The sequence below is a fragment of the Mya arenaria genome, chromosome 15, assembly GCF_026914265.1.
Source record: "Mya arenaria isolate MELC-2E11 chromosome 15, ASM2691426v1".
Taxonomy (NCBI): domain Eukaryota; kingdom Metazoa; phylum Mollusca; class Bivalvia; order Myida; family Myidae; genus Mya; species Mya arenaria.
In genome coordinates, this window is record NC_069136.1 from 1,461,967 (window position 1) to 1,534,055 (window position 72,089).

Genomic DNA, 72,089 nt, shown 5'->3' on the forward strand with positions numbered 1-72,089 from the left:
AAGATTATTACCAAAATTAATAATATTGTTTTGATATTCCAAAAAGGATGAATAAATGTTAAAGGCAATGGTTCTTATAAAGGATACCGAGTTTTATTTGGAAGAAATGTGCATAAAACACGTTATTTCTACCTTATGAAACTAAACTAGACCACAGTAAATCTTTTAGCATTCACCAATCATTTATTAATGTTGAGCTTCCTGCTATTAAATACACGGTTACAATCTTGTTATCAGTAATCAATATCTTCCACGAGTGCATTATTTAGTAAGTAGAGAAAGGTATATCAGTCAAAATTGATGTTTGTTATACATGTGTATGTATTGATTTCGAATAAGAGTGCCACTTTAAATCAAATTAAATCAAACGAGTACGTAATTGGAAAGGCTAAACTGAAATGCAGCAATGTACGAATCGATCACACACTGGAAGGAAATAAGTGGCTACTAAAGCAGAAATAGCAATACATATTACAATGACAATATACCATGTTCGTATGGCCGAGGCTATCTAGACTCTTAATGTGAGTCATTCATGCACAAAACATCTTATCAACTTATTATTGTACGCTTTTTGTATCCCTGAGACGAGACTTAACATTTTAACATTTTGCTCGAAGGCTTAAAATTGTATACGTATGCTATAAGACCATGTACTGATAACAGAAATAATCTCAGTAAAATGCATTCACCATGCCATATTCATATTTCACGGGCTCTCATCGAAAGACTTTACTTCTCTAACGTTTAATGAAGCACTGCACTACAGATCAAGAACTATGACTTTGACAACCGCTTTAGGAAATATTTATTCCATAACTCCACCCTAATAACTAATTTGTCTTGTCAATTAGAAAACAAAAACACCAAAACAATGATTTTCTTTGGATAAGCACTTAATCCTAAATGAATTCAAGTAGATATTGCTAAGAAGTATTATTTGAGGCTGTGACGGAAGTTCGTTCAGCAAACTTACCTCTGGCACACGATTGGTGGGCGCCCACACATGTTCTATGTTTCTAGTTTTGATGCCACTTAGAACTGTTTTGCTCTCATTCCGCAAACTGTTACAAAACACTCAGTAATGCAAGTCGTATATATATGTAAAAAATACGTCAATGTATATCAACGATAGGTACTGTATTGTAGACAAGATATAAATGAGAGAAACTGTTAATAATTGTCCCATCTTAAACAAGTGTTCATAAGGAGTGTATAAAGAGCTGCAAATTGCTAAGTACTAGAACCCAACTAGAACAAACGAGCACAGTTCCAGTCAAATGCTATACATAGGAGTCTTGATCATGAAGTCAGATTGCCAAACTATTTAGTATGGATACACATTTGTATTTTTACATCAAATGCACCAATAAGTTTACAAAAGAAAGGCAGCAACTACAGCTCTAAAAGTTTTGCAAGTCATCACTTCTGGTTTACATGTAGACATCACGTCAACTTATATAAAAGATGAATATCGTATTGTATACTTCATAAAAAATGAATGTAAGTGTTTGATAATTGTCATATCGTGAACAATGTGTTCCAATAGAGTATATAAACAGTTGCATATTGTAATATTCTAAAATCTAACTATACGAAACGTGCACATTCCTTTTATTAGTTTCCTGAATGTAAATCTGCACAATCTGATTCAAATCATATCGTCATAAGTCATTAACAGATGAGTTTGATCATGATGCTTTAGTCAGATTGCAAAACTGTATACAATAAAATTTTCAAATATCAAAAAGAACGAACGAGTTGTTAAAAAGGGTAGCAACTACAGCTACAACCAAAGCAGCAGAAGACAAACGGTCGACTTTGACAGCGCTCGTGGAACGGTCACACGTGAAGAGGTTCTCCTAGAGAAAATGTAATCTCTTGGTGGACAGGGTGTTGTAATAGTTTTTGCCACATGGCTTCTTGTCTGATTCTTTGAGACACATAAGGCGGGCATCAGTCGTACTACACAGAACACTTTAATCCATAAATACATATTTGATGAATTTCGGTGCGAAAGACTTTGTTAAAGTATATAAAAAGTGGTCATTGAGCGTCGCCCAAACATGAACTCTTGCTTACACCAGGCTAAATGCTTGGTATTTACACTCGGAAAAACGAGTTTTACATGCTATCTAAGTTTATGGCTTCTGGACAGAGGTCATGTTGTTGCTTTACACGCTATGTGTAACCCATGTATTCATGTACAGTTATATTGAACATTAATAGTTCAATAATATACAAAGCTTATTTAACAGTCTTTAGTCTAAACCCCGTCAGATTTACGAAGAGTCGGGAGTGTGGGTTATGTGCCAATTTCAAAATGTTGAAAACACTTTTAGTTTTGATTTAATTGTATGCCTCTGTATAACATGAAGGTACACATTTATCACACACTTACCACATTGACCACTGTTGGTACAGCGGCTTTCAAATATTTGATATTTCAATAAACCGATAATAAAAAAAATCTCTATATACAAAACCACGCGGGCTGAATGATTTGAATACGTTTAACCGCTTATATGGATCAGTATACCAAAATATATGCTTTCATGTTTTTGTAAACGCTGTAAGTCAGCAAATCAGCTGCGCTCGCACAACCAGGTTCATGGTAAGCCCTGGCAAAATATCCATATTGAAATAAGGTATGTCAATTTTAACGTACCGTAGGTTCAAAAGAGAATGAAATTCGTAGTGGGTTTGCTTCTGAAAATATTGTCTAACGGATCTTTTACCATCTCAACGTCACGTAGTCTAACTGTCTGATGTTGACAGGAGCAATGAGAGCTTATCCATAAGTCTATCAACCATAATTGTTTTTGTATTGTAACAAAAGTAGGTCAATTAACACATAAAATTCGTCTGTTTTCTTGTTTGACTTTTGTCGCCGTATCTTGATAAACTTGCAAAATATATAATGTTTGTCGGTTCTCTGCTAGAACACAATTCTAGGGTAAATGTGAGAGTATTTCTAACAGTATTTTTTTAAATATATTTGCGATATGAGACTTGAAAATATTTTCCGTGTACTAAGCGAGTCGAACTTAGAGCGAAATTGTTCAAGTTACAGTGATCCATGTAATACCAATTATATGATATTTTCAACAATCAGTTTTAAATTGTAATTCATTTTGTAACCATGTATGTGTTATATCTGTTTATTATTCTTCCTTGCCATGGTTACATTAACAACTTCTTTTTATGTGGTTTACAATTTATTATAGACTTTCGGTGATATGAGATTGGGATACTCTTAAGCTATGTTCGCGTATGTGAATTACTGTTTTGTTGAGTACGGGCGATTTTTCAAACGCTATGTTTCAAGGCTTGTACATCCTTGTCATTCCCAACTCCAAACAGAAATTCGAAAAGGCCGCAAAAAGGTTATATTGATCGTTTTGAGCTTTGACCGATGGACCGATGGACCGATGCAAATCTGTATATCTATTTAAAATATATGTGTAAGTTTCCTCAACGTACGTAATCTAATTGAATGTTATCGTTATCTTGATTCAATTAAGGCGTTTTTATCAACATATCTATCATTTGTCTGTATGTGTTTCATGTATGTGTATTGTATGAATGCGTGGAATGAGCTGGGCTGCCATTAATGAGAATTGCTTAAAACTCTGATCTACATGATCAAGGAAATTCGCCAAAACAGTAGTGTCAGTAACCAATGCTAGCTCCCAGTGTGCGTTGGGATGGAAATCTCTTTTACTTTTTAAAATATGACATTTTTTAATATATATTCACAAGCCTAAATTTTACCGATTAAGCACACACATACAATGCAATTCATTCTTGCTGTACTGAACATCAGATTAGTCATCATATTGAGAACAATCAAAAGACAAAGGCTTACATATCAAGATTATCTTACAATCAATTAACTAATAGACTACGAAGTATTTCGTATAAGTCAACATTCTCCTTGCAAGTTTTATAAGTCTTCTACACGGACATCTTTATCATAACAAAGGAACTATAAACACAGCATAGCGGACAAATTTTAACATTATTGTTATCCCGTTCTTTTTATGCCTCGAATCCTCTATGCTTAACAGTAGTTTTCCAGCTAAAACAGCCTCAATATTCATTTCTTCAAAGTCACTAGGCTCAGGACTGGTGTAATCGAAGAATTAATATATTTTGTCTCTGAGTATAGACTATTTTGACTGTTACTACTTGTCACGGACTCCGAATCAGAATGCATTTCAGAGGTGCTTTTGATTTGTTTCGTAGACTATTTTTAGAGTTGTGCGAGAGGTTTTTTGTTTACACTAAAATGTGTGCGATGTTCTTGCTTCACCCTTTTATATTACAGGTACTGATTAGGAATCGGTGGTCCTAGGTTCGATTGAATCAGAATTGGTTGAATCACTTGGTGGACCACATAGTTTGCTTTTTGAAAAGGTCTATCATGAATTTCCTTAAGGGTTGGCCATTCTTTATGCCCAGCATGTTGTATTTGCGCAGAGTGTATTTTAACGATACAATTATCAAGCTGGTTCTTGCTTATGTACGTTAGCGGCGATTTCTGCTCGATTGTGCGATAAAACGGTGTTCATTAGCATCAAGTTTAGTATGCCTTTTTAATAACATATAGGGTCGTTTTCTTCAACTTTTCTTTTTCTTTTATCTCTATTAGCCTATTCTGCTCGTTTTCGTTTATACTTTTACAGTAACATGTGTACGTCTATGAAAGCCTTTTGTTGTTCGTTCAATATGATTTTATAAAATTCTTCCCCGTGATTGTCGTTTCTGGGTTACAGTAGATTATATATTGGAAGCACTGGATCACGATTGAATAGAAGAAAACAGGGTGAGTGTTTAAAACCTCTGCTAATGTTATGTTCAGGTAAACATCCCAATGGCGAATATGACTTGTTAAAATGTAACTGAGTGTTGCTTGTGACCATTCGTTAACGCCATTGGTATCTGGATGGTACGTGATAGTTTTTACGAAATCGATGTTTAATTCTTTCAGAACTGCATGGAAAGCACCGCTTGTTCCTTCACTCCCGTTATTTCATTTTCAATTCTAAAACGTTGGAATCAAGATCGTTTTCGTTAGCCATAGAAATGTATTCAGACTGTTTTACCGGTTCTTAGAAAGAATCTTTTAGTTTATTTGGATGATGCAAATTAAATGCGTGTTTAATACTATCTGTGTCATAATTTTCGGAAATTTGAAACATTTTAAGAATGATATCAGGCTCGTAATCTAAGATTATCTCTCTTGAGTTGCCATTAGATTGAAGGGCCGGCTTAAGAAATCTGCAATTATATTAACCTTTACTGGTGTATATTCTATCTTGCAATTGAAGCCCGCTATAACTTATGCTTAAAGTTGAATTTTCCTGGTCGATTCTAACAGATATTTTAATGTCTGATTGTTTGTATGACAAGCTAGACATCGTGAAGAAATGGTCTACTTTCTGGTCTAAAAAGTAAAATAGTGGACCAACCTTGTTCTGTTTCACTCTATTTGTGTGATAACAAAAATATGGGGTTTTCATAAGAATAATCTCCTTCCTTATTTTTCTCAAATTTGTATGTAAGGCCAATCCCTGTGATTTTCATAGATGCGTCCGTATAAAGAGTATATGGTTTATGTTTGTCAGAAAATGATATGAATTTTCGTCAAAAGCCTGTTAGTAGTGGTCACTCGATCAGTTGACCAAAGAACTGGGTTTTGTTTTTTGGAACCAATTAATGATTCAATAATTTCTGAATATTTCTGACAGAATCGCCAGTAGAAACCTGTAGCACATAGAACAGACCCTATGTCGTGAAAACATCTACATGTGGATTAATTGCATCCACGTTTCATTGAATCCGAGCGGATTCTGTGTTTGTCACTAACAAAGCCTTTAAGTAATGCGTTGGTTCTTGCAAAAAGGAAATATTTTTATTTTTATTTAAGCTTTTGTCTGAGAAGTGGTTTAAATACCGCTTTAATATGATCCGTTTGCTCTTCTTAAGTTTGGGGAAATATCGGTACGTCATCTAAATAAGCAACAGCGAAATTTTCAAGAGGGTGACTGAAAGGTATCTGGGGTACTAACGGGGCTGAACCGCTTGGAACTCGTAAAGACTCTAAATCCGGTCGTACAAGCTGTCTTTTGTTTGTCTTGTTCTGCACCAGTTATCTGCTCTTAAATCTAGAGAGCCTAACCCAGAACGTTTACCGAAAATTGCAAGTAAATCATCAATTGGTGGTTAAGGGTACGATGTGGGAGTTGTTATTCTGTTGAATTGTCTCAATATTTATAGGAAAAGCTACAGAAACAAGCTCAGTAGCAAAAAGTTTAAACATAAACCCGGTTTAATGCACTGAGTAAACGCCAAAGACATATAACATAAAAAAACATGGACGAACAGCACAAAACTCCACAAACAGCATAATGCATACATACTATATATTTAAAAACTAGGTATGCTTATCAAGGATTGTTAGGTACCGCCTTGGAACGGTCAGTAATGTAAATTTACTGGGGGTTTAAACCAGTTAAAGTGCACAAACCTCACTCTTATCCAACAATCCTAAATAAAGATAAAACGCAAAAGGTACATCTTATCAAAGTATGCATTAAATTGAGGAAACTTAACAATAAAACAAAACATAATAAACTTATAGGTAAACCCCAAGTACTTCTATGATTAGAGATCACAACTCTATCTGCAGACGGAGGAATACAATTCAGAGCACCTAATGCAAAAACTTTTCAAAGATACGTTGCAGTCATTGTTTGAAACTATGAACATCACACACAGTCTGCCTTATAAAATAAAAGGTTTAATATTGTGTGATCATAGAGATTCATAATAAAAAGCATCATTGTACAAAAACTGGGAACATATAAAGAAAACATTATTAAAAAAAAAAAAAAAAAACGACATGCATTAGCTAATCTTTTCTTCCAAATGATTTGAAAATGTAAAATATTTGAAGAAAATTAAGTCACATGCCACAACACTCCGAGTCAGCCAAAAATGTTTTAAAGATAACATGAATTAGCAAAATCTTCATAAAATCAAAGGACTGAAAGCTTAGTTATGTAAGGATGCTATATTCAACTCTATATTTTGTTTCAGATATTCATCTTCAAAAACTAGAAGGCAAGTGCTCTTCAAATTATTGCCTTTCTATCCACGGTTTAAATAAATAAATAAAGTTCATTGAGTCTATCTGCCCAACTACCTGCTGGAAACATTTTAATTTTACGAATTTTCTTTAAAACATCGCCATAAAAATCGGGATGAGCAATACTATTAGCGATTTAAGACTACTATTGTACTTTGATATGAGATTATAATGACCATTAACAAATTTTGAGAAAGTTTTCCTTAATTTTTAATATCTGAAACCCTGTTTTAGAAGTTTTTTCTGTCATAAATTTACTACGAGAGCTGAAATTGTTTACATCTGTACATATTCTAACAAATCTTATCAACTGTGCAATAAAAACACCGTATAATGGTGAACTAGGAACATCTCCTTCTAAAAAAGGGTAATTAATTATTTTAAAATTAAAATCATCGCGTGTATCATAAAGATTAATACTCAATATACTTAAACCCACATCACAGTTTCGGCTGCTATTTTTATACCAATTGCAAAAACTTCATGGACTGTGCGATCTTCTAATTATATTTGCCCCTTGCATTTCGTCAATCGCAGTGCCTATAACTTATTTATTGTTAAATGGTGTCCTTTATGGCTTAAATTTTATTTGTGGGTGATAACAAGTCGGTATTTTATTGTAACAGTATCAGGTTGAGTGAAATCTTAAGTGGTGTTTAGCAAAAAACGTCCGGTATTTTTAAAGCGGCTGTGACAAATCTGCCAAAAGTTAATCATGAGTCATTTGGCTATTAATAACCGATTTATTTTGGACAGCAGAAATCTCGTGAGCGTCAAGTCTTTCGATCTTGCCGAATGCGCAACCCTTTCGTAATTTGATTGCTTATGCCTATTATTGAAAATTATTTCTGGATTATTTTTTGATAAGGCAGTTTAATTAACGTAGCAAAGCAAGGCTCTTAATCTTAGAACCAATTGCTTATATATTTTTAACTCATAGCATCAATCTGGTTGTATTCCTTTATTTACTTTTACCTTGTCCTTAAGTTAACAACTTGTAACCTGTACATTGATGAAGTCTGGCAATTGTCGCAAATTGTAAATACTTCTAAAGGTACATAATTATCATGTAGGCGCAAACACTCTATAACAAAATAGAGTCTTACCCCCAACTTTTGATAGAAAATGTCTTTCTTTTATGATTTTTTCTATTTGCATTTGGAACAACACAGCCGATGCTAAATTGTAATTAGGCCATCGACTTGTAATGGATTACCGTTTACTAGATTGCAAATGAGCGCGGTTTTTTTAGGGTTAAGGTTTATTCTTTTGGCTAATAAAGCTTACTTCAGAACCTGTGTCTACTAAACTTCTTAAAGAAATATATTCAATTTGTATAAGACTTAGATTAGGGTTTCGATATGGTTTCGACCACTTCGACATTCTCTTCAGATAGGCCCAATTTTGCACAATTCCAAAATTCATTTGTTTTATTACTAATCGTTATTCGTGTCTTGATAAACACATCTAATTTGTTTTTATAAAGTTTATATGCACTGAATTGCTTGTTCTATGTTTCTTGTTTGTGATTTTTGTTTTTGTGTTCTATGTCTTTGGAGTTTACCCTGTGCCATTAAACGGGTTTTATGTTTACACTTTTGAGCTACTGAGCTTGTTCCTGTAGTTTTCCATATAAATATTGTTTTTAAATCTAGTACGTGGATCATAAATTTTGTTGCCTTTCAAATTGATTTTGCGTTTTCGTAATATTCAACTTTTTATGTATGTTTCCTGGCTTTTTGTAGTATATACAGATTTAATTTTGTCTTTTTGTCGTATTTCCAAAAATCATGATTTGAAAGTCTCCCCGTTCTCATCAGGACTATTTTTAAATATCTCTGTATAAAATCACCTACTGCTAGACTGGTATGCTATCATTTTTCATCTGTCGCTATCTAGACTCGTGAGAATTCCATGTTTTTTTAGAAACAAATATCCAATATTTAAATTGTTTTGTATCCACATCAAAATATGGCAAAACTTGTGCAATGCTCTAGGCACCCAGTACAGCTGAAACACTTTGAGATTGTTCCCGCAAATTTTGAAAACTCATAGCAATATCTTGATACGCCATTCTTCTGGGTTGTCAATCTAAAACAAAAATGTCACTTACCGGTTTCGTTTTCTGTTTTCAGGTGTGATCGAATTGATTGTCGTCAGTACTCCGCGTTCTCTAGCTTTTATTCAGTGAAAACAGCATAGATAGTTTGAGCAAGACTTTTTGACTCGATCACGCCAATCACAAAACCTCACCAAATACAAATAGAAATGTTTCACATATATACTGAAATTGTAGGTCAAATTCGAGACAATCAAGATGGTACAGCACATATTTTACATATTTTTAACAGGTCATTGGAGCTAATATGGCAAAACCGTGCATTTAATGATACATTTCATGAATAGCAATGTTTTCATGTACGCATTTTAAACATAACATATCACTTATAACTATCAGAAATATTTCTTGCAATGAAATTTATATCGAAAAAAACAAAATGAAATAGTTTTCTCGGTAAATGCATCTAAAGACACGCTTTTTAAGATTTTATATAAAAAATATACAAAACAATCGAGGAACAGGGTTCAGCTAAAACCGACAACAGCAGAGTGACATAAGTACAGCCGCGTTATCGTCTCCGCCAACACAACTCCTACCATAATGTGTACATATTTTAAAATGTACAATTTGCATAATCAGTATTTAATGAAACATGCCATATGAACGCTAGATAAAAGGGCCTCAAACACTACATTTTTTTCGGAAGATAATTATTGTTAATTATTGTATATTCATCATATCTAAAACAATTACCAAACATAACAATTCGCGTTTCAATTTGCAACAGGCTATTTAATGCTTAATGTTTTATGATTATCCATGACTGGATTATAGATATAAATTTTAAAGCCTTATACCTATACTTGAATGAATATGGACTTTTTCTATCATTACATAGCATTATATCAGTGTATTGTAAAAATATAATATGCGGAAACAGGTAGTTTGTTTACTTATAGAATAATATATGGTTGACCATTGCTTTTGATAATGTATTATTCTGTATAATACATATGTTTTGTCATTTGTCAATGATTTCAAATGGATTTAAAAATATGATTTTTTAGAATAATGAAGGATATGTCATATAATTAGCATATAGTCTAAAAGTGTTAAAAATGAGATATAACAAAATGGTTTTGAATGGCATTAGCTGCGATAAATAACGAGTGACTGAAAATCAAAATAGCAAACCTTTTCGTACGTGTTTTCAAAATAAGCCTGCAATTTTTACATTCTTCAAATAGTTCCTGTTTAAAATCGGCTGATTGTCATGTTAAATTTAATAGGTGAGCACAGCTAGGGTCGATCAAGCCTAGGAGCAGTTTCATAAGAATTTCGGCTTGAATAACCCTAGTCTAAAATAATAGACGTGTTATACGGGATTCTTCCAATCCCTAACGTCTAAACGGGTTTGTACAAAAATCAGGTGGGTTTGAAAACTATTAAAATTGTAGTAAGTGAAGAATTTGATATTTGAAATGGACAACAAAGGTTTATATTCATATTCTACCATCTAAGTGCAAAGCTATTTTGCAAAAAAACAAGCATTAAATGCATTATAAAGCATGATTTACCTTTCCAATAAAACGAAACTTGACTGACACAGACAACAAATATGTCAAGCGAAACAACTCGACCCAATCGTAATAACTCGGCCACCTCCGATAAGCTTCGAGATAGACCTCGTGAATAATATCGTAACAACTCGGCCATGGCCGAAGTATTCCGATTGTTGTAAAACTGTGAACTGTAGCCTTGCAGGTGCCCTTCATGTATATATCGTTATGTTTTGACAGAATGAAATGAAGAAAACCCATCAAACTCATAATTGTTCGTTGGATATTTATTTTTTTGTGAACGGAACAAATATACCAAATAACATTATCTTGTAATATTTCGTGTTTTTATGATATTTTATGGATGCAATATGTTTTAAACGGAATCCTTATCGGAATAACTACCCACTTTTGGTACAAAATAATTTGTACGTGATAGATTTGCCGTCTCATAAATCGTAACAAAAATCTGTCAACGTACAATCATTTGGACTAGAATGACCCTAGCCATTTCGCTGGAATAATTTACATTTCTCAGCAAATAAAGTAAAACAAAACATTTCAACAAAACATTTCCTTGTCTCACTGCTTTATGACCTTTACCGAATGTATACATATGGTACGGTTTCGGGTAGTACTCGTTACTGAACCACGGAAGGTGTCATTATTGGTAAAACTAATTTCAATATTATTGCTCCGATAGTTCAATTTTAATCCTTTAAAGCTTTTGATAATGTTTAAATGTTTGCCTACCAAGTAAACGGCGGCCATTTTTATTTTCGTGAAAATGACGTCAGTATGCACGTTCTCGTCTTCGTCAGTCAATATTATGCCATTATCGCCCTGACGTGCCGTGATAATCTCACGGGCGGAGACGATAATCATTATTGCGGGAACTACTTTAGTAAAATGGTACTATTTATAGTAGCATGTGTATTATTGACGGATAAATATCGACATGCATCCATGCTCAGCTTCTGCCAAAACAACGTTCATATGTCAGGGTTAATTATGTGATATTTTATTTCATTATTTGATTGAATCTCCATAGCCTTTTCAGTAAAACCTAGAGGTTTCATATTACAAAAAATACAAATAACATATAACATGACATGCATAAGTCTAAAAACAGTTTTAAATCAATCTAGTTAATTTTCCATTCGTTACTTCAGGTGGCTTGAAACAATGACTTGTCTCCTATTTGCTGTCATAGCACATAATAGTATTAATTGAAAGGGTGTTCAAATAATTTGTTTCATCTTTTCAGCACGAAATAGTGACATGTTGTATTAAATTCCTGTATATAAACCTCTTGCGTCAGGTATCAAAATTCGCTCTAACCATAATGTAAAAACCTAGTTAAAATGTGTCAGGCGTTAGACCTCTGGCGTAACAGGGTTTATGTTGAAACTTTTGACTATTGAGCTTGTTTCTGTAGTTTTTCATATTAATATTGTAAAATTTTTTTATTGAAAAACTGTTTTTATAGTTTATATAATGTCGGACAAGTGCGCTTTAAGGTCTTTATCAATAGAATATGAAAATTCGGCCAAGTGCTTTGAAATCCAAATTAACATGACTAGGCTTCATATCCCCGAAGGACTCCACGCGTACTTTGACCAACCCAATTGCGTTCATATCCCCGATAATGACATCAACCCCGCAATTATTTTTTTATATTTACACCAATAGTTTATTATTTTATTTAAGATATGTTAAAAAAATACTTCATTTCATTTCGGATTACCTTTCAGTGATCCTTTCTTACCCATTATGAAAATAAGACGACCCGACTGTTACCGGAAACATTTTTTTCAAATGACGCGGGAAAAGATTAACCACTTGAAATCACTTTTAAATGTACAATTGAAACACCTTTGGCAACAAAACGTTTAAAATATAATAACTTTACACTTTCAAAAATGTTGATTTCTATTTTACAGGACCTGCTGACACAATACAAACAATAACAAGATCAATAGTTTTTATGTATATTGTTATGCGATGAATTCCGATCCAAACATATCCGAAGATGTTGCGTCCATCGATTGATGAACGCAATTGGCAAATGGCAGTTCATTTAAGGAATGGAAGTTGAGGTGTAAATATTCACTTTTTAATCATCTTATGATATCATGCAATGCCTCTAATTGATTTCGATCATGTTAAAATCCGGATTATCTACTTCAAGAAAAATGAAGCCCCTCTTCAGGAGGTCAAGTATACCATTAATGGTATTGATGGCGAGGGCAAATCTGTCAACTTGGTAGACATCTTCTGCTGTGGCATAACATACCTTCAAGCCACCGTCCATGAGTTTCATAATGGACAATTGCCCTAGTTGTGCAGTCTTAAAGGGCCGATTGCTAACAGTATTGCTCATTCAGATGAATATGATAATTTATTAATAAACGTTTCGTAAAATTAATTTGAGCCCAGCAGCTGGCTGGGTATATAGATCTAATGAATTGCTGGGATCTTATTTAAGCCGTGGATGATTATAATGGTAATACTTTGGAAGGTACTTTCCTTTTGTTTTTTTAGATGAATTCCTTACCCTAATTTTTTTATTATGGCGTCCTTATATAACTAAGCTTTTAGTCCTTTGATTTAATTAAAAAATGCAGATTCGTGTTATCTGTAAAACCATGTTTCATTTGTTTTGTTCGCTCGGAATGGTTCAGTGTATAAAGTCACTTTATTTCAATATTTCACTTAGGAAATATCATTTGGAAAAATATTTTAGCAAATAGATTTTGTAAGTTTATTTTTAATAATGTTTTTATTTTTTATTTTATACATTGATTTAGTACAATGATGCTTTTCATTAAGAAACTATTAGTATGGTCACATAGTTTTAATTTCTTTATTTGCTAAGGCAAATTGCGTGGGATTTTAAAAATATCAAACAATAACTACATCATATGTTAAAAAAAACCCCTCTAAATCGTACCTTCGTCTGGAGATTGAGTCGGGATTTCTTATCGTAGAAGTACTTATGGTTTACCTATTAGTTTTATTATTATTTGTTTTATTCTAAAAGTTTCTCAAGTTAATGCATACTTCCCTGAATTGTTATAAACTATTGAAGCTTTTTTATTCTTTACAACTTAATTGTGCAATTCCTTTATGTTATAACAGTATTTCAATATAGGAGAAAAAAGTATTATGATACATGCCCAAAATGCAACATTTCGGACTATGATTTATTCTTATATTTTTTCTGCTTTTGTTTTCACATGTTATGTCAGGTGTTACACAGTATAATGAATAAACCATTAAATGCGAGTCACCATAACAATATACCAAATAAGCTTGCGCTCGAAGTAGTATAGAAAACAACCCCGATTTCTGTATAAACTGTCACAAAGTATAGATACATAAAGATTTAATAATTCTACTAATCTAAACCATAACATTATCTTCGTGCACAACTTTTGAAATTTAATATTGTATTCCACATTCATTAACTTTCCATTGGAATACATATGGAAACTCGTAGTCCAAAACCATCTTTAATTATGAATCATATAATATATTTTTAACACATCAAAATACATCTTATTACTTGTATCATATTCCGCTCTAAGTAGCCGATCCGTGGGCTAGGGGAAAACACATTTGATAGTCAATTCGGGATCGCTGGTTCGATTCTCCACCGCATCACTAAAACATTTACTAATCGTTTTCCGGGAGGAACGTTATGTTGTGGTCCCGTATGACAGTGCTTTACATACATTCACACTATAACAAATAAAGACTCAAGGTGCAAGAGCGTACGGAATATCACGGGTTCAAACCCCGGCCGCGTCTGCAAAGAGCTAGGGTATGACACTCTGATCTCTTGTATCTCACTCTTTATTTACAAGTCTTCTTATATATATGTTTAACAAGAAATCGCAGTCACTTTAATCGCATGTCATTTCGGCATTTAAGAAAATTTAAATCGTGATTGCGTCACGCTGGAGTCAAGCCAACCCTAGCAACAACTAATCCTTGGCGACCAAGTGACTTCCGTTAGGACAACCTTGACAACTATAAATTGCCTTAGCCAACCATTGATTCCCTAATATGATATGTATTTGCTTTTTGCGACTTGCAACGTCTTCTTGTAATTGAATTTCAACAACATACGCAGTTATGCTTGTAGCTTAAAGTCATGGTTAACAATCAATATGAACACTATGTCCGCACTTCACAGTTTGAAATGTTCGTCTTCACTTTCCTGAAACTTATATTCAACCATTATTATCAGTGCATTTCTTCTAAAACACACTTCCACATGTACTTAATCTACCAGATTAGGGGGCATTATGTTGCACAAAGAATTCTTGTCGCTAATAAGTGTTTACACAGTGTGTGTGTGTATACCACGTGATAAATTACGTCACAAAGTGTTCTGAGAATCAAAACTCTCAAGCAAACTCTAGTAAAAGTCCGAAGGCATGGCTATGTAAGTAGCATAGACTGTGCCATATTTCATTGGATATGATGAATAAATCTTATCTTTGTTTAAAGTTTTCATTTGAAGCAAAATATTGCCTTCCGACGTATCATTTATGACGTAATTTATCACTTGGTTTTCACACACTGAAACAGTAGTATATGCTTCTTTTTCTAACGTGATGATTGCGTAGTCGTGATATACTAAATCATCACGGATGTAAGAAAAACATAATACCCATGGGTCCTTATATTTGGAATGCAAACAAAGTAATTACGATATAGGTGTATCGTTTATTTCGACAACAAAAATAAGCATGTGACAAATATGAACTCTTAAAGCAGGTCGTCTGGTAATCGAAAGGAACACAGGTGAAAACGAAACAGCATTGCATTGACAGGGATCTAAATACCTTGACTTTGAAAAAACCCAAACTTAATTCAACGGATGGTTCAATGCACATTCAACCTGATAAACTTTTAAGAAGATACATGTGAATCTTCCGAAATTACACATAAAATGCGTAGACTTATAAACTAAAATTTCTCATCTAGAGGTCGCTCATTCCAAAATATATCAGTATGAACTAAACATATGTTAATTGGTTCTTAAAGCAACAGCTATGAAATACGAAACAGTCACACCTTAGAGGGCAATAAGTAACTAATGTAGCTGAAATGCAGCCACATATATAATATAACAATGATAATATCTTATTAATGTAGGCATTTAAATTGCATTGCCAGTATTAATGACCTAAATAGCTTGATGTTCTTCAAGTATTTGAGATAATAAGACTTGACTTTACTTGTTGACTAGACGAAAACGTATCTGACGGTATTAAGTTTAATATGCATTTACTATTCTATACCTGACTGTTTGCGACCTAGAATTGTTGCCTTTTCGTAGTTCGTAAATACATGTAGGCTTCGGGATATTTAGGCTCATAATACGTCTTTTTTTTTAAAACATCCCTCCTCCAACGTATAATTTACAAGCCAAACAATTGAATCACCATGTAAACACAAAGACCCCTTATATAAGTCAATATCTAAATTTCCATAATAATTATCCCTGATTTAACCCCTTGTCCATAATAAGATTGAGCCAATATCCAATACTAAAATGAACCAAGACCATTAAATAAACCAGCTTAATCAGTATATTTGGCAGAACTATCAGCTGATTGATTGCTGATTGTGAGGACGACAGATCTCATTGTGTCTTCACAAATACAGGCACTTGTTCCCCGCTCCCAATCAAAATCCCCACTGGGACGCCTATCCCCAATTCACCATTGATCTCAAATATTGCCCCGTTTATAACTCCGCAATATAACGTTTCAATGTTCAAAACCTTGTAAGCCCAACTGAATATTTGACATTTTTGCCTGGAGACGAGACTTAACATTTCAAGATTTTGATATTCGACTTAAAATTGTATAAGTATGCCATAACACCATTCTTATCATTTGTTTCTTAATTACATGTACTGTTAACATAGGTTTTCGCAGTAAAAACATTCCGTATAACATGTTCATATCTTACGGGTCCTCATTTAAAGCCCTCTACTCTAAAATTGCATACATAACAAAGTATTTCAATACAATACTAGTACTTAGATTTTGACAACAACTTTAAGAATCGTGTAGCACATAACTTCAACAACAAAATACATCGTTACATTTTCTTATCAACGCGAAAAACAAATAACCACTTAATGAGAAGTAGGGTCAAGCATATATTGCTAAAAAGAGTAATTTGAAACTGTGACGAAAGTTTATTCAGTGAACTTAGCTCTGTACAGAATTTGGTTAGCGCAAGTGTTCTGTGTTCTTAGTTTAAATAATGTCAATAATAATGTCAAACTGTTTCAGAACATTAAGTAATGCAAGTCACCACTTCCGGTATACATATAGAAATCATGTCAATGTATATCAAACAGATAAGTATTGTATTACAGACTACATTAAAAATGAATGTTACTTTTATATAAGTGACACATCTTGAACAAGTGAACAAAAAGAGTATATAAACGGTTACAAATTCTCACATATCCTAAACTTCAACTAGGCGAAACGAGCACATTTCAAGACCTGAATGCACAAATGCACAATCTGATTAAAATAATTCTTCATAAATCCTAATTAGGCTTGAGCATGTTGCTTTAATCAGATTGCAAAACTTTATGAGTACAGATACAATTTTGTATTCAAAGATCAAAATGCACCATCGAGTTTACAAAAGAAAGATAACAGCTACAACTACAAGCGAAGCAGTGGCAGACAGACGGACGACCGGGGCGGCGCTCGTGGAACGGTCACACGTGAATAGACTCTTCGTGAGAAAGCGGTCTCCCATGGTTGTCAGGGTGTAGTAATACCTCCTGCCACATTGCTTCACGACGGATTCTTCGAGGCACATGAGCCGGGCATCCGTGGCTCTACACAACAGAAAAGTAAATACGTCATATATTTTGTCTACTTTGGCTTACCCTAAGCCCATATTTCTCATTTTGTTTTAAAAGTCCCCTAGAAGAATAGGAAAAATACAGCTACTTTTGATTTGGTATAAATTGTGTAATATTGTCTTTTTAAAGACTTTTCACTTCAATTAAATAAGATGAACTACTCGCTGTCTGTACATGTTACATAAAATCATATTTAGTAAAGCTAAAATGCTCAATGAAATTAGATACTTAAATGAGTGAGAAATTTCGAGAAATTGGACCCTGGCTGTAAATAAGTTTGACCCCGAAAACAGATCAGTTCAGTTTACCGAAATAGATGTTTTGAGCATTATTTCACAACTGATCTTGAATAGTATATACTTTTACAGATGTTCCTCCATAAAGGTAGGAAATAAAGATATAAAACCTTAAAATGCCTGTCCACGGTGTTGGTGTAAGATACCCTGTAAATAAGCGTCACTCAAGGTATATTTATATCAAGTGTGTTTATAATTACTATATATAATTAAATTATGTATACTTAAAGTGACCTGGTACGCTGGAACTGTAATTTACAGAATTGTTTCACCAATAGTGCGAATGGAAAATTGTTGTTATGTTAATACATGTATACTGTATTTTCACACTAATAGTGCAGACATACTTTAGTTGGTATGATATTACATTTATCAGAGAATAATAGGCTTGCGCTGTAAAAAGACATTAATAGATCGACAAACAGTTTCCAGCTGCCAAGGAACAAGCATTCCAAAAGACGCCTTTCAGTCTGAGTTTTATATTCATACACAGGTAACGCTCTTCTCGACTACCGAGCGCCTGTAGCAATATATACATCAAACAGTCGAGAGAGTACTTATTTATTGAACACAATATATACGGTAACAGCTCTTTTCGACTGACGAGCACATTCATTCACAGATAACACCTTTCTCGACTGATAAGCACATCCATACACAGGTAACGCCCTTCTCAACTGACGAGCACATTCCTACACAGGTAGCAATATTCTCGACTACCGAGCACATATATACACAGGTAACTCCCTTTTTGACTGACGAGCATATTTATACACAGGTAACACTCTTCTAAACTGACGAGCGCCCGTAGCAATATTTACACCCAACGATCGACAGAGTACATTTTTAATGAAAGCATTGTAAACGGCAAGCGATCATCTCGACTGTCGAGTGCCTACCCATGAAAACAATGTTTACAGCCAGCACATATTTCGACTGACAAGCGCTTTACTCATGAAAGAAGTATATACGGCAAGCGCTCTTCTCGATTGACGACCGCCTTATTCATGAAAGCAGTATATATGGCAAGCGCTCTTCTCGATTGACGACCGCCTTATTCATGAAAGCAGTATATATGGCAAGCGCTCTTCTCGATTGACGACCGCCTTATTCATAAAGCAGTATATATGGCAAGCGCTCTTCTCGATTGACGACCGCCTTATTCATGAAAGCAGTATATATGGCAAGCGCTCTTCTCGACCGATGAGCGCCTTACTCATGAAAGCAGATATACGGCAAGCGCTCTACTCGACTGACGACCGCCTAACACATGAAATCATTATATACGACAATCGCTCTTCTCGACTGACGAGCGCTTTATTCATGTAAGCAAAACTCCATAAATATACGTCACTAACTTGTTTGTTTACATGGGTTGTGACCCGTGATGACTCATTTGAGAAACCCTTTGAAGGCACGTGATTCCTCACCCTGATACTCGATCAAGTAGATTATAATTATGTTTTCAACCATACTCGATTATGTCGTTTATATGTATTCGGACCATACTTAATCATACAAGTTATATCCTTTCCTTGACGCTAGTGATCCAAATTATTTGCTTCAAGTAAAATACATTACAAAAACATACCCGCAGCTCTTCATTTCAATTGGAGTTTTGAAGTCGGTTTTTACTTTTGACATACACTCCGTAAATGCAGTTGACTCCAAATTGTCATGTACGCACTTGTTGGTAGCCATGTCTGTTTGGAGAAGTGAAAAAAACAACAACTGTGAATGTCAAACGGGTTCCTGTAACTACTCTAAAGTATGCATATAATATTTCACTACGTGGTACAAAAGCGAATACTCTTTACCTAAACCTGTTCAATGAAAAGGCGTTCACTACTTGGAAGAATAAGTGCAAATGGAAATGAAATTCAACCAATTATGTCATTAAATTACATAGGTTGAACATTCAGAACGGATATCATCCCATATAACAGCGTCATCAACACTGTACATGTACTGACGTACATTTCGGATGACACCATCAGCATGCATTTGCATACATAGTGAAGTAATAACACACCGTCAGGGGCGTCTCTGCATCCGGTGTAGATGAACGTTTTCAGTACGTGGTACTCTGGAAAGACGAAACCATCAGGTAATTCGCCGTTGATTAAAGTAATCATCGTATCCATCTCGTCAGGGATAGTTTTACACGCTTCTTCCGTTGCAGGTGATATACAGTAGAAATGCTCCTTCATCGGACTGTTTATATGAATAATTTAAAAATAAAACCGTATGTTATTTTGGCAAACTAAACTTGGGTGCGTTTCAGATAGATTTTACGATCTGCCATTATCGTAAATTTACGATCATAATAACGACCAACTTAACGATAATCATAAAGGCGTTTCAGAAACGTCTCGTAAACTCTCCGGTCGTACGTAAAAAATAACGATAAAGCACAGCGTTAAAGCGAGTGACCCAGTCTGAAGTGAAATGACGTTACGTCATATTAACCTGATGAGCGCATCTGTCTTTTATTAATTATAATTATAGTAATAATAATAATAATAATAATAATAATAATAATAATAATAATAATAATAATGATAATTTCTTGAAGGGAATCAATTAATTAACTCTCCTTTTTATAATGATTGACACATGTTAACGAGTGCCTCTTACCGGTCGTAGGTTTACGAGCAAAATTAACGATAAAGCAGGGCACGTTGCGTCTCTGAAACGGTGCCGATCGGTACTTTTGGTCGTACTACCAAAATCAGCTAACGATCGCCTTAACGATCGTCTCTGAAACGCACCCCTGGGGTGCGTTTCAGATAGATTTTACGATCTGCCATTATCGTAAATTTACGATCATTATAACGACCAACTTCACGATAATCATAAAGGCGTTTCAGAAACGTCTCGTAAACTCTCCGGTCGTACGTTAAAAATAACGATAAAGCACAGCGTTAAAGCGAGTGACCCAGTCTGAATTGAAATGACGTTACGTCATATTAACCTGATGAGCGCACCTGTCGTTTTTATGAATGATAATTATAATAATAATAATAAATAATAATAATAATAATAACAATGAAATAATAATATTTATAATACTGATAATCTCTTGATTATCAATTAATGTAACTCTCCTTTTTATAATGATTGATACAACTGATACAAACTCGTGGTCTCTATTCTGATTAACCATCTGCTATTTATGTTACAATTGTATCTTAAGTACATCATCATCCGGGATTTTTTGTGATGGAGGCAGTGGCGGGTTCCGACTCTCCCTTTAAAATATGTGTAATTATAATGAAAATTGGACAACAACAAAATACGTTGTTTTTTCAGGCTGGTGATTGTCTTTGATAAGTGAAATATTATAGTATGCGTATAATGAATGTTCTGTAAAGTAAATGCAAACGTGCAGCATGGTGCTGATGATAGTCACGATGATGCGACGACAACGGCAATGATGATTTAATAATAATAATGCGACAATGACACTATAATGATGATGCGATGACGACGAAGAAGAATATTTTGATTATTAAAATGATAATGCGGCGACGACGACTAAGATGATGATAATAATAATGATGATGCGACGACGGCAATGATACTAAATATGATGTGACGATGACGACAATGATCATGACGAGATGATGATGCGTAGATGTTGCTGATGATTGATGATGTGGATGATGATGAAGGTGGTGAAGTTGTTGGTGGTGGTGGTTGTGGTGGGTATGGTGGATGCTGATGATGACTGATTCCAATCATCAACAACCGGCCTTAGTTTAGATAACGAGTAAAGTTCATACGTTTATGCACCAAAACTGTGACTGAGAGTTGTTGTATTGGGAAACAGTTCGAAAATACAATTTTGACTGGTTGGATTTTTTGTATGAAGACAATTCATAAATCCATCTTTATTGTTTCAATCGTTGTAATAACAGTTAAATAAACAGTATTTCAGATCCATTCAAAATACATGATAAAATCTACATTTGCAGACATGCTTCAAATACACAAAATGACTTAAAGAAATACAGCTATTTTACAAGCTCGTCTCATCAAAACACATTATTCAACAAAAAGTATCTTAACTGGTGCAGATTGCCATAGTGGTTAAGTGTTCAGAGTTTCATGCAAATAATATCTATTATCTATTTCAATCATGTTATGATATCATGTTATGATATACACTGGAGTATACACTTTATATAGCATTCTGTGTTTAAACATGAGCCAGTAAAAGTAAAAATAAATGTATTTAGAAATATCAAAAGATTCACATAATTTCTATAAAAAGATAGTATGAAGGTTTACATAATCAACAATGGTAGTGTGTATTTTATATATTATCAGTTTGAATAAATGTATCATTTAAATTTTCCTAGATAATTCAAAAGTGTTTTAATCTTTAGAGGAAACATGCACAACTGGATATACATCACAGTAGAAACTGTATAAAAATACATATATTTTTGGAAAATCTAATGCTAATGGCTTTTAAATGCAAAGTCAAACTTAAAAAAAAGAAAAAGAAATTTCAAATAATGAAGTTACACACAAATGCCTCACTGCCTATTTAACAATTTAAAGTCTTATGTTGTATTGGGATATGCAATTAATTTCAGGTTATGTTTCAATATATCTGTAGTTATCTGCTGGGTCAGGTATCTCCAGTGTATGTAGGTATAAAGTACTATTCTGACAGTCTCCTAAATCATACTGGAACCTTTATGGAGAGTATCTTGAAGACTGACTGTGAGCATATTTTAGATGTTTGAAACATTGTGATTTCTCAGTGTCCTGAAAAAAGACAAAAAGTTATAAAATATTGTTTAATACAGCACAATATAAAACATTTATGAAAACACCCTTTAATGGTTAAACTGCAAGTAACACATAATTTACATTCCCATATTTCAACTGAAATAGTTTGCATAGTTTATGAAAAATTATTGTCTTTTAAAAAAAAAAATAAGTAGAGTTTTTAAGAAAACATGAAAAACACCATTCTGGTCACATTTTATTTCTTGTTTAATGTTCATATAAGTTAAATAACAAGTATGTTAACCAGTTAACTGCTCAAAGTAAGATGCCTAACATTGTATCAATATAAATTAATCTTATTGTATTATTCATAACATTGGTTAATATCCTATTGCATTTTATCATTTCCTACCTACTTTTACATTTCCCTCCATTGCCAGCTTGAAGCATTCCTGATAGTTTTCTATCACCAGTCTGAAATAATTAACTAAAACAAATATTTAACAAGTAAAAACACTAAAAAATGAAAACATAGAATATCCATAAGCATCTGTACATAGCCTGTGCATTAACTGCAGATACATAATATGGTTTTCAGTTTAATTTCTACATAAGTCCTTATGACAATGTGTTCATATGTTGAATACACCTCCATTATTATTCATAAAACCAACATTACAATTTAATTCCCTTTTCCATACCATTATTAAACAGAGGTCAATGACGAGCACAGTATTTTCCACCAAGACCATGACACTTCTGTTGGCAATTTTCATTTCAGTTTTTATTGTACACTTGGCATCAAATGGTATGACTGAAAAAGACAAGATTTAACCTTTGTCAGTTGAAAACTCACATGTACATATACTACAAACTTCTACATAAACCATATGATACCTCACTAAAACAAGTTAATTACAAGTAAAGGTGAACTAAAATGATTACATTGTCACCCGATAGTGTTTATGGTATTAAAGTAGCCAATAATCAACTTATTTGTTGTGACAGTGTTGTTTACATTACTGTACAGTATCTATATTTACATATTTAGCATCAGTTTTAGATGTGTAAAATTAAGAAAAATAATTATGTTATATCATGACATGATAATATGGTAACACTGTTTAATAATTCACTGACTACATGCCACAAAGACCGTTAATATAACAACAAAATATGTACAGGCATTTATTTATCCGAATTAAAAACCATCCGAAATAGAAGAATTTCAAGAACATGTTTTACATGACATATTAAACAGCAATGGAACCAAATCAAATTCAACATCATATTACATGTTTTAGATGTACTCAATATCAGCACAATAACAAAATATAACAAAAAGCTTACATCTTCTACAGTTAAAATCCGTTTTTGACAGAACGGCGGAAATAGAACATTTTCCATTCAGCTATTTTTAGACATAGTTTGAAAATTCCACACCAGCGAACATGCTACACGTAATATTAAACTCTCAAATGTTAATAAAAAGTAAAAATATACTTTGATATGGAGAAAATCTTCGTCCGCCATCTTGATCGTTAAGTTAACGAGTGCCTCTTACCGGTCGTAGGTTTACGAGCAAAATTAACGATAAAGCAGGTGCACGTTGCGTCTCTGAAACGGTGCGGATCGGTAATTTTGGTCGTACTACCAAAATCAGCTAACGATCGCCTTAACGATCGTCTCTGAAACGCACCCCTGGTGTCTTAAAACGTAGAAAAATGCATTTAAACGGCGCCTAAAAGTATATAGGCAGACATAAAGTAGGAAGAAATTTTGGCGCCCGCTCTTCTTCGAATGGAATAAAGCAAAGTTTTTATCTGAACAAATACCCGAATACGCTTTATTATAATTATGTCAACAGTGTATCCTGCCAAATCGGAATCACTACCTTTAAACCCACTTTACGTGAACGATAATAATGCTGAATACAATTCAATGATTTCACAAGCATATTTTAACCGTTAAATGTAACCTCATACGTTTAAATTTAAATTGTAAATGTCTATTGTAAAATCATGAAAGACAATGCGGTAGCCAAATCCACAGGTCTCCTGTGCTCTATTATCTGACAGACTACATCTTAAAATCATTAAAATGCTTTAAAGTTTTCGGCTTTTAGGGCATGTTAAATATTTCTTACCCGCAGGACAATCCAATAAGCGGGAGGAGATAGGTCAGGTTGTTAGCCTGTCTAAAGTTTTCGTCTATACCCATGCTGGCCACCTGAGGAGCGTAAGATAGGCACGTCATCGTTTCCATGCAAACTTCTAAAATTATACATAGACAAGTCGCAAATATTAACATAAATACTGGTAGATAAACAGACAGGTTCATTTCAATCCACCAGTGTGTCAGCGGTATCGTTTGCATGCGCGGGGCTGAAATGTTTGGTTTGGTTATTAGATATATTGACACCGTTCCATTTTAATAATCTAACTAACATACAGGAAAGAACAAACACATGTAGAAAACAAGTACACTTTACTAATATCATCCTTGATATAATACGAATACAGAAGGAAGAGCAATCCTTCAACATGAAGCTTTCGGAGGTACCAGTACGTGTGTGGTTCATATCGACTTACCGACAGAAATCAGGAGGGTACCAAATTTTACGAAATTTTGTTATAAGACATTTCCGAAATACATTGTAATGCTTTTTGATTGAAAATCTGATTAAATCTTCTTTAGTAAACATTGCTCAACTTTTATTACACATAGATATGTTGCAACGGATGTATGTGTATCTATTGATCGGGATTTGTCTAAGTTATAGAGGATTCATTTGATACCATGAATACAAGTTTTACACCTAACAATATTCATATAGAATTTGGGAGTAAGACCTTGCTAATTTTCTGGAACATATTTACTTGGTTTTAAAGGGCAAGCATCTCTGATCTTGGATCTAAGGTATAATTAAAGTTTCTAAAATAGTTTAATTAGTGGTAGAGTCTTAGTGAAATTATTTTGTGAGGATACCGTTTCAACCTTTTGTGGTAATTAAGCCGAAAGTGCTGTTAATTAATAAGTTAAATTACTCATCCAGTGCATAAAAAATTGTGGATTGAATTCAATGGACATTAAAATAGTTTGTGCGCTTTTGTTCTTTGAACATCAATCTTTATATATCTATTTGTTTTTGATTTTATTTGGAATTTATATTGTAAAACTGTTAGTAAATAAATGTTGTTTTATTATTTAAAGCTGATAGCTTATTTTTCTTTTTCTTGTTGCGTTCAGTGGTCCCATCAAGGTCTTTGAATAGACTGTCTAAAATAAAACAAAAAAAACTCTTCATCGTATTCAGTGGTATATTGATTGTAATACTACAGTAAATACATCTTTAAAATACTTAAAAGCCCAGTGCAATCAGACTAAAGTACACGATCGTAGTGGTCAGTGAGAGTGTTCATTTTGATATTCTTTATCTTGCTACGCGCTAGAGCTGGGATAGTATTCAATATTGGTCTTAATTGGATCTAAGATTCATGTAGCGTATCAGATTACGAGGTATAAAAACACACCATTACGGTGAATGGAGTCAATGGTGTATGACTATGAGATTGACTTAAGTCGCATATTGAATACCACCCCAGACCTGTACAGTGAATTGAGTCAGTGATGTATGACTATAAGATTGACTTAAGTCGCATATTGAATACCACCCCAGACCTATACAGCGAATGGAGTCAGTGATGTATGACTATAAGATTGACTTAAGTCGCATATTGAATACCACCCTAGACCTGTACAGTGAATGGAGTCAGTGATGTATGACTATAAGATTGACTTAAGTCGCATATTGAATACCACCCCAGACCTGTACAGTGAATGGAGTCAGTGATGTATGACTATAAGATTGACTTAAGTCGCATATTGAATACTACCCCAGACCTGTACAGTGAATTGAGTCAGTGATGTATGACTATAAGATTGACTTAAGTCGCATAATGAATACCGCCCCAGACCTGTACAGCGAATGGAGTCAGTGATGTATGACTATACGATTGACTTAAATCGCATACTGAATACCGCCCCAGACCTATACAGCGAATGGAGTCAATGATGTATGACTATAAGATTGACTTAAGTCGCATATTGAATACCGCCCTAGACCTGTACAGCAAATGGAGTCAGTGATGTATGGCTATAAGATTGACTTAAGTCGCATATTGAATACCACCCCAGACCTGTACAGTGAATGGAGTCAGTGATGTATGACTATAAGATTGACTTAAGTTGCATATTGAATACCACTCCTGCAGACCAATTTACGGGCCTCTGCAGATGGTAACAAATTTGAGAAAACAACCTACATTTCCAATCAATGAACTCGCAGATAGACAGTCATTAAGTACTTGGCTTAATCAATAAGAAATTCAACTTTCGCTTGTGTTTATTTGTTCGTCTTCTACCACTCATCCGACAGACACTCACTAAGATTGTGAGATGACAATGTTTCAGCCAATGATGTAAGATTCTAAGACAATTAGATGACCTGAAGTAATATTTTATGATAAAGAATGGCTCGTTCGCTACCCTCACTTTGCCCATTCTTAATCATAAAATGTTTCTTCATGTCATCTAACTTTTACCTAATTTGTGTATCAGACCTATAACATTATTCAACCATACCACGGTTCCCACCTAATCCTAGCACAACCTACCGGCAGACATCTTAGAACAGGCCATTTGAAGTTCCGCCTGAGAGGGTATCCCCTTCGACCCATCACTTATATTCGCCATTAGTTCCGGACACTGCTCAATTAGGGGAAAAATGCACTCAATTGCGCTCTGTCCCTCCGGCCTGGTTGAATAGAAAAATATAGAAAAATGTGAACACAAAATACTTAATTTTACGTAATAATTGACGCTAAGAAATAAAATAAGCCACCCCATATCGCTGACAAAACCTACGTTTTTACATGGAGCCATATTGAAATAAACAGGTACATCATATCTACAGTAAATTCGGTAACGAAGGCAAATGACTTGAACATGTTTGAGTCATTGGTGAAAGCTTTGTACGACGAGGAATACGCCGCCGACGACGTCAACATAACCAAAGTTATTAAAATTATCCGCAATTAAAGAAAGGTATTGTATTTCATCCAGAAACGGACATACGTCATTGTAGCCAGACAAATCACTTACGAACAGAAGATGGTGTCAATCTGACTGGGATCCGACCCAGAACTCACTTCCGACCCGATATAGGTGAAGAAACCCTCGACACAGTTCTGCGTCGCTTTACTCGTCAAAGTGCTTTGGGGGCATTCCGCATGAGACCAGTCCACCATCAAAACGCCTGAAAAGGTGGAAGCAGATATAAAACATGATCGTGAGTATGCATACATAAGTCCAAACAGGTATTTAGATTACTCGGTCGAGTGGACAAAGACTATTGACTTGAAGGTTATGAACTTCTATCATTTATGGCACATGATAATGAAACAATTACCGTCTAGTGTAAGAATAATAAGTTTAAGCATATGTATTAATCATGTCGATCATAATGTTCGCACCATATGTCACATAATTGATGAGTTTTATTTGAGTTAGATACGTATGCAAGAAGTGCAAGTCGCCCTAGCGAAGCGCGCACTTTTGGTAATAAACATATACGCATGGATACTCTCATGTTCACAAAGGGTAACAGTTGGTGACATGCTGCAGCTAAGAGAAATTAATCCATACATAAGAGAAAATCAAGCTTGAGGTTATTCGGGCTGACACAGTTATGGTTTTTATCGAAATATTAGAGATCAATATAGCCTAGGGAAAAAAAGGGGAGTTTGTTCAGTTTATGATGTCAAACAATCTTAACATAATGCTTTTATTCAGGTCGGGACACTGCTAACCAACATTTGCTTTCGCTGTTTGGTCAGCAGCTGGAGAATATTTACATCATATCTGTATTCAACATATGCATATGTACGTATACAACTATTTCAAACAATTTATTGCACCACTGCTTAGATGGCTTCTGCTACATTTATAAAAAATACACAGACATATGTTTGAGTCGGTTTGTTCTTCATAATTAAGCTCGGGTGGATTTTAATAATCAAGTACCGGTTCAAACAAAACATTCACTTTTTATATCATAACTGCAAGCCTCTTTTGTGTCAAAATTTTCAGAGTTGGATATCCTTGAGCGGTATCATACATAACACAGTGTCTGTGAATGCATTAGAAAGAGCTTTGCGATAATATCTTTTCATTATTTATATGAAAAACTAAAGAAACAAGCACAGTAGCCAACAGTTTAAACATAAACTCCATTTAATTGCACATGGTAAACGCCAAGGACATAGAACACAAACAATCACAAACAAGAGACATGGAACAACAGCACAAAACTCCACACACAACGCTGTGCATAAACATGTACTCTATATACAAAACTAGATGTGTTTGTCAAGGATTGTACGGAACCGCCTTGGAACGGTCAGTAAAATGTAAATTTACTGTGTGTTTAAACCAGTTTGCGTGCACAGCCTCACTTTTATCCCAACAATACTGAATAAAGTAAAAAAGTAATGGTAAATTTTATCAATGTATGCATTGCCTTGAAGAAACTTAATAATAAAACAAATAGTAATACACTAATAGGTAAACCCCAAGTACTTCAATGATCATGTTTTGTCAACTCTGTCTTTTGCCGCATCTATGAAATGTTTTCTCTGTTCATTAACGCTTATACTTCTTCTTCGTAGCTCGGCTGGTTCTGTTAAAATTCATCATCCACGAGATAGTACAATGGACTATTCATTTTGTCATTGTCTCACCAAGTGCTACTTTTTTCTATGTCTTCAAAAGCAGAAAATATTTGCCGATGTATTGCTTATTTATGTCTGTTCATGTTATATTTTCTATCGAATGTTTTGTCACATGTGTTACGTGAATACATATTGTATGCACTATCCTAATATATCGTCAAGTTTTGCTTTATTTCTGTTATGTCATTTCTGTAAAGGTTTGATATGCTAGTTTCCCTTTGTACTGATAAAAGTGACTTCTGTATGTACTTTTCTTTGAACAAACAATTACGTTCATCCTTCTGATGTGAGACTCCACTGCAGTTATGACAGGGTTCGTAGTTATCTGTCTTTATATACGTTTCAACTCGTTTTAACTCACACTTAGCAACTGCGGCCTGTGTTTTTGTTATGCGTTTAATGTTGTAATTATTTCCATTTCATATGTTTAAACATATCATTAAATCGTTTAGTAGTCTGAACGTATGTAGTTGAAATCATGATAATTTTCCCAACAAGGACAATCTTAGCAAGAATGAAGATTTAAAACCCTGAATGGCTTTCATAGCGGTTACTCATTTTATTTTAATGTTATTTTGTTACTGTGTAACAAGAGAAGTTACTCTTTTGTTACTCTGGAGTTGTTTCCCTTTTGTAAGTCGGCAGAATTTTCTGTTACTATTATTTTTAAAGACATGTTTTGTTACCTTTCGGTATTTGATATACCTAAAATTTCTGCCGTAATTTTAAAAGTGTGTCTAAAGTTTTGCATTGATCACACTTACAGTGTTGAATACATTACCGGTTTCAGTTTCTTCAACAAATTGTAATGTTTGTGGAACTCTATCTAGTAAAAAGGAATCTTCACGACCATTACGATCTTATGAAGACGTCAAATTTTAACAACTTTTCTTTATTCAACGGAATGTGAAAGGGTGCATCAAAACATTATGTTTCCAATCGCAGCAGTTGAAATACGTCTCAAAATATGTCGTTTTTACCATTGAAAATACTTTCACCACAAAAGTTACAATACATATCTAAATTGTTTTGCATTGCTTTTAAGTTTAGTGCAGATGCTTCGAATTCTGCCAACGCGATGTTCAACTATCCTTCAAATGTAAGTTTTGTTTTCAAATGTATTTTGAATAGCCAAGATTCTTTTGTCAAGAAACTAGTCATTTCTCTCATCATTTTGCAGATACTCACGTATGATTGCTTTTACTTTGTCACTTGAAATCCAAGAGTTCAATGATGATGGTAAATGCTGCAAACGTTAAACACTTTTAAAATAAGTATAAGTTTCCCTTATCTTTACACGAGAATACCACATATATAACGTTTTTATTGATAGTAATGATTCTTAAGGTAAACGATAGTGTTTTTTTTCAGTTTCTCTTTTGTTACTTTGTTGTTAGTCCATAAACTCATGCTCACTATGCTTTATGTCAATTGCATCGAAATGAAACCAGTTCATCTTAGCAGGTATAAAATTGTAATAATATAAATTATTAAGACTACTGAATTTTTGTCAGTTTTCTTCATATGTAATCCGTTATTTTGAAGTCCGTTGTTTAAGTGTCACACTGTGCAGTTTTTAATGTTACTCTTTTGTTACCTAGTACAATCATTACCTACTATTTTGTAACTATCAACAATATTGAGATTATTAAATGCACAAATCAATGTCAGATATACAGTTTAACCACAAAGGTTAACCAATAATTCAGCTGCCATTGTATAATATCAGTAAGAATTACTCATGCAGGAATAACAAGGTCAATAATCCTACTCCTCTTCGATAAAGCAAGCGGAAAATAATGTGGCCCATTCACAATAATTCATTTTTCATTTGAGCGCAGTGTTGTAAATCACGGTTATAAAAGTCGTCATGACATCGACTCAGAGAAAATAACAGTTCAACAATAAATGAATACAAAAATATACATTTACCTGTATTATTTGTCTATTTATAATCATAACTATTGCATACCTAAATCTAAGGGACACAAGTCTGCTTATACTACAGTATATTTCTCTATTGTAGGTATTCTTACTGAATAATATATTTTATATATTGCTATGCCTGTAGTATTGTACTTCACTTATGAATGAACAAACATGTTACTCCATTTCGAGAGCTTATGAATCTAACCCACCCAGCATGTTGTTGTAAGAACTAAACCAACAGCATTACAATGAATATTTTTATCAAAAAAAAACAATAACAATTACTAAACATTCTATCAAATATGAACACTTGTTTTATAATGTATGTTTCAATTGAAATGATACATCTTTTATTTAATCCATAACACAGCGATTTCTGTGTCAACCAGTGATTTTCGAAACTATTAAAAGTGAAGCATGAAGTGTAGGATGTATTTGTTATGTCTACCCCACCGGTAAAAATGGCCCCATCCAAAGTGAAACTATTCTACTCTCGAGATCATTTCACTTATCTTCCTGACGTTGACAAATTACCGTTTGTGAATAACAAAATAAGGCTGTTGGCGAAGTAATTAGCATTCATATCTAATAACTACATTGTAATTGTAAAAAATGGAAATATATATAACGAAATCATCAACTATGAACGAACTCGAAGATAATCACATAGTTAATATATACAATGAATCGCTATACCTTTCCATGCGTTCAGCCCATTAGCTCGAAAGTCCGTGGATCGCAATTTTGTGTTAGCTTATATTAAAGGTTTACATTATACATGGAAATGCTCATTTGATGTATTCCTGCTTTGCTTGCAATAAATATATTATGTCATTGTTAATATTGAACCTATACTGCAAAAAATACACGTGGCATTATACTGCCGTAAGATAACCTGATAGTTGTTCGCAAAATGTGTCGTTTTAGCGACTTAATTTTCGCGATAATTTTGCAGCTATTTAGTTAGTATTCGCGTTACCTTTTTGGTACGATACATATCATAAGACTAAAACACGATTGAAAGTGCCCAGAACTGCCACCTTGTACCCTTTTTAGCTATACAAAACTAACAGTTTAACTAGTTATGGTTTCCACTTAAAAGTACCATAATGACAGGTTAACTATCTTATATTGTATAAATTATCGCGAAAAAATGTGGTTATCAAGAAACAACTTGCGAACGTTAACAGGTCATCTAACGGCAGTTATGCCACCATAGAAGGCAAATTATTTCAGGATCTTTTAAGAAATAGATAGTGTTTTTTTGTTTTGCTTTCTTATTTTAGCTTTATCTTCCCTTTAGATACTTCAAGACTTAGGTCACTTAACATAAACAATTTTAAGAAGTTTTAAAATAACTACAAATTGAAAATTGCGTATGTGTTTTAAATAGATAAAATGTCTTAACACATTTACTGTGTTATCTTGTATGGTTCAACGCGTTTATGATCTGTTATTGTGGCAGCGACTGCTAGAATTATAAATAAAAAGGAATTATAGTCCCGGGTAATAAATAAACCCCAGCACCTTTAGAGTACCGATGCATCTCAAACTTAATGGAATACTTTCCTTTACATTCGAAAACCAAGGAGATTGAGGAAGAAGATTTGGAGATTCACTCCATGCTCCTTCTTTAGACTACAGGTAAACACAGAAACTAAGGTGAGCCGTTTACATCTCACATGAATAAAACATCTCGCCTTATCTTAAACTAAATATTACAATTCATCTAAGGTTAACTAAAGTCTCTTATGAATAATGCTTTAACAGTAACAAGTATATTGTTGTTTAAAAACACCTTCACATGCAATGTAGTTCGTATGTTAATAAGAGCTGCCAAGCCTGCAAAATATACTGCTTTCGGGAACGTAAATGGTCACAAAGAAATTCTAATTCTATTCACCTTAAATTAAAATCGCTCAATCAAGAACGACAACAAAAGGTTATTTATTACATTATATAGCGCGCCATTAATTATTAATTACGAACAAAGAATAAACTTACACAGAAGCGAGGTATAAATCCAGGTTAACACCATAGTGAACAAACCACAACATCACTGAACTAGAAATGAATTGAGTAACGCGTTCTGACTTGAAAATGAATGCTTTAAATGAACGCTTGGGTAAACCACAAAGAAACATGCATTTAAATTTAGAGTGATGAAATGCATAGACAGTGAATAAGCCTTTCTTTCGTTTTTCATTGTCAGAGATATGTCGAGTACAAATAATTGAAAAATATATTTCAGAAATTGTTTGATACTCTACTGCTGGGTTGAAGTGATTTAAATATAAAAAAATCTTGTACAATATGAGTTTTACGCCATTTTAAGGTAGGATGCTATGGATATTGAAATATAATTTCTTACAAAAGTGGATGTAGAAATACACGGTGGTGGATGCTATGGATATTGGAATATAATTTCTTACAAAAGTGGATGTAGAAATACACGGTGGTGGTGTGTGAGGAGGAAGTAATGTTCATGTAAAAAACTACAGAACACGCGAAATCGTGTGAGTTGAAGGGATACGTCTCTGGTTTCAACATAAAAATGGTCTCAAACGACCGGGTAATTTTTATTAAGCGCATGCTTAAAAGAATAAAGCGATTGTGATTCCCTAGTTGCATCAGGCAGAGAGTTCCATAACGATATGGTTAAAGGAAGAAAGGATGAAACGAATTGTTGAGAGTTACACTGAATATTGCGTAGATTGCGAGCGTTTCTTAATCTGTATGTTGTTACATCACCAACAAATGATGGAAAAATGTTGTTTAGATAAGAAGGTTCAAGTGAAAGGTGCATTTTAAAGAGTAAACGAACCTTGTGTTGTTCGATTTAAGATTGTTCTTTAAGATAGCACAAACGTGTGCGAGTTTTTATTGTCGAGGGACCTCACCATGCTGCATTGAACGATAGAACAGCCCTGCTAAAGGAGTTGAAAGCTCTTTCGAAACCTCGTACCGTTTACAAGATCTTGTCCAGAGGCTTTACCGTTCTTAAAGAGCCGAATTTGAAGAGCGTCAGACAGTTCCTGTGGAGTAATAACCATGGCAGATAATAATTCACTTTTACGACGACGGAAACGAATTTCGTTGGGAAACCATGGAGGGAGTGATGTTCGAATAGTGAATGTTTTGTTTGGGATACATAATTCAAAGGAAAAAAGACTTGTTAAGTATATATGGCTGCATGGACACCAATATCCTGATTTAAGTATTTATTCCAGACCAATAAAGAAATCTTATTACAAGGACGTTCATAGTTTCCATCCGAGTTTTTCCATATTGTTCGCTTAAACAAAGTGTTACCTGCTTTATTGTACTTAAAACAACAACAATTTGGACAATGATAACGTATTGACTGGTCGAGAAAAGGTTCACCAACTCCAAAAAATGGAATTAGCTCAAGTGAGGAGACTTAAATGAGGTCTATGAGTCATTGAGAATTTTCTATTGCTTCATGAATAACTTGAGAAAGGCCATATTTCAAGGATGTTTTTGATTTTCTGTATGATTGAATGCTTAAATTGATGAAGATTAAAGTCACCAGTAACAGGAATATCTTTAATTCAAGTATCAAACGCGAGACCAATTGACTGGTTAATGAGATTCAAAACTATTGCGTTTGCATTAGGTGGTCGATAAAATAAATCAAGAGGTATATATGCTTATTTCTATCTATGATTTCAAGCAAAATAACTTCGATATCACCTAGTTCAAGATCAGTTCGACGAAATGCTGTTATGTTGTCCTTGACATAAACTTAGACCCCCACCATGGCTGTCAGAAGGACGATCTCACCTAATAAGGGCATACTGTAGTTAGGAAAAGTATGTCGTGAGATACAACACTGTCGTTCAACCATTTCAGTGAATGCCAGTACATCAAAGTGATTTAGCTGAGCAAAAAGAATATCTCTTTTCTTTATGAAACATTGTAGTGAACCATGAATAGATTTCAGTCTGATAACTGGTAGTTCGATGAGCATGTTGAGGAAGAGAATGAGGGACACGGAGTTTCTGGATTTTCTTGAATGTCGCCAGAGAGGATTAATAACATAATTAACCATGTCAACAGTTCAAAAAGATTTAGGATATTTAGACCTTTAGTTCGTGTTTATAGTATCAGAACAGTCCCACGCGTAGCATTTATGTGCAAATATCGATGTTCATGTTATTGCTGTATAAAAAAGGATATGTACAGTGGTATCCCTGAGTACTGAGTGACAATGGAGGGTTCAGAGAAGAACGGAAAGGGGGTAATGGAGGTCGGAGGAAGAATGCGGTGGTGGGAAAAGAGTAGTACACATTTTATGATATGCTATAATAAGGGGGTAAAAGGTTTCCCGATGGAGAAAACTTAAACGAGTTGATGGGATGTTGAATTTACATGAACGGTATGTATATGTGATTCAAGGGTAATGATTACATATGATCTTTTTTACACGGTGAAATGAAAACAGCAACCGATACATGCACTTTTTTACATGTAATCCAGGCTAATGCTTCAAATATGATGAATTTCAAAAAGGATACAAACTATTTAAGACACGGCGTAATCCTTTTAAATGTGAACCAAGGGTTCTGATTTAAATATGACTGCATTTCAAACATAGCAAGATAAAGCAATGTAGAAGAATACATATATTTTTTTGAAAAAGATATATATATAATATTGATATAAGACAAATTTTCAGATATTTATGACAAATATTATATGTGTGGCAATGTCAATATCAGGTTAGCTCCAAGGCTTAATACATGTTAGTGCAAAGCTTCATTTAGCTTTATGTGTTGTGAACTGAACTAAAATGTCACTGTCTTTCATTTTTCCCGGGGACGAAGTTACGCTGAGGAAACAGTGCGATGAGAAAGATTGATGTCCTTTGGCGCAATGCCTGACCCGACGTCCTTGGCAACATTAAGAACGAGATCGTCAGTGATCTCGCCCTTCTCTTCGGGAACGTTGCATACTCGGACGTTGTGACACCTGTTGTATTATTGCATATCTTTCTGAGTGGTTCATATGCACACAATGCCAGACAGAATGTTGCTTTTAATGAGTGCACATGTACGCTCAATGACCTGACAGACATAGTGTACATTTAAAACCAGCGGCCCTGTCTGCAGGCACTGTTTGGCGGAAAGACTGTTCCTTTGATCCGGCAGCACTGTAACTAGTTGTTTTTTTAATCTGACAGACTTGGTGAATACACAGGCACTCTTTGTACGGAGAGACCATTCCTTTAATCCTGTGGCCCTGTACTGGATGTGCGACCCGAAAGAAGTTTCCTTTTAATCACGACTCTGCACTGAGGCGCTCTATGACCTGACATACAATATCTTTAAACCAGCGGCCCTGTACTCTGTCGATCTATGACATGACAGACGTTACACTAAAACGAGGTGCCCTGCACTGAGGCGCTCTATGACCTGACATACAATACCTTTAAACCAGCGGCCCTGTACTCTGTCGATCTATGACATGACAGACGTTACACTAAAACGAGGTGCCCTGCACTGAGGCGCTCTATGACCTGACATACAATACCTTTAAACCAGCGGCCGTGTACTCAGTCGATCTATTACATGACAGATTAAACGCTAAACCGAGCTTCCCTGTACTAAGGTGCTCTATGACCTAACAGACAATTCCATTTAACCAACGGCCTTGTACTCAGTCGATCTATGACATGACAGGCTATACACTAAACCGTGCTTCCATGTACTAAGGCGCTCTATGACCTAACAGACAATTCCATGAAACCAGCGGCCGTGTACTCAGCCGATCTTTGTCATGACAGACTTTACACTAAAACGAGTTGATCTGCACTGAGGTGCTCTACGACCTAACCGACAATCCCATTAAACCAGCGGCCATGTACTCAGTCGATCAATGTCATGACAGACGTCACTTAAACGAGCTGCTCTGCACTGAGGTGCTCAATGACCTAACAGACAATTATATTAAGCCAGCGGCCGTGTACTCAGTCGATCTATGTCTTGACAGACTTTACACTTAAACAAGTGTATGACATGACAGAGAATACACTTGAACGAACTTCCCTGTACTAAGGCGCTCTGTGACCGGTCATACAATAACCTTTATCTAGCGACCCTGTACGTAGGCGCACCATCAACTGTCATACTCTACCTTTACACCATCCACCATGTACTCAGTCGCTTTGTTGTCTTACCGGCTATATCGTTAAACAAGAGGTCAGGTACCCAATTACTTTATGATCGGACATACTACACCTTTAACCCAGCGGCCCTGAGATTTGACGCTCTATGATCGATCGAACATACTATACCTTTAAACTAGCAACCGTGTTGTAGGGCGCTCTTTGATCTAATATACTACTCATTTAAACCATTTTACGGTTTTCCACCTTTAAACCATATCAAACGTTTCATACCCACAGGATATTCCCATAAGTGGAAGGCGGTAGATCAGGTTATTAGTGGCTCTAAGATTTTCGTTAATGCCCATATTTGACGTCTGAGAAGCGCTGGCTATGCATGTCATCGCTGTCATGCAAGAACCTGCAATTCAACAAACACTGAAAATATTTATATTAATATAGGTAGATTCTAAGTTTAACGGGTTCAATATCAATCTAAACCACCTGTGTTACATCGTTGGAATATCGGGCTTGAAGTGAACGAATATCAAATATATTGGCAAATAAACTTGTAAAAGTAAATCTAGTGGGCTAATTGGATTAGTACAAAGTTATTACAAATTGTTGTGATACTAAAACACTGTGTATTGCTTTTGGTGATCACTCGTGAAATAAATTGTATATCTTAAACTGAAACAAACAATTATCTCTATATCATTTTTTGGAAATTGCAATGGCCTTCTCCTCATATCTCACCAGGCAAAGGTCAATACTTGGTCCATTATTGTTTCTGAAATATATGCACGTTCTAATAACAATATGAATATAGATTTATTTGCTGACGACTCATCCATCCATACATTGTATTGTGATTGGTGCAAAATAAATAAACTATTTTTTAACTTACAAATAAATCAAACGCATGGATGATATGCACACTCCATAAGACAAAGCAAGCTCCTAATCTAAATTTAACTATCAATGAAATAATCTTTCAACATGTAAATGTACAAAAACTACCTGGATATTATATAGAAAATCATAAAATGGCAGACACAAATTAAATTTATTTGAAAAATAATCACCTCGAAATAAAGCTTCTAAAGAATATCATGTTTTACCTCACATATGAGATGAAACGTATGTTTTTCAATGCGTATATAGTTCCAATACGTTTGGTGTCATATTTGGGGTTAAGACAATAATTGTAACATAAATAAAGAAAATACCCTGCAAAGAAGAATTGCAAAAAATAATTCTTTAACAACCCAAGTGATCGCAATCCAGTGGACTATTGCGAGAACTTTAATGGAGAAATCAACCGACCGATCCAAATACCACTGTGCCACTCTTGTAAATTAAACTCGAACTGCTATTGCCCCTTATGCTTTTTTGCAAACAATATGAGATAGGCTTCCAATCATGACTTATGTTAAACGAACGTACCACGCATTTCTTATCTTAAGGATTCGTTTTCTTGCTTCAGTATGAAATTATGAAATTCTCAGATGACATAATAAATCAGAAGAGGTTAACAACCTTCAAATATAAATACAAATTCCATCTTTTAGATAATGAAAAGTAATCCATTCTGTTACATATATTTATATGACATATATTATGTCCATAACAACATTATGAAGTATTTGAAATAATAAATAGGTGTAAAATACAGATTGTGAACCTTACTTATATACATGGTATGTGATTGTGCAAATGTTTTTTTTAAGATTTTTCTGTTAATTACAGGAGGTTCTCGGAAAAGCAACTCTTCAACCTACTGTATAAAAGTAAAGTAAAGTAAAGTGTTTGTTTATTATAGTGTCACCCCTCTCAGTTAAGGGCCAGCACGTTGGGCTTATGAGACACCTACATTCGTGAACATCTTTACCCCGATTCATTATTCCAAATGCCAGGCGCCTGGCAGGAAGGCAATCGGTACCCCTCGATTTAACTAGCTGCTGGGTCGGCAACCGGCCATGTCAGAACAAGCCCCTTGTGAGACTCGAACCTTCGACCTCCCGCTCCGTAGGCGGACGCCTTAACCACAAGGCCACGGAGACGGTCTGTATATCAGGTATACACAGAAGGCGCTCCGAAAAGCAACCCTTCAACCTATATCAGGTATTCACAGAAAAGCGCTCAGAAGCAACCCTTCAACCTATTTTAGGCATACACAGAAGGCGCTCGGAAAAGCAACCCTTCAACCTATGTCAGGTATACACAGAAAGCGCTCGGAAAAGCAACCCTTCAACCTATATCAGGTATTCACAGAAGGCGCTCGGAAAAGCATTCCTTCAACCTATATCAGGTATACACAGAAAATCGCTCGGAAAAGTAACCCTTCAACTTATGTCAGGTATTCACGGAAGGCGCTCGGAAAAGCAACCCTTCAACCTATATCAGGTATACACAGAAAAGCGCTCGGAAAAGTAACCCCTCAACCTAACAAATATTGACCACCAGATAGAATTAAATTATTTCGGGTCGCGGGGAACAAACAGGCAGTTCAAGATCATAACCATCCATCGTTTAAATATAGTATATTGGATGGAATAATACAGTATATACACAATTAAATGCTTTAAAGTCGTCGTGCAAGTGGACTTAAGTATTCAATCCAACTGCTGTATTGCAGATCGTTTATTTCGATTTGATATTTATTCGATTGAGCCCTTGTGCTACGCCATCGAGCTGTTAAAACCTTTTTGGGGCTGTGCAGCTGATAGCGTTCTAAATATGATTATTTTACATTATTTCGTCATACTCCCATCTCCCATCTCACCATAGAATCACCTACCGGAAGGATTCTGAGGACAGGTCCTTAGAAGTTCCTCCTGAGAGGGCATTGCTCCTTCCCCTATACTCGAAATGAGTTCCGGACACTGCTCCATCAGAGTATACATGCAAACAAGTACGCTCTGTCACTCTTCCCTGGTTGAACATGAAAATAGAAAAGAGCAAATGCAGCATACCGAATTTTACTGCATAAAGTATGCTAAGATAAAAAAAAATACGCAACACAATCTTGCCGAACGAATCTACTTTTAATAATGGAGCAAATTGAAGTTAAAAAATACATACTATCTACAGTAACATTCTGTTAGCTAAGTTAATTACAGATTAAAACAACATATGTAATATCTTTAACAAGATTATTGAAAACGTGTTTCCATAATGGCTAAGTTTCTTGCATCTTTGACTTATGTTGTTTCGAAAGGAGACGACCTTAAGAAAGATCATGTATTTCATCAAGCGACTCAGGTACGCTTCATTGTCTCCTGACTTAACAATAGACGGTGGACATCTGGTTGGGATCCGACACGAAACTCATTGCCTGGGTGATAAATTTGTTGAAACCGGTCTTACAGTTCTATGTCGCATTGCTCGTCAAAGTGCTGTCCATCGCCAGAACGCCTTAAAAAAAGGGTAACCAGATACTATGAAGGTTTGCTCATTGTAGATGTGAAATTCAATCATTTATGGAACATAATAATGCACACACTACTTTCTGTTTTTTTTTAATATGTTAATATTATATGTATCATGTCGTTACTTGAGTTTATACCGTTTGTCCCATATTTGATAGATTGTATTTACTTAAACATGTATGAGTGCAGGTCGCCCGCCACAAGATAAACACTTTTAGTATTACGGTCTATGGGCACAATTTTTCCATAATTATGCAAACTGAATGTAGCCATCGTTAATTACAGTTTTTGACAGGGTGCAGCTAAATTGAAACGATTGCGGATGTTGACCCATAGGTTAGTAAAAACAATCTAAAAGTAAGTAGACGAGTTCGTTGAGCTTCGGACAGGTTGAAGTTGTATTGTAACAATTGCTCTATGATCCATAGATTAAAGAATAAACATGAATGTTGGAAATAGGCCAAAAGGATAGCAGATAACAGTGATATTCCAAATGATGTAACATAATCTTAACATCTTGCATTAATTCCGATCGTTCCACTGCAAACCAACATTTTAAGAATGACCTTTTCACTTTTTTTACCTGCGGCGTTACACATGAAAGCCGCTATCCGAGACATTCTAAATTACGTCTACAGAGGGAAGTTAAACAAATACAAGGTTTTCTGCGTATTGTATGCATTGATATGCATGTAAGGATGGCACATATTACATTTAGTAATTAAAGAAGCAGTATTACTTAAAAACACACCAAACAATTATGCTGTTTCACTCATGATTCTACAAATGTAGTCACACAAATAAACATATAAATGTAGTAGTGGTGTTTGAGGTGGTTAACTTACGTACTGGAGCTGTGACAGTTTATTCCGATAAATGTCTATTTTATGTGAAGTTTTTCCTATGATTGCAGGTACAGTGTTCACTATGACAATTACCTTAAACTGGGACTTCGGCTTTTTAGATATTTAGATACTAACCTTACACCAAATTAAAAGTATGTATGATATGCAAACTACATTTTTGTGTTCTTTGTTATTGGCATTGGTCCTGTGCCATTAAACGGTGTTTATGATGAAACTTTTGACTACTGGACTTGATTCTGTGGTTTTTATATAAATATTCACAGCAGTCTATATCGAGGTTTTGAAATACCTCTCAAGTTTGACTATTATACGCAACTGCAATACTTTTTATGCCCCCCTTCGAAGAAGAGGGGTATATTGCTTTGCACAGGCATGTCGGTATGTCGGTCGGTCGGTCCGTCGGTAGACCAAAGCTTGTCCGAGTGATAACTCAACAATTCCTGGACGTATGGTCATCAAACGTCACATGAAGGTTGGGCCTGACCAGTAGATGAACCCTATTGATTTTGGGGGTCATCAGGCCAAACGTCAAGGTCACAGTGACCTTCAATGGTTAAAGGTTGTCCGAGTGATAACTTGACAATGCCTGCAACCATGGCCCTCAAACTTGACTTGGAGGTTGGGCCTGACCAGTAGCCGACCCCTATTATTTTTTGGGCTCAATGGGTCAAAGGTCAAGGTCACAGGGACCTTAAATGGTAAAAGATTGTTCGAGTGATAACTCAACAATGCCTGCACCCATGGCCCTAAAACTTGACTTGAAGGTTGGGCCTGACCAGTAGATGACCCCATTGTTTTCGGGGGTCATTGGGCCAAAGGTCAAGGTCACAGTGGCCTTGAATGGTAAAAGGTTGTCCGATTGATAACTCAACAATGCCTGCACCCATGGCCCTCAAACTTGATTTGGAGAATTGGCCTGACCAGGAGATGACCCCTATGGTTTTTGGATGTCAAAGGGTCAAAGGTCAAGGTCACAGTGACCTTGAAAGCAAACTCGACAATTCTTGGACCTATGGTCATCAAACTTGACATGAAGGTTGGGCCTGAACAGTAGATGACCTCTATCGACTTTGGGGGTTATCAAGCCAAGGTCAATGTCACAGTAACCTTTAAAGCAAAAAAATCTCCCCCCACTGATATCTCAACAATACCTGAACCTATGATCATTAAACTTGACATGGATGTTAAGCCTGACCAGTAGATCACCCTTATTGATTTAGGATTCATAGAGCCAAATGTCAAGGTCACAGTGATCTTGAATGGTAAAAGGTTGTCCGAGTGATAACTCAACAATGCCTGAACCCATGGCCTTCAAACTTTATTTTTGAGTGAGCAATGCATAGTTTCTTGGTCATTTTTACAAATCTCGACAGTGTTATAGCATTTTCTGAATTTTCGCAGCTGGGGAAATTATCGTCAGTATACAAAATCAACATAACAAGGTGAAATTCAAGGTAGAAGAGCAAATATTGGGCTTCATTTTACCGCTGCAACGCTTCCTTCCGTCGCGAATACCGATGACAGATGCTCAAATAGTGAGCAAGTTCCGGTGGTCGCTCCTCCACAGTGTATACATTTGAAAGTGTTCAGTTGTTAGGCCTAAAAATTTTTGTTTGGTTAGGGTTACATCCTTTACAAAAATAGGTAGGGTAGGAAGGCTTTTTATATATTTCTTTTATTTGGCTTTATATTAGAATGTCATTTTCATCATTAGAGAATGGTGTTAAAGTTATCTTCTGTATAAGCATTTAAGGTTTTAAACTACACATTGAAAAGCAAAAAATGATTTTTTTTTTAGTTTTTTCATTTTTCTTTCAAACTGGCTATAAAAAACAGTAGGGTCGGCGCCTATTCCGTAGGTAGGGTCGGGTAACCCGAACCAAATGTATTTTTTTAGGCCTTAGGCCACAACAAATTGATCATATGTTCTACGGATTTTGCCAAAAAAGGTAGGAGCGAGCGAGCGAAAAAAATGAATAAAAATACTTTTTTTAAATTGAAGGCAATTCAGAGGCGAGCGCAAAGCGAAAAATAAAAAAAATTAAACAGTTTATATCTTACCAAATTTATCATACAACTATCATGAATTCTGTCAAGGAATGCTTTTTAATTGCAAACATATGTTCTCAGTTATAAATGAAAAGGTTTTGATGGTAACACATGAAAATCTGTCTCAATATTTAACAAATGGCAATAAGATCCAGTGCTTTACTATTAACTTCAATTTAAACGTGGATATATTGTGAAGACAACAGTTCTCATAGTAACGTGCAATTGTTTGAAGACCAAAAAGAAAACTATTGTATTCATTCCGTAACTTACTATCACAAAAAACATTTTAGACTAGTAAGAGTAATTCATCATTTGAGCATTTCCAAATATTGGGTCAGGTCTAAATTTGTACCTCTTGAAGCACATGATAAAATTGTAGTGACTTTGACATTGCAGAAGATCGAAAATGTAAATAACACAGAGAACATTTCTAAAAAAAGACACTGTGGATTAAATTGCGGGACAACAAAATTAAAGCAGCATCAAACAAATCTGCAAATGTGGCAACGATCATTATATTAGAGCAGGTGGTGGAATAAAGATGTTTCCCTTTCAAGACCACGCCTTTACCACGAACCTATGGTTTATAGGTATGTGCCTTGAAAAAAAAAATCATGACAGCATCCATAGCTTCAATGCCCGTAAGAAACAGGCCTCTTTAATCACAGGCAACTTTACTGGACTTTCGGTCTAGCCAACCCCGGGTAAATCCACTTCATTCATCTGGCACTGCGGGGCCACCTGGAAGGTAAAAACACGGCCAATTCCCCGGCTATCCCTGGTATACCCCCGGACCCTGGGTGGGTGGGTGGCGGGGGGGGGGGGGGGGGGAATATTTCTAAAACATTTACAAGTCCTACTATTTTTGTCAGTTTATAACAATTATGAGTATATGAAAACTGAGAAATGCATTTTAGAATTAAAAAAAAAAAATCACGAATTTATGTTCAATTGTTGTAAGTCGTGTGTCCGTGTATTTTAATGTAAGTTAATGATGTTATGTTGTCTTAGGACTGATATATATATATATATATATATATATATATATATATATATATATATATATATATATATATATATATATATATAACAACGGTACGTCCTGCAAAATATTCCCGACAAAAAAGACTGTCAACAAATAGGCTGTTTTGCGGTTATCCGGACCTGATTTTGTCCTGACAGGCGGAAATTTTGCTCACGAAGAATGTAAAGCTTGGAAATACCTTCAAAAAAGGCGAAGAACAAAATAATATGCGCGGCCAAAAGGTATGTAAGGGCGCAAAAAAAAGTTTTTTTAATTCTTTTTCGTTTTCCGAATTTTAGGTGCGGCAAATCCGACGACCAAATGATCAATTTGTTGTGGCCTTAGTTAACAATATGGCCAAAAGTAACAACAACACTTAATAACTTCGAACGTACTCATACAGTGTACCTTAAGCATAGTTGAGGATTACAAGTTATTGCACAAGAATGAAACTACAATTGATGTTACCTGAGTGGAACTGATTATTGATTGTCAAACTGGAACCGATTTCCAACACTAGCGCTGGCATTCAGCTTGTGAGACTGAATTGTTGAACGAACTGAATTGTTGAAAGATATATCAGTTTGGATAGCTTGTATAATATGTGGCTCTATCTACAGGATGCTTAAGATGAAGCAGCGGGAGCAATCAATGCAGGAAAGCAGGCTCTCCTAGTCAGAACAGGTAAGTTGTCTGGGAGATAGAGTATCAGGTGCCAAAACACTCAGCAATTCTGAAATAGTACAGTCATGTCTTGTGTGAAATAAATCTATGGAACATCAGAAATATTAGGTAATATTGGCCTGGGAATTATAAAATTCATTAGATCACTTTACTGTGAATAGTATTTGTTATTTAAGGCAAGTAAAAAGTTTATTTCATGCAAATGAATTGTTTATTTCAGGCAAGTACTGCCTATGTGATGAAAACCAGTTACCCTCACGTACATGAACAGTGGCCAGCTTTCCCCATGCTGTAAACCTTTTGTTGGACTCTTGACGCTTGTGACATCATCACTGATTGGAGGTCAAAGATCATGGATGTTTATAGTGCCAAGTGTAGCAGTGGTGTGTGTCTTTGGTGATCAGTAAGATGTTGTTAGTTAAGAAAATGCACAGTTCCCGTGTTAGTAAAGTTAAAATGTATAAAAGCTGATATACATTATTGTAAAGACACCTTTATTTACCAGTAATTAACAAAAAGGCCAATAAGCATTCTGATTTATGGGACCTCAAAAATTACCTAAGAACTATGTCTTGAGGGTTCTCCCCACCCCCTCCCCCCATTCTTAAATCATGCAAAATGATGTATTATCGGCAGCTCATATTGACAATTCTAGGCTTGTTTTGAAGAAGTACTTTTTTTGCTCATTTGGGGATCATGTGGTGTCTAGTCCCTTTAACACCGGCTTTCATTGTTTGTGTTGCTATTTGTGAGCAGATGACCTGCACATATAAAGGATAACTATTGACTTTTAACCTGTTACCTATGCTTAAAATTTAGTCAAAGGATGGAACTGTCAATTTACCAGTCGTAAGTTGTAGTCCCTAATTAAGTTAACTATTAATGGATTAAGTTTTTTAAGTAATAAATGAGCTTATACTTGGGGAAACAAAGTCTTTTCAGCCAATTACCTTTACCTGGCCAACAGATCTACACCTTGGCGACTGATAGATATAAGTTGAATATTTTTGGTTGTTTTATTTTAATTATTAATATTCATTTTTGAGTTGTTTTTGAAACAGTGAAGTATTTCACAACTGATTATCTGTGTAAGAATTTATGAATTTATGTATGAAATGTTAAAAGTTGTATGTTAAAGGAGATTGCTTCAACTTTGTGAGTTTTTTGTTTGTTTTGAATATTAAGGATTCAATTAAGTTGTACGCTCAAAACTTTGGTTTATACTATAAAATGGTTGAAACACAAGAACAATGAGAGAAGAATCTCCCAAGATAAGAGCAGTCTCCATTACATGATATGTAACTACCTTGGATAAATGTTTCTAATCGGTCTTCTTGCCCCATGAAATATTTGAACGGCTGGATTATTAGATAGAATGGGATTATTGGGTTGGACATTTTGACGATGATATTCAGATTGGGGCATTACATACATTTTATGAGAGTTGTATGTGATATAATTATCGTTTTTACAAGTAACTGAACATTTCGATGGATAATTAGGTTGAACATTTTCAAAACAAGAATATACATTCTTGTTACTTTAGTTGTATAGTTGCTAGACATTGTATAATAATAGTCAAAATTGACATTAAGATTGATAACATTTTGTCAAAACTGGATATAATAGATTTACTTAACATTAGGCATTGATCTTGTAGTGTAATATTGACATTATTTCATTTATTCATAGTATTACCAATAACCAGAAGCGGTCTTTCTCATTGAATTTTATTTTAAATTTCATTAAATCCACTGTCAATGAACCTGTAAGCCAATGTGTTCAGTAAGGAACTTTAGTGCCCTTCTTTTTTAAAAATGGGATAAGTAACTGAAGATCATTTCAGACATTCTAATTTTGTATGCTGTCACTTGTACAGTGTTTGACGCTAAGATCGGACTCCTTAATTCCAGAATCAAGGAGTCCGGCGTTCAATTAAGGAGTCCAGAATGAGAATAATCTTTCCAGGCTAATGGCTATTCATTTAATGATTTCACAGAGCATTTGATATTGCTTCTTCTGTAGAGCAATGTTGTTTCTCAAGCCCATGTCTGTGTCATCATTATCTTCATCATCGCCCCCAGACCAATCTGATTCCTCTTTGATTACAACCTTCTCAACTCCTCCTCACCATCCTCCAGCTGTACTGCAACATCCACTGGAAACGCCTGCTTATGGTCCCCACAAGTCTTTAAAAGACATTATAGCATTACTCCAGTAAACCAAGATATTATGCATTTAGAAATAAAGAAGTAAATGTTTACCATTATCTCTTTCATATAGTTAGGCCTACAAGCCCTTTGTCCATTGGTGTACCAAAGGTGTACGACTTCCTCTGGGTTAAAGTCCATCACGCTAGGGGACTTGATGTAGAGAAGCATCAGGTCTGAAAGATTCTTCTCTTCCAGCCTTGACCTCCAGTCATTCTTTAACAAACCAAACATCAAAATATTTTTTTGTAAGTGAAGGATTTGCCATATAAAATATCTGTCCATGTACAATTATTTGGACTTCAATGGTGCTCGAGCTGTTAAAGTCACTGGTGGCACAATACTGATCGTCGATGTCTGTACAACCCATTAGCCACCTTGCTTTGTCATGTGCGGTAAAATAAAATGCGAATTGTCCCACTATATAATTCTTGTTCATTCCTTCACTTACCATATATATATATATTTATGTGTTGTGTAAGGCTATTTCGATGACCATAATTCTTCTTAAGAACTAGCGGCTTATTGGTGACTATCATATCGAAAGCTTGTAAGTTATCAACACAAGACCAAAATTTGTAACTGGGCATTTATTGAAAATGCCATAAAAATATAAAATATCGTCAATGGAGTGGATCTTTTTGGTGTTTCCTGAGGAAAATTGCCCAGTTTGTCCATTTGAATGGCAAACTGGTTAGTTGCTAGTGTAGTGGTCAGTAGTAGAGCAAATTCAACGAATTTGTTTTTCCAAATCTTCTTATTTAATGAATGTTTAACCTGTGAAATAATCGGCGCACTGATTGGTTGGTGAGCCATACCCTGAGGCACCAGTGTTCAAGTGGGCGGCCTCTGTGCCATCCAGGAGTCTTCATCCGATATCTTGGGGTAACTACATTCCCTTCAGTGTATCCTCATTGCTACTTTTTTCTTCTGTGCTTTTGAACGCAGTGCTTTGCGCTCTTTAAATGGTTTTGTTCTTGTTTTTCGATGCTGCTCTTTTCTGTCCAATCCCTGAAGGGAGTAGGTTTTGTACACATCCAGGAAACGAAGGATATCTTCTTTACCTTAAAATACAAAAATGAATATAAATGTCCCAATTTCTTGCTCCAACATCCCTTTAAACGCCAGGGCCAGTATTCATAAAAAATCTTAAGTCTTTTCTTAACTTAAGTCATTTTTTTAAAAGTTTCAATTCAAATTCAAAGAAAAAAATAGTGCTTTTAACATAAAAGTATGTTTTTCATTAAAGGCAAAGTTTTTACAATAAATATAATCTAAAATTATTATGCCCCCCCCCCCCTTCGAAGAAGAGGGGTTTATTGATTTGCACATGTCGGTAGGTCGGTTGGTCGGTGGGTCCGTGGTAGACCAAAGCTTGTTCGAGTGATAACTCAACAACTCCTGGACGTATGGTCATCAATCTTGCCATGAAGGATGGGCCTGAGTAGTAGATGACCCCTATTGATTTTAGGGTTCATCGGGTCAAAGGTCAAGGTCACGGTGATGGCAAAATAATTTTAAAGCTAGTCCGAGTGATAATTCAACAATGCCTAGACCTATGGTCATCAAACTTGACTTGGAAGTTGGGCCTGACCAGTAGATGACCCCTATCATTTTGAGAGTCATTGGGCCAAGAGTCAAGGTCACAGTGACCTCAAATTGTAAAAGGTTGTCCGAGTGATAACCCGACAATGCCTGCACCCATGGCCCTCAATCTTGACTTGGAGGTTGGGCCTGACCAGTAGATGACCCCTATTGATTTTGGGGTCATTGGGCCAAAGTTTAAGGTCACAGTGACCTTGAATGGTAAAAGGTTGTCCGTGTGATAACTTGACAATGCCTGCACCAATGGCCCTCAAACTTGACTTTGAGGTTGGGGCTGACAAGTAGATGAACCCTATTGTTTTTGGGGGTCATTGGGTCAAAGGTCAACGTCACAGTGACCTTAAATGGTAAAAGGTTGTCCGAGTGATAACTCAGATTGCCTGCACCCATGGCCCTCAATCTTGACTTGGAGGTTGGGCCTGACCAGTAGATGACCCCTATTGATTTTAGGGGTCAAAGGTCAAGGTCTTGACACTGACCTTTGAAAGCATACTCGACAATTCCTGGACCTATGGCCATCAAAGTTAACATTTGACATTAAGGTTGGGCCTAACCAGTAGATGAACCCTCTTGACTTTGGTGGTCATTGGGCCAACGTCAAGGTCACAGTAACCTTTAACGCAAAAAAGTTAACAAATCTTCTCCCAGTGATATCTCAACAATGCCTGAACTTATGATCATGAAACTTGGCATGGAAGTTGGGCCTGACCAGGAGATGACCCTTACTGATTTTAGGAGTCATTGGGTCAAAGGTCAAGTTCACAATGACCTTGATTGCGAAAATGTTTTAAGTGATAACTTGACAATGCCTGCACCAATGGCCCTCAAATCTGACTTGGAGTTGTGTCTGACCTGTAGATGACCCCTTATGATTTTAGGGGTCAAATATCAAGGTCACAGTGATCTTGAATGAAAAAAGTTTGCCTGCAACCATGGCCCTCAAACTTGACATTTAGATTTTTGGTAACCAGCTGGATTTTTAGGTCATAGAATCAAAGGTCATGGTCATAACACACTATATCCTCACACTTTGAATGGTCAAAATCTTAAAACTGCCTCAATGGCATCCAATGTCAGTGACAAATCAACTGTCATTTCGGTCCATGCATATTTCATTCAATTGTCCATATAAGCCTGACACCATGGCGCTCATGGGGCCATAATGTTTGACAAACATCTCTTGTTGAATCTTGTTTTACAAGAGATATTGAATGGCAATTAAATAAGGTCTATTACCTTTAAGAATTTTGTTTCAATCCACAGCAGAACCTTTCTACGCACAATTCATAAGTTTGAAATAATCGAAAAGCCTTAAAAGGTACCGTTCAATTATGAATTTAACAAACTGCGTTGTGTATGTTCCAAGACCAATGAACGTTTGTTTCAAATAGAATAGAATATGCTGTCACAAACAGGGACATAAGTGAGATCCGCACATGCACATTGCTGTCAAAAGGGTTGGACATTTGAGAAGTTATTTGCTGTATGATATATATGTTCCTAGGTTCTTTATTGGAAACGTCGATTCGTAAAAAATGTATCACCCCTAGCGTGAGTTTTTTTATACTTTTATTCCATTAGTATTTAAAACTTTATAGTAACTGTCGTTCATTTTGAATTAAAAAATCATATAATAAAATCATCAATTATGAACAAACTCCAGCGATAAGATCTACGTAGTCCATACAATGAATAGAGTCGATGTTTGTAATATCTCATGCAATAGCTATCTTTTATTATAGTAACGTTAACATTGAGTCCTGTAATGAACTGAGTTAAAAGATAAATAGATACCACAACTTTACAATTCGCATCACGTATGTGTATCTATGTGTACCTCTGGTACATGCATTTACAAATTAAAACTTGTATTCACCTTTCATCTTATGTTAATTTCCTGTAATATTAGAAGGAGCAACCGAAGGTAAACGTGAATTGTAATAGTAGAATTCAGCCTATTAGTCTTTTTTATTCGAATCACAGGGTATTGAAGGAAACGAGTGATGCGTTTCTTTAAATAACAGGTTAATCGATCCATACAATGTCCCATAATAATACATCTTGCTAAATGTTTAAAGTTTAAGGCCGGACTTGTAACAAGCAATATATGCAATATATAGTAGGTATTTAAACTTGTATGTACTATAGTATGTTTATCTACGTTGCCGTGTATTCTACCTAATTTGAAATCAATAATGAATAGGTAATGTATCAACGATATAAAACACACAAATCAAAACTAAATAAATAAAACTTACACACAATTGAAGTTAACATCCAGCTGAACTCCATGATGAACAAAGCACCGACACTGCTAAACTAGAAATAAACTGACTAACGCGAGGGCATGCCTCACTATATACATATGCGGTATGCGATCAAATGTCTAGTGTACAAAAGGGTACAAAAGTTTGATTGAACACTTACATTAAAGGCGGATTGTACAGATTTTAGCGAGTGAAACCATATATTATGGGTGCCTCCATTAAATATGGTGAGACTTACATCATTAAGTAAATTATGGATGTCTGGTGCCACAATATTTTTCAAAAAGACTCTTACTCTGACCAATCAGAATACGTCTTACATAAGGAATCGGGTACTACTGTCTAGGGCTTTTAACGAATGTCAAAATTTATAATCACTCATAATAGTTGTGTATGTTAATAACATATATTCGATATTAATAAATCATTTAACCGATTATTCAAAACTTTATAAAGTTAGCAACGCTATAAACGTTATCGTATTTAATTTTCATATCTTAACAGCTGTCGAAGTTACACCTTATATATATATATATATATATATATATATATATATATATATATATATATATATATATATATATATATATATATATATATATTGATTTTGTAACACTCTTTGAGACAGCTGTTTTACTTGTTCTTGTTTTATTCTACAATATGAACACATTTTCAACTTTTTGTCGCTTTAAAGTTAAACAACGATTCCCTTAAACACGTTGTTAATTTTAACAAAGCTCTTGATAATCGGCCCATTTCAATACAAAGTTAAATCATAAACTATGAAACTGCATTCAAAATACCATACAAAACAGTAATTACAAGTGCATAAACTTTTGTTTTTATTTGAGATATTCCCGTTGGCTCTGTGCTTGTTTCTTTAGTGTACGATATGCTGTTTGCTGGCATTTCATTGGCTGAATGAAAATAGAAAGGCGATGAATACATAAAGTATATGCAAACCAATTATTCCTTAACATATACATAATATATAGACAATATATTGACAAGGCTAGCCTGCTTTCTTTGCTTTTAGTTTTGCTTGTGGCCTTGTCGATATTACATCTTAAAAGTGTAAGTATTTGGACCTTATCTGTGTCACGTACGGATTTGAACATTTCAGAGTGAGGTAGATAGGTTTGCAATCGCTAAATGTATCTCTTCTGGAATTCTTGAACGGGAATATTTGATGTTTCCTTTTCTGTTTAAGTCAAACAGGAATGTGACGGGGGTCAAGACACAAATGCAGAATTAATGCGCTGGAGGACCTTTATCAACTCAAATACTTTATGAATCACCATTTTGACAATTAAATAATTGAAATAAAATAAAACATGTATTGACATTTAAGTGTGATGTCTTATGGGCATGCTTCTTGGGGTCACTTGGTTTTAATATTATTGTTTTAAAAAGTGTATCCTCTGGCATTTTTCTCCTAAACGGGTACTATAAAAATCTACTCATTTATACAACGATTACACTGAAGATCCTATGTAAAAATTTGCCATGACGAACAACAGTGTCTATTACACCAAAAAACAAAGTCAATGTAAAATGATATCAAATAGGGCCAGGTTTTAGTGGTTACCTCAAATGGCTTAATTCTAAAACAAAATAAAACATGACATTAAGTGATGTATTCTTTCAACGTCAATTGATTAAGATGTGCATGAACTTACAACAGGTGAATTAAAAAAAAAGACTCTTTGTGAGCTAAAACAGCACCAGAAAGAAAAAAAACCTAACATTTTACCCACATTGGATGATAAGACGTTTAAAGATTTGAAATTTTATTTCTTTTTAAAATGAATAATAAATGTTACCTACACTATAATCAACTTATAGCTTGTATCGCACAGTCAATAAAAACGAGAGTAGACACGCTAATAAAATGATTCTCATAAAACGATAAACAAGCAAAGTAAAACCCAAAACATTGCTCTTTATAATCCAACTTGCAGCCAAATATATGAAAATTGAAACGGATCCCACTAGATAAAAAAGGCACTAAAATTCAAATGGTCTTGACATGTAGTCACCAACAATGACGCCCGTAATCATGGGATAATTGTCTACCTTTATTAATAATGTCAGCTCTTTTGATTTAGCTGAGAAGTGTCAATGGCTTTCTTATGAGAAGCTCATAAAAGATCTGGAGACCCTATTTTGCACCGGTGTATCATTTCGCGAATTGTTGTGTTATTGAGATCCTAGAAATGTAGATTTGTGCTTTTAAAAACTGTAACGGTCCGCTGTAGGCGGCGGATGTGCGCTCATAATAAAGTTCCGTATAAAACGGAAGTACGTTAATACCGGATGTAAACTTGGTTGGTAATATGCAAATTAGCAAAGCCCGGGCTATGTGAGAATAGAAAAGTTAGTGTATATAAGGACCAGTGGACCCCTTCAGGGTTGAGCATGCTTTTCCCTGAAGGGATCTGTTGGTGTTTGTTTCAATACATCAGAAAGCTCGGCAATATGGTGTGTGTTTGTTTGATGGTCTCGCACGTTACAAAAAAAGGTTATCATTTGAATGAAAGTTACACAAGTTGTGTATTCTTTTTTCTAGTTTAGAACATTTAAGAGGTCTAGAGTATACTAATTCATTTTAAGTTATTAATTGACGTTCAAATTGAAGTTAAAATTTCAAAGTTCAAAAGGGACATCGGTACAACATGTCGCATGCTACCAACAATTCGGTGAATGGACTTTGAATCGAATGACATATTGGTAGGGTCAACTACTAGCATGTTACAATATTTTGCAATATTTTACTTTCTTAGCAACCACTGATCCTTTGCAACCGAATGTCTTCCATATATACCACCTTAAATGGCATGCTAATCCACTGCTGTGCATCTCCTGTTTATTGCACTGGTGTCACAGTAGGGTCCAATTCCTGTGTATTTGCTTATAGGCTCAGGGCTATTTAGGGTTGACACCTTTAGAGTAGATCATCTCATTGTCTCACTAATACATATAAACGATGAGCATTGCTAATTAATTGATTGAACTGATTGGACAGACATAATAAACAAATAAAAGTGATAAATTTTCAAATAGTTATATAACATATATATTTGCATACATAAATGCAAGGTTATTAGTGTTATATCCAAATTGTGAAGCATCATGGTTAAATCATATTAATAGGATATTGTGTATGACATTACTCTTATTCTCATTCTAAGGCATTATATTAATACTAGTATTATTGTTTGAAAAGGCAAAAACAACTAAAAGACAAACACTATTGCTAGTTTTTATAATAAAACCTTTAGAAATGCACAGCACTCAGATCGACAGCACAAGGCAATAAAGATTAAGATCAATAAACAGAAATGTGTTCTATACACGGAGCGGGGTCACTTAAAGAATGCGTAAACGTGGCCTTAAACAACTATGAAAACCATTTATTTCCTTAGAAACTATGTCCTTTCTTAGTTACCAACGTTTTCTTCTCATGGAATTAAGACCACGTTCGCAGGCTAGCAATTAGATAAAAGGTCATGGTCAACAATCTTATAAAATATCTGTGGCCGTATCAATTCGGAAGTTCGTCTTTATTTCCCTAAAAACTTCACTCAACCATTAATAATCAATGCATTTCTTTAACAACACACCAACTTGGACACATGTCAATCTTTCACATGTTTCTGGAAAAATGGCACTCAGAGGGAAATCTTTTTGACAAACAATTCTTTGTTCACTTATGTTTGTTTACCTCATGCCTGTAGCGTAGGGTTCTTTATATATATGATGTCCTCTTTTTTGTTTGTATACTAAACCCTTTCGGATGTAAGAGGAGTATAATACCATTGGTACTTATAGGTAAAATACAAAGCAAATTAATTACGTGACGGATTTATCATTTATTACGAAATAAAGAGCAAACATGTGACATACATTAACACTTAAAACTAATTCTTGTCTCCAGAAGGAATAAAGTAAAAAAGCATTGCATTGGAAGGGGTATTTATCGCCCGACTTCCTTTAGAAAAGCACGGAATTCAACGAATATTTAAAGAAAATTATATCTGGTGACCTGGTAATTAACTTCTCGCCAATTATCCGAAATTACAACTTAATGCAAATGGAACTGCTCCAAAGGTAACAATCGAATTAAGTCAAAGTAAGTTTCGTGTCCATTTTGACTATTATTATGAAGACTCATTATTGTATGCACGTATACAATACATATTAATAAAAGCGCCTGCCATGAACACGAACTAAACTAGCAATCAAAAGCTATTCTTATATCTATCTATATATCTTCTTTATTTCCTCCATTACTGAAGATATACAAGTTATGAACAAACAAACTTTTAAATTTTAAACTAAACGTTTTGAACTAAAATTTGATCATTCAAAAATACGATGTATAAACTACACATATTTTATAATGGTCTTTGAAGTAACAGTTATGCACTTCGAATCGATCACACATTGGAAGGCAATATTAGTAACAACTGAAGCTTAAATGCAGCAATAAATACTACAATCATTATTTACCACGTTTGTTAACATATTTAATTTAAACGTTAGAATCTTAACTGCAGTGTCCGTATTATCGACCTTAATAGTTTGATGTTCTACATGCATTTGAGTGTTGACCGGACTTGATTTATTGACTAGACTATACGTATTTAACAGTATTAACAGTGGTCGTTAGATTATCGGTTTAATAAGCATATCATATTCAATTTGAAACCTAGATGTGTGGCCAATTTACCGATTTTGAATAACTGAAGGCTTCGGGTTCTCTATCCTTACAATAACGTTTTCAAAACGTCAGACACAAACTCCATTTTTTTCAGCAAATTAATGTCATCACCAAACAAAAATCCCAAATTTAAAAATATCTTAGTGTTTCCAAATATTTTAACCCTGTTTAACCCTAATCCATAACCTTGAGTATATAAAGAGTTGCAAATTGTTAAAAACTAAAACCCAACTTATCGAAACTAGCACATTTCAAGACCTGAATGTAAATCTGATTAAAATAATATTTTCACAAATCCTAAACAGAGGATTCATGATCATGATGCTTGATGTCAGATTGCAAAACGTTTTTAGTACGGATACACCTTTGTATTTAAACATCGAAATGCACCAATGAGTTTACAAAAGAAGGGCAGCTAATACAGCTACAAGCGAAGCAGCGGCAGACAGTCGGACGACCGGGGCTGTGCTCGTGGAACGGTCACACGTGAAAGGGCTGCTCGAGAGAAAATAGTCTGCGTTGGTGGCTAGGGCGGTGTAATACCTCTTGCCACATGGCTTCTCGACGGATTCTTTGAGGCACATAAGCTGGGCATCCGTGGCTCTACAACACCAAAAAGTAAAATCCATAAATATATATTGGATTAAATACTGTGCGAAAAACTTCCTTTAAATATATAAGAAAAAGTCATTAAGCGGCGCTCTTAAGTCCAAAACGCGTCAGAATTTCAGGAGTGATGATTCTTAATGTTAAACACACAATTAGTTTAAATCTAAAAACATTTCACTGCATTGCAAGAAGACACACCCATTATATTCCGACATTCATTTACCCGGAATACAAGGGAACAAGACCCATTCGAGCATCTTGGCTATATATATGTTTTTGGACAACACTCTTATTCAGTGAGGCTACATTTGTCGATGAAGTTCGATTAGTAGGCCAGATATTTGGCCAACATACGGTCATATAAGCTTTATGAATTCTTACCATCATCGAGGATGTAGGTAAACACTTGATCAAATAGGTTATGTATACTGACCCCACTTGGTTATTAATGATATATGCATTTGGTAAAACTCGGGTATGTAGGCTATGTTTTTGGACCAAACTTAAATGTGGACTAACATATACTTGACCATATACGATCGATTTATAATTATGTATTTAGATCATACTCGGTCATATAGGTCGTTTGATAAGAAGGTTATATGCATGTGAATCATACTCGATCATATAGGTTATATATTTTCGGAACATATTCAGATTGATGGCTGACAGAGAAAGTTAAGAAAATTACGAATGCTATAAAAAACGAGAATAACGAAACCAACGGGATAGCTCTAGTCAGCAAGTGGGCCGCTTATTTTAGTAAAATTAATACATAATAGAAAACATACCCGCAGCTCTTCATCTCCACTTCAGTTTTGTAGTCGGTTTTCACTTTTGACATACACTCCATAAATGCCGCCGATTCAAAATGGTCTTTTACACATTTGTTGGTACCGATGTTTATTAATAGAAAAAAAACTATCGTATGTCAAATGTGTAATGTAACTTCTTGGTGGTATACGTATGACTAGTATATTTCAATTCGATGTACAAACAGTGAGTTCTATTTGACTTTACCTTTTCAACTGCTCAATACATTTACACAAACAAATGAAAAGGAACCTGGATTTAACCTATTTCGTCATACAATTACCTAGAATGAACATTTGGAACGAATATCGTCCCATTTAGCAACATACAAATTGTATTACTAGTTAACTTGTTTTTTGGCATGGCGCTATCAACATGCAAACACAGAAGGGAGAGAGAGTTAGACAAAATTTATGCTTTCATGGAAACACAATGGCGGATTTATAATGAAAACTATCGATGTAGGTACAAAATGTATTAACGCCGCTGTCTCTTTCTTTTAATTTCAATATATATATATATATATATATATATATTAGGATAAAACACGTTTATTTGTAAACGCCTTCTAAAATTAATCGGTTCTAAAACTTTTAAAACCAAATTATGACGTCGATCGAAGAATATGTCTTTCGCCATATACTGGACGCCAGACTTTATCAAAATTTAAAGAAAAAGTCAACTCACCATCCAAAAACTGGTACCCGGATCGTCAATATTCATTTTAAATCTGCCATTTTGTTTGTCACATTTTTTTTCTCCACTTATTGTTAGCATTAAACTAAATTACATTCTCCCCATTGTACACAGTGCAGTTATAATTAACGCACCTTTTGGGACGTCTTTACATCCATTTCTGATATGCAGTTTTAGGGTGTCGTACTGCATGTCGGCGTTTAACATGGGAATCATCTGCTTAATCTGGTCAATGTAGTCCTCACACTGTTCCTCCACTTCTGGTGTTAAACAGTCGAACTGCTCCTTTACAGGCCTTATTTGATAAAACAAAAAATCACAGCGTTAAGTTGTTGCATATTTTTGTCTGAAAACTGACCGACATAAACAGGACATTTAAACGGCGTCTGGAAACAGGCATACACTTTTATTGGGTCGAACTGATAGTTTTCTCTTTTTTCCCGATGAAATGAAGTGCCGTTCTTAACTGAAACATTCTAGATATACCCGAATTATCAATATTGTAAGCATGTCAACGATGAATCAGGCCAAATCGTTAGATGAGCTTGAATGCACTGGTGTCACAGAAGGGGCCATTTCCTGGGTATTTGTTTATTGGCTCAGAGCCATTTAGGATTGACACTTATAGAGTAGATAACCTTATTGTCTCACTAATACATAAAAACAATATGCATAGCAACTGTATTTATTAATTAAACCGACTGGAAATAAGTAATAAACAAATAAGATTGATAAGTTTTTAAGCAGTAATATTATTATTTATATTTAAATCCATTTTAAATGCATGGCTATTGCTATATCCAAATTGTGAAGCATCCTGGTTAAATCATATTAATTGGCTATTATATATTACATAACTCTTATTCTTGTTCAAAGGCATTGTAAAAATAATATTATTATTATCATTTGAAAACAACAACAACTAAAAGGCAAGATGTAATGTCCATTTCTGTAATAAAACCTCACCTGCACAGCTGGGCACTAACATCGAAGATCTGATAAGCAGCACATTGAGATAAAGATCAATTCACATCTGTTGTATACTATACACGACTTGGTTGGAGGGGTGGGGGGGGGGGGGGGCTGTCACTTATAGAAGGCTTAAACTAGGCCTTTAATCTGACATAATGAATCTATGAACAATCGCCCTTGCATTTTGCGGATCTTGCGGCTAGGCTCATACACTGTTCTATGACAGAATGTGTCTTTAAACTCGCAGACTTGTCTTTACACGGTCGTGTGCTAAGTTGCACTATCACCAACCACAATGTACTTTTAAAAGGAAGGGCCCGATACTCAACTACTGTATTTATAATCTATATACTAAACGGTTTACGGTCATTAGAGTTTGCAAAATATTCGTACCCGCAGTACAATCCCATATATCTAAGGAGGAAGGTCAAGTTGTCAGCTGGTCTAAAGTTTTCGTCAATACCCATGTGAGCCGCATGAGAAGCGTTGGATACGCCCGTCATTGCTGTCAAACAAAGGCCTGAAATGGTACAGACATATGTTCATTAAAACTAATAGATAACAGCTTAATGGCTTCGTTGGAAAAAAATAGACCTTAATTGAACTGCCATGACGTATGCTGACATTCTGAGTCAAATGATATTCCAAAAAGAAACTTCTCTTATCTCCAGGTTCAAATTAAAAATAAATACCTACCAGAAGGGAAAGAACAATCAAATGTCATATCATATAAGAAGGCATTCGTTAAAAGCAATCCTTCATTTTGTATGAGATGAGTACAGAAGGCGTTTGTCAAAGCAATCTTTCAACCTTTATGAGATAAGTACAGAAGGCGTTTGTCAAAGCAATCCTTCAACCTCAACCTGTATGAGATTAGTACAGAAGGAGTTTGTCAAAGCAATCCTTCAACCGCTATGAGATGAGTCCAGAAGCCGTTTGTCAAAGCAATCCTTCAACCTCTATGAGATGAGTACAGAAGGCGTTTGTGAAAGCAATCCTTTAACCTCTATGAGATGAGTACAGAAGGCGTTTGTCAAAGCAATCCTTCAACCTCTATGAGATTAGTACAGAAGGAGTTTGTCAAAGCAATCATTCAACCTCTACGAGATGAGTACAGAAAGCGTTTGACTAAGCAATCATTCAACCTCTATGAATGAGTACGGAAAGCGTTTGACAGAGCAATCCTTCAACCACTATGAGATGAGTACGGAAAGCATTTGACAAATCAATCCTTCAACCTCTATGAGATGGGTACAGAAGGATTTTGTCAAAGCAATCCTTCAACCTCTACGAGATGGGTACAGAAGGAGTTTGTAAAAGCAATCATTCTACCTCTACGAGATGAGTACAGAAGGCGTTTGTCAAAGCAATCCTTCAACCTCTACGAGATGAGTACAGAAGGCGTTTGTCAAAGCAATCCTTCAACCTCTACGAGACGAGTACAGAAGGCGTTTATCAAAGCAATCCTTCAACCTCTACGAGATGAGTACAGAAGGCGTTTGTCAAAGCAATCATTCAACCTCTACGAGATGGGTACAGAAGGAGTTTGTAAAAGCAATCCTTCTACCTCTACTGAGTAATCATATTTTCAGAGTTACTCCATGCTGCTGCTATTGACTACAGGGGAACACAAACTAGGTGAGCCGTTCACCTCTCCCAAGTCCAACTAGATATGAACTGTTGAACGCTGAGTATGCCACAATGGGACATATTCTGGCTATGCGACCAATTGTAGGGTGCATGTTTCTGTTGTTATTTACGCTGTGCCCTTAATTAAAAAAGATATACATTAAATATAAATAAGATTAGATAATAAACGAGAATTCATGTTATTTAAAAAAAAAGATAGCCTTCAAGGCAGCCATTAATAAATTCTTTACAAACCATTGAACAATACGTCAGACGGTTTATTATTTGAAATATTTCTGTTCCCTATTCCCGTGGGCTTTGCGCTTGGTTTAAGTAATGTGTGTAAAGATGGCTTTTGCACATTGTACCATAAGGATGCAATTGTCGATGTTCTCAAAACTGTGCAAGCAAGGATGTTTGCAGAATTCGTTGTTCGAAAATAGAATGGCGATGGAGTCAAAAGACATGAAGGCACTAAATCCTTATAAAGATATAAAATATATAAACAAGCCTGCCCAGCATATATTGCACGTGAGCTCAATCAGGGAGAACGTGAAAAGAGACAAGGGGGTAAGTATATATGTCATATTTTGAAGTTGGCGGCGAATACGAGACATCGGTTAGAGTTTCGCCATATTTCCACCTGGAAAGTAGTATTAATTATCTATTACCATAAATGATGACGCCCTTTCAGCTCTGCTGTCTTTAGGGTTCTGATTGTAATTGGCTAAAACATATGGAAACAAATATTGTGATCCGTTCTTATGTACATTATGTCTGTTTGCAATTTGTCACGTGATTGCGTATGTGATTTGATGGTCATGTCATTTAAAGAAACTTTTTTTATTATTTTAAGTATTAAATAGTCCACATTACACAACACAATTGATCACATACATACGTAATGTATAACATATGGTGTTTATTATGTAATGCTTATTTAAGGAGTGAGAGTGGTGTCGATACAGAAAAGAATAGACATTTTTATATTGTTAAACAAACTGATTAAAAAAGAAAATAAAAGACAAAAATGCAGAGATCAATTTTTAACTAGAAAAAAAAAATATTTACAAGCAAATAAAGAATTTATAAACTACAAAAAAGTAAAAAGAAAAAAAAACTATACTAGAGGGTGTTGCTTAAATGTAGTTTTTCTTTTAATAAATGCTATTTTTGCTCGTGTTCTGTTAGTTTGTCATTCATGAATGCAATTTTATGTTCGATTTTATATCGCAAACCTATGAAGTTTTTGAAAGCTGTAAAAGTTGGAATAATATCTCTAAGCATCATAAAATATATAAAATATTTCAACAACACAATCAAGAAATTAATGAGACGACTAAAATTTGATTTTTGAAAAAATCCAAGAATAAAAATGGTTTTAATATTTAGACTAATTGGGATATTTATTGACAAGAATAGGTTATTAAGATTGTTCCACAAATTTTGTACAAGTCTACATTCCCAAAAAAGATGCTCCATGGTCTCTATATATTCTGAACAGAATTGGCATAAGCTGGAGTTTGTTAGCTTGCATTGATATAGGTATCTGTTTGTTGGTATAAGTCTTTAAATGTATTTGTACTGGAAGGTTCTTATTGTTGTATCAATGGTGCATGTTAAAGGCAATGTAAATGTTTTATTCCACGTATTTGTCTCGAAATCTGTTCCTAGAATTTGATTCCATTTATCTTCTTTACTATGGTTTGCTTTAAGGGTTTTTATTTGTAATGTATACATAATTTTATTCGTTTTTTGCTTAGTATTTTCAACCTTTTGAACAAGTGAGACTATGTCAAGATTAACGACTGATTCTTCTTTTAATTTATGTTTTACCTTACTCGGCGTACTAGCTGTAAACTGGTAATACTTGAGGAAATCAGAATTGCCTATGGTATAAAAATGTTTGATCTCGTCAAATGTATAGAATTCCTTTGATCTATAATCAAAGATATGTTGGACAAATTTGATACCTTTTTCATACCATTTGTGATAGTATACACTTGGTTCATTTACCTTTATGTCGGAGTTATTCCATAATATTGTTTTACTTGAACTATTAGTTTCAATGTATTTGCTTATTTCAGACCATGATAAGAGTACTTCAGCTTAAAATTTATATCTATGTGCAATGACATTTATTGTTTCTTCGTCGAGATTACTTTCGAAAACCAACCTGCCTCCAAATTTAAGTAAAGCGTTATTATAAAAAGTATTGTATTGATGCCTATTTGTTTCATCCATTAGTTTCTTCACCCATGACGCTTTGATCGATTTATTTAACATATAAATATTTGGAACTGTAAGGCCACCTTCATTAAAATCGTTCATAAGTACTTTCCTTTTTGTCTTGTAGGGTTTACTATTCCAAATGAACTTAAAAATTGACGTGTTAATGTCATCAAATTTAGGTGGTAAAGGTAGAACTGTCATGGGATAAATACGTATGGGCAGCGCTAAGGTTTTAACTACTGTAACTTTTCCCATAAGCGTCAGATTTCGGTGCTGCCAACTTTTGAGACAATTTTTGAAACTTTGTAGCTTTGGAACAAGATTATTTTGAATCATATTGCTATTGCTCTTGTTAAAAACTATTAAGTGTTTTGGCTTCCTGACTATCGTTGTGAAATTAATAACCATCTAAGTATGCAGTATCTGATGATTTTAAACTCGCTACTCGTAAGATTGTAGATTTTGTTGAATTTAAGTTTAGGCCAGATATTTTTCCAAAGCTATCAATTGTTTTTTATCAAAGTTTCGAAAGATGGTTTGGATCCATCATTAAAATATGTAGCATCGTCAGCAAAAAGAGTTGTTTTATTTCATTGTTATAAAGTTGTATCCCTTAAATAAGTTTATTTTTCTGTAATGTATTAGATAGCAGTTCAATACAAATGATAAATATGGAAGAAGATAGGGGGCAGCCTTATCTGACGCCTCGCCCAATTTGAAATTCTTCAGGGAGAAAACCATTATTTATTATATCACTATTTATATCATTATAGAAGAGTTTGACTCAGTTTATAAAGCTTTGACCAAAATTTAAATGTTCTAGACATTTTAGTATAAATTCGTGGTTTAATGTATCATAAGCTTTTTCAAAATCGGCAAAAAATATCAACCCAGGCTTATTTTAAGTATTGAAATAGTTAATGCTTTCATCTATAAGTCGTATGTTTTTGCCAATGAATCTTCCATAAACAAAACCTGTTTATAAAGGGCTTACAATTTTATCTAAAATTCTTTTCATTATATTTGAAATGGCTTCTGTTGCTATTTTATAGTCTACATTAAGTTAACTAATTGGTCTCCAGTTTGAGATCACTTCTAAATCTCAGCCCTGTTTTGGAATTAAAGGAATTAAACCTTGTTTCATAAGAGGAGATAAATTATATTTCTGTAAAACATTGATTAATAGCATTGACAAAGAATATTTTTTATATCGTTCCAAAATATCTTATAAAACTCGGCAGAGGGACCATCAGACTTGTTTGATTTTTCATTTCTTTTAACGCTTGTCTGCATTCGTATTCTGTTAAAATACCTTCGCAGCTAGCTTTATCTTCATCATTAAGTTTGACAATTGGTGTTGAGAAAAACTCACTATTGTAATTTAAATCAATATCATCTTTTGTGTATAATTTCTTGTAGAATGTCCGTTGAGCGTTCAGTATTTCCTAAGGTTTATGAATAATTTTATTTTCAACTTTGAAGTGTGTATTGTTTTCATTTCTGCATGCATTTTTTCAAGGTTTGCAAAGTATTTAGAGTTTTTCTCATTATTTTCAACATGTCGAGCTTTTGCTCTCAAAATAATTCCATTTATTCTTTTAGTGAGTATCTCGTCTAGTTCGCCTTTAAGTTTTGAAATAGCTACTATTATTTGGTTACTTTCACTCTCTGTATTATTCAGCTTTTGCTCTCAATTAGATATATCATTTTTTAAAGAAACTTATGTTGGTATTGATAACAAGTCCTTATCCTAGCATTACTTTTACCAGCAATACCATTCAATTCCTGGGGAGAATAAGTAAAATCCATTTTTGTTTATTTCTTTACTGTTTTGTATCTACCACATGAGCATTTTATAGTGAGGAAGATAGGTTTGCAATTTACAAATGCCTCCTTCCTAGAAGTATTTAATTTTATATTATTGTGAAAATGATTCGGTGAAGTCTGAAGCAACCTTCTCGATACCAAACGTAATAAGAGCGACTGTAGTAAACGCCAACGTTGCCGAATAATGGGTGGAAACTACTAAAGCAAGAGTTATGACCATGCCATATATGTACGTACTTTCCCGGGGAAAATGTGTACCAAATTTTATGTGATATATGTTTTTGAAAGTTTCTTAAGAATAAACGACGACGACATCGGGTATCAAGCGGAACTACAATGCGTCAACACAAATTTGACGTGCTAATACTTTTATGCACCCTTATCGGGTACTCTTACTATCTACTCATTTATTGATACAACGCTTACGCTTAAAGTGGAAGATCCTATATATAACTTTTTATGATAAAACAACATTTTCTATTACACCAAATAAAAAAGTCAATTTAAAATGATATTTATGGTGGTATATAACTGCCGTAAGATGTTTCGTGTAAACCACTTAATTTTCGTGATAATTATCTAGCCATCTAGTTAGTATTCGCGATTCTTTTTTGGAAAGACAAATATTATCCGGCTAAAAACAGGCTTGCAGGTGCACAGAACTGCCACATATTACCCTTTTTGTTTATAGAACACTAACAGTTTAACTAGTTATGGTTTGCGAATTCCACTTAATCAGTTACATACTAACTGGTTAACTAGATAAGATTCATTTTACCATTTAGCTATAAATGCACTTTGGGCTTCTATCCGTATCTGGTTATCTAGTTATGGTTTGCGAGTTCCACTTAGTGAATAACAAAATGATTGGTTAACTTAATAAGATTCGTGTTACCACTTATCTATAAATATATTTACACAACTGGTTATCTACTATTGTTTTGCGAATTTCATTTAGTAAGTGGTAACACGAATCTTATCTAATTAACCAGTTAGTATTGGAATTTGCAAACCATAACAATTTGTTTGCTTGCATTCGAAAAAAACTGTAAATGAGTATATCAATTTTGGTAATGCATACGTTTTCACAATAATTACATTACCCATCAACGTTAATTTTCTATGTTTATTTTTTTTTTTAAATTTCACCCATTAGTAATTTGTTTATTGTTGTAGTAAGTAACACCTAATGCTGTTGCGCATTCTGATGTCTATATAAATGGTTTAGATTTGCAATAGTGTATTGCTGTTGTTTTTAACATACCCACTCTCAGAATCATGTATGTATTTGTGCTGAGGCTTAGGCCTGAACATTTTGAGAACGATTCTAACGATTTGATCAAGTTCATTGTTTTAAAAATGATGTATATTCATGATTGTGTTGAGGCAGTTATTTGCTCAAAAATTATGCGAAAAACTACAGAAACAAGCTGAGTAGCAAAAGGTTTAAAAATAAACCGGTTTAATGGCACTGAGCAAACGCCAAAGACATAGAACATAAAAACAAAAATATCACAAACAAGAAACATTGAAGAACAAGCCATGAAACATATATAGAAATTTAAGCCATAAATATGTTTGCGAAATAGTCTTAAACCTACAATTTTGGGGGACAAATGGAAATTATTTTCCATATGCTGTGGCTGAAAATTCTAGGCTTTTTGGGATCGGATGGTGTCATTTTAAATATAGCTCCAAATCAAGTATTTTGTATTCATATTTTTATAATTATAGTATTTTAATATTATTCAGAGCAGAGTGGCTGCTCTTCTCTATGTAAGATGGGATATAATGTAATATTTGTTGATGACCAGGTAGGTAGAGATGGCGACCTTTTTGGCTTAAAAGTCATGTTTCCTCTGTTGAAACCACTCGTAGACACGACATTTAAGCAATGTAAACTCAATGTAAATCGGAGACATATATATATATATATATATATATATATATATATATATATATATATAAGAAGAACGGAGAAATATAAGTAGAGCGGAGACATATCAGTAGAGCGGAGACACATATTGTTTCATATGTGATTCTAAATTCACCCATTAAATGCGCTCATTTATACAAATGCATGTGTACGAGTAATGTTTTATACATCGTTGAAAAAAACTCGATACAGTCTGGGTTGTATTAAATATTAGTCTTGATTCGATTCTACAAACATGCGTCGTATAAACAACCAGCATGTTTAAGAAGTAAATTCAATTGATATGACCATAGTATTGACCAAGTTGGATATTGAATACAGACCTAGATCAGTTTTAAACGAGGTTAAACTTTTCACGTAGCGAAGGGTCACAATAATTAACGGTTATTTATTAATGAATAAATTCATTAACGGTCGGGGTCAGCTTTGAATGTTAAAAATGTGTGGGGTCAATTTTCTTAATAAATAATTCAATTAATTAACGGTCGGCGTCAGTTTTGAATATTAAAAATATATGGGGTCAATATTCAACGGGGTTAAACGTTAAAGCTGAGCCGGCCTTTCACCATAACAATTTCCTGAAGAAGCCATTGTTACAACCATGGGTGACAATTGCATACGTTTTTAATTATTGGTGATCGACTTATTGTATCAAAACACACTCCATCGTAAACAGCAATTTGCCTTAAAGCTGCACTCTCACAGATTTTACGTTTTGACAACTGTTTTAATTTTTGTAATGGACCGAGCCATTTTTTGCGAAAATCCATGGAAACCAGTTATATCAGATTGTTTATATTTTAATTCAAAAAATGATGTTTTATGCATTTTTCATAAAACCGTTAATAACGGTTTAAGCCATAAAACATTAATATACAAACAGAAATATGAAAATCTACGAACTGATTTTTTTTGTCAAAATTATGTATATTATATATATATAGAGAGAGAGAAACCGGTCACATATCAGTAGAGCGGAGACATATGAGTAGTTCGGAGACAAATAAGTAGAGCGGAGACAAACCAGTTGAACGGAGACATATAAGTACAGCGGAAACATATATATGTAGAGCGGAGACATATCAGCAGAGAGAAGACATATCAGTAGAGTGGAGACGTATCAGTAGAGCGATGGAGAAATATCAGAAGAGCGGGAACATATCAGTAGAGATAAAACATATTAGAAGGGCGGAGACATATCAGTAGAGCGGAGACATGTCAGTAGAGGGATAACATATCAGTAGGGCGGAGACATATCAGTAGAGCAGAGACATATATATGTAGAGCGGAGACATACCGGTAGAGAGAAGACATATCAGTAGAGCGCAGACATATCAGTAAAGAGAAGACATATCAGTAGAGCGGAGACATTTCAGTAGAGCCGGGACATATCAGTAGAGCGGTGGAGAGAAATATCAGTAGAGCGGAGACATATCAGTAGAGCGGAGACATATCAGTAGAGCGGAGACATATCAGTAGAGCGGAGACATATCAGTAGAGCGCAGACTTATCAGTCGAGCGGAGACATATCAGTAGAGCGCAGACTTATCAGTAGAGCGGATACATATCAGTAGAGCGCAGACTTATCAGTAGAGCGGAGAAATATCAATAGAGCGGATACATATCAGTACAGTGGAGACATGTCAGTTTAGCGGAAACATATCAGTAGAGAGACGATATAACAGTACAGTGGAGACATATCAGTAGAGCGGAGATATATGAGTAGTTCGGAGACATATAAGTAGAGCGGAGACAAACCAGTTGAACGGAGACATATAAGTACAGCGGAGACATATATATGTAGAGCGGAGACATATCAGCAGAGAGAAGACATATCAGTAGAGTGGAGACGTATCAGTAGAGCGATGGAGAAATATCAGAAGAGCGGGAACATATCAGTAGAGATAAAACATATTAGAAGGGCGGAGACATATCAGTAGAGCGGAGACATGTCAGTAGAGGGATAACATATCAGTAGAGCGGATACATATCAGTAGAGCGCAGACATATAAGTACAGCGGAGACATATATATGTAGAGCGGAGACATACCGGTAGAGAGAAGACATATCAGTAGAGCGCAGACATATCAGTAAAGAGAAGACATATCAGTAGAGCGGAGACATTTCAGTAGAGCCGGGACATATCAGTAGAGCGGTGGAGAGAAATATCAGTAGAGCGGAGACATATCAGTAGAGCGGAGACATATCAGTAGAGCGGAGACATATCAGTAGAGCGGAGACATATCAGTAGAGCGCAGATTTATCAGTCGAGCGGAGACATTTCAGTAGAGCGCAGACTTATCAGTAGAGCGGATACATATCAGTAGAGCGCAGACTTATCAGTAGAGCGGAGACATATCAATAGAGCGGATACATATCAGTACAGTGGAGACATGTCAGTTTAGCGGAGACATATCAGTAGAGAGACGATATAACAGTACAGTGGAGACAAATCAGTAGAGCGGAGACACACCAGTAGAGCGGAGACATATTAGTAAAGCGGAGACATATCAGTACAGTGAAGACCTATCAGTTTAGCGGAGTCATATTTGTAGAGAGAAGTACAATGGAGACATATTAGTAGAGCGGAGACATATCAGTAAAGTGGAGACATATCAGTAGAGAGAAGACATATCAGTAGAGCGGAGACATATCAGTAGAGCGGAGACATATCAGTAGAGTTTCATGCATATGTAAAACAGGAGTTAAATTGTATCGAAAGTTCTCTTGAATAAAATGAACATATAACAGCGACAACTATTATTATCTCCACATGCTTTACAGAAACTACCAAATGATTAAAAAATCTTTGATTATTTGTTTCTTTCTCCAATTACTTATAAACCAAATAACTAATAAACTATTTATTATGCGGAGGATAAAAAGACCGCCCAGCTAAAACACCAAAGGCGACAAGTGCTCCTACCATTTACATTCCCTCTACACGTTTTGTTCCCCTTTGTTGTATGTAAAGAAATGTGCTAGCGCGTTTTATGGATATGCAAAATCGCGGCCGCGCGTTCATACTGCATGAGTGCCAAAAATATCAGAATCAATCCTTATATTCTATTTCCTGAATTTCCTGAATTGTTATAATTTATTGAAGTTTTGTTTATTCTTTACAATTTAATTAAAGCTTTTGCTTCGTCGTGTTTGTAAAATGTCATTAAAATAGATACAATTTAGCAATAAAGATGCGTGTTCCAGTGATTATTTTATGCTTTAGCAGTTACAAGTGTATTCTTATTTAAATAAAACTTTCACGTGCAATGTAGTTCGTATGTTAATTGTAGCTGCCAAGCTTGCAAAATATACCGCTTTCGGGAAAGTAAACGATAACAATGGAATGCTTAACTTACACAGAGTGAAGTATAAATCAAGGCCCATATTTCTCGAAACTTCTTAAGTCTCTTATAACAGGATAAAGCTAATCTCACTATTTTTGTTGTTTCTATAAAATGCGTATTATTTACTTCTTAAAGAGTTTTAAAAATCATGTAGAAATATTCAAAATGATAATGACAATAAAACATTTCTCATTTATCAAAATCCATTTTTAGTATGTATTTAGGCCAATTGAAATTAGCGACTTAAGCCTGTTAATCTTAAGAAGTTTCGAGAAATTGGGGCCAGGTTAACACCATAGTGAACAAACCACGCCAGCACTGAACTAGAAATGAATGCTTGAAATGATCGCTTGGTAAATATATTCGCTGTATGCGACCAATAGTATGGTGTACAAAAGGGTCCAAAAGTCCAAACTGAACAGAGGTCCGTAATGTATGGATGCAACTATAAATGTATATACGAGGCGCCCTTAATTTATGGTTGGTTTTACCAGTATTTATTGCAGAATATATTGAACAATCTAAATAAGCATTTGAGCTACAGAAAAATGCATAACATACATACAAAATAGAGAGTGATGAAATGCATAAACCGTGAGTAAGTCTCTTCTGTTTTCATTGTCAGAGATATTTACCATTTGAGATCCATACTGATGCGTTTCAGTCTGGATTTGGTGCTGTTTTGAGTCAGAAACAAGAGGGAAAACAGCGAAATTCTGTGAAATTTCAGGCATAACAAATGTCCAGAACAACTGTGTATAATCTGAATGAAAATAGAATGACTAAGCGAATGAATAAAACCTTGATTAACATGCTAGGAACATTGGAAGAGAAGTAAAACCACAATTAGAAGAAATATATTGAGTCACTTGTATACGCTTATAATGCAACACCACATGAAAGTACCGGGATAACTCCATTCGAAGTCATGGTTGGGAGAAAACGGAAGATGCCAGTGAATCTCATGTTTAAATAAGAAGAGCTTACATTTGAAGATGAGGGGCCTAAAGGAGTAGGAAACCCAATTGTTTAAAGGCTTAAATAGGATCACACCAATTCATTGACATCAGTGTAAACTTGGCAATTCACGCTTCAAATTTTGTTATGATATTTCCTAATTTATTACAAACGTTTGATGGTATTTTGTCTTTGCAACTAAATTGTGCAATTCCTTCATAATAAATGATTTTACATCTGTTTTGCACATACTGGCCAATTATCTCGAGCAATGTCCACATTCGATCCTGTCAATAAATTGGTGTGATCCTATTTAAGCAATACTTTGAAGAGTACTTTGGTTTTTGAAGATGAATTCCATGCCACAAATTCAAATTGGATTATGGCGTCCTTAAATTACTTCGCTTCCAGTCCTATGTTTTAAATATTAGATTCGTGTTATCTTTAAAACCGTTTTTCATTTGTTTGGTTAACTCGGAATGTTTCACCGTATAAAGAACTTTATTTCAATATTTCACATTGGGATACCATTTGAAAGAAGATTTTAGGAATTCAATATTGTAATCTTATTTCTAATTATGTATTTTTGACAGACTGAGGACAATGATGCTTTTTCATCAAGAAACTATATGGTCA

General features: G+C 34.8%; 1 protein-coding gene and 1 long non-coding RNA gene across 2 annotated transcripts; both read right to left on the reverse strand.

The window, feature by feature from the left end:
- Nucleotides 1–15,497: 15,497 nt before the first annotated feature.
- LOC128219787 (uncharacterized) lies at nt 15,498–33,570 on the reverse strand. Its single transcript, XM_052927806.1, has 7 exons — nt 33,451–33,570; nt 27,890–28,043; nt 27,403–27,542; nt 24,873–24,999; nt 20,016–20,197; nt 19,575–19,686; nt 15,498–17,660 (listed from the first exon to the last, which is right to left on the reverse strand). Exons 1-7 carry the CDS (start codon nt 33,482–33,484, stop codon nt 17,456–17,458), a joined length of 954 nt encoding a protein of 317 aa, XP_052783766.1. The 5' UTR covers nt 33,485–33,570; the 3' UTR covers nt 15,498–17,455.
- On the reverse strand, nt 22,456–23,526 carry LOC128219791 (uncharacterized). Its single transcript, XR_008258662.1, has 3 exons — nt 23,428–23,526; nt 23,143–23,200; nt 22,456–22,762 (listed from the first exon to the last, which is right to left on the reverse strand). It is a non-coding gene; the product is annotated as an uncharacterized LOC128219791 (long non-coding RNA).
- Nucleotides 33,571–72,089: the final 38,519 nt, after the last annotated feature.

Bases quoted from the DNA above. Each gene is read 5' to 3' on its own strand.
- LOC128219787 (XM_052927806.1), bottom strand. From the start codon at position 33,484: ATGGTGTTAACCTGGATTTATACCTCGCTTCTGT. The intron at 28,044-33,450 runs GTAAGTTTATTC...CCACCTTTTCAG, and splicing joins GATTTATACCTCGCTTCTGT to GCGTTTTGATGGTGGACTGG. The intron at 25,000-27,402 runs GTAGGTTGTGCT...GTATAATTTTAG, and splicing joins CTGTTCTAAGATGTCTGCCG to AAGTTTGCATGGAAACGATG.